The sequence below is a fragment of the Anguilla rostrata genome, chromosome 11 (assembly GCF_018555375.3).
Source record: "Anguilla rostrata isolate EN2019 chromosome 11, ASM1855537v3, whole genome shotgun sequence".
Lineage (NCBI taxonomy): Eukaryota > Metazoa > Chordata > Actinopteri > Anguilliformes > Anguillidae > Anguilla > Anguilla rostrata.
This window is the reverse complement of record NC_057943.1, coordinates 20,189,865-20,250,812: the sequence shown is the minus strand read 5'-3', so window position 1 is coordinate 20,250,812 and position 60,948 is coordinate 20,189,865. Positions and strand designations below refer to the sequence as shown.

The following is a 60,948-nucleotide window of genomic DNA, read 5'->3' as shown; positions in this document are numbered from 1 at the left end:
CAAATTAGCCCACTGACGTATGAAAAAGCGACGTTGTCGTCGGTCCATCTGTACTATGATTTCTTCTGTAACCCCATACTACCACCAAAGTAGCCTACATTATTTTCTAATAACCGGGACAGCCCGGAGGGGTTTATTCCACTGATATACAACGGGTTACCAACAATGATTATATATGGTTACTTTTGTATTTTTTTTTTTAACGATTTAATCACCTGGAATTGAAATATTCTTCTGCAGCCGTTTGGGCATATTTTACCGTTGTCAAGCAAAACTGTCGTTGGTAGTTGAACTTGGACCGTTGTTATGAAACAAATAAGATATAACAGGCCAATAGTCAGATTGTAACTGTTTTATATATCCTCTCAAACACATTCATTATGTTTTTATGCGAACATTCGCTTTCATGTCTTGGCATCCGAAGCGACAGAATGCATTCACATTTATATGTATGGCAACAACAGCAGAAAACATGCACACGTTGTAAACAATTTGCTGTTTGATTTCTCATCGTCAATTCCATATAGGCTAATCACAAAATGACAAGAATAGAACGAAAACTCGGACTTGCGTGAAAATTTAAATTAGTAGTGGTACAGCCACCGTTTGCTTTCCTTCGAAGTTACTGCTAGCCGAGCAGCGAAGTGTGCCCTCCAGATGCGAACCATGCACCATAAATTAGTCCATAGTCTTCCTGGTCTTTTTGTGGAATTGAAGAATGGCAGAGTAAAATTACAGCAGTCTGAAAAAGCTAAAGGGACGATTACTAGAATTAACCTGTTATTTTACCCTGACAAAAAGTGCGGAAGGTGATTTCCAGTTTGCTTTTACTGTATCACCAATGTGAATTACACAGAACTACCGCATACCTCACATAACTGTATCAAACGTTTTGAGTCAATTACAACGGGCTAACAAAGAAAATCCGGAAGAAAATATTCAGCAACCAAATTAATCAGTTTGAATACTAAAGCAAGAAAAGAACAGAAGAGCACACGTTATAATTCCAAAACGTTGGCAGGCTATAACCAAAACTAGGCTACTGCGCCGCATAAAGCCGCGTTTCCACCGCAGGAACTATACCCCGGAACTAGGAACCTTTTGAGGAACTCAGTGCGTTTCCACCGCAGGAACTAGGGTCTAAATTTAGTTCTGGGGGCTTTGTTTTACCCCCCAAAACGTTCCTGCTCGGGGGTAGTACTTTCCGAAAGTACAGGAACCTTTTGGGTGGAGCTTGCAGCGCTGAACATTTCTGATTGGTCGAGTACTCGCAGCATTTGTGTTGTATTTATTTTCCGCCATTACCCGCCATGTTTGAAAATATTATGCAGCGGCAAACCAATTTATTTTCATAATAACTTCAAATCAAACTTGTACGTTATGCGGCTCAGTAGCCTAGTTTTGGTTATAGCCGGTCAACGTCTTGGAATTATAACGTGTGCTCTTCTGTTCTTTTCTTGCTTTAGTATTCGTTTTATAAAATGCTAAGCATTCGTGCTGGTACAGCATAGGCTACCAAAACATTCAAACGGATTAATTCGGTTGCTGAATATTTTCTTCCGGATTTTCTTTGTTAGCCTGTTGTAATTGACTCAAAACGTTTGATACAGTTATGTGAGGTATGCGGTAGTTCTGCATAATTAACATTGGTGATACAGTACAAGCAAACTGGAAATCACCATCCGCACTTTAGGTAAAATAACAGGTTAATTCTAGTAATCTTCCCTTTAGCTTTTTCAGACTGCCGTAATTTACTCAATTTTACTGCCATTTTTCAATTCCACGAAAAGACCAGGTAGACTATGGACTAATTTATGGTGCATGCTTCGCATCTGGAGGGCACACTTCGCTGCTCGGCTAGCAGTAACTTCGAAGGAAAGCAAACGGTGGCTGTACCACTACTAATTTACATTTTCACGCAAGTCCGAGTTTTCGTTCTATTCTTGTCATTTTGCCATTAGCCTATATGGAATTGACGACGAGAAAGTAATCAAACAGCAAATTGTTTACAACGTGTGCATGTTTTCTGCTGTTGTTGCCAGTTATACATATAAATGTGAATGCATTCTGTCGCTTCGGATGTCAAGACATGAAAGCGAATGTTCGCATAAAAACATAATGAATGTGTTTGAGAGGATATATGAAAATCAATAAATACAAAAGTAACCATATATAGTCATTGTTGGTAACCCGTTGTATAAGTGGAATAAACCCCTCCGGGCTGTCCCGGTTATTAGAAAATAATGTAGGCTACTTCGGTGGTAGTATGGGGTTACGGAAGAAATCATATGACAGACGGACCGACGACAACGTTGCTTTTTCATACGTCAGTGGGCTAATTTGCCTAATCTTCGCGGTACTTTAGACCCCGGTGGAAACGCAGACAACCATTGGCTGAAGGAACCTTTTAGTTCCTGGTAAAGTAGTTCCTGGGACTGAAAGTTCCGGGTAATTTTGGTGGAAACACGGCTTATCATACAAGTTTGATTTTAAGTTATTATGAAAATAAATCGGTGGAGATTTTTAAACATGGCGGCTGAAAGTAAAAAAAATAACACTGCAAGTAGTCGACCAATCAGAAATTTTCAGTGCTTGCGCCCCACCCCAAAGGTTCCTGTACTTTTGGAAAGTACTACCCCCCAAGCAGGAACCTTTTTGGGGGTAAAATAAAGCCCCCGGAACTAAATTTAGACCCTAGTTCCTGCGGTGGAAACGCACTGAGTTCCCCAAAAGGTTCCTAGTTCCGGGGTAAAGTTCCTGCGGTGGAAACGCGGCTTTATAGATCCCCTGTTTGGTCGCGTCTGGTCTTCACACTTCCCCTCCCTCACAATTTGAATGTCATAGCAAATGGCATCTGATAGAAGTCAGCTTCTGCCTCTAATTAAATAGTTTGTCTTATTGTTTTTGTAATAACTGTCTGGTAGCGTCACATTCCACAGCTTTTCCCTGGAATACAAACACAAGTCATTAATATTTCACTTCGGTAACACACCGATCACATTATTTCAATTGATTGATCCATCATAATCTATTCCTTGTGATGTTCAGTCAAGATAAAGTCAAGCCAGGCATTTTTAAAAGCACTTCAATCTCAGCTCCTTATGTGTAACAGTTCAAAATGCCTTTGTTTTTATATGCTAGTTTGAATAAATATCCTTTGAAAACTTTGATGCAATTTTCAAGGGTTTTATCCATATCAGCTTGGCTCATCTACATGTCCAGCCGAGTCACCTTTTCATACGACTCAAAAAGACGACAGAGCAAAAAGAATGAATCCAAAAGCAGCACTGAAGCAGCAGGCTCTTTTCAGACACCGAGGAATTAGCCTGAGTAGGGCTTTGGTGCTTGATAGTCACACCGGCTCACAAGGCACATGACAGTGAGTGAGAAGTGCATACATATTAATAAGGCATTTGGACACATCACGGGTGGCTCTGCACCTGTAAGTGAGGCTCACACTGCCACTCTGAGGATCATCGGGCCTGCGTGGTCCTGGGGCAGTCAGATTGTAAATGACCCCTGATTTTTCCAGTTTCAGGCTCATTCAGCCCTGAGTCACGGAGAAGGGTGCCTGCTACATCCCACTCTCTGCTGATCCTGCACATTGCTTCTCCTAGGACTGTGGGAAAGCAGGTGAGAAGAATCCCATCACTACACCATGCAGTCAGCTTGTACTTGAATAATTGGTTCCAGTACCCTCAGAGGTGTCTGTGTTCTCTTACTTTACTTTTAAAGTGACTGTTATGTGTGATCTTGTGCCTATTCTGGTTATTTTAAAATGTTTTTTTATTGTGGCAGTCATTAGTTAAAGATGATTTGTAAATTTCAATTGCAGTCCAGCTCCCATTGTTGGTGAAAATCCTCTTGGTGAAAAAATATCCAGAGACAGGCACACTGTGGGGTTGCGGTCTATTGTACAGCAAGATGGAGCGTACATATGAGACCAAGTAGAGGTTGTTCTTGAGCATGTGGTTAAAGCTATATAATTATCTGATAAAAGTACTGATCCAAACTTCAAAATTCAAGATGACATTCAATTATTAACCTTACTAGAGTGGATGGATATGTTAGATAAAATAGAGTATCAAGTGCAGATAATACTAAATTTCCAGAAAACACTTCCCTACTCTGTGAAACTTAATAATGAGGTAAACTATTAAACTAGTAAACTATAAAATATTACAGCGCTGTGACATGCACCAAAGATTCTGTCTTCACTGTCTCTACCTGCACGTCTCAATAGTAACCCTTATCAACAGAATGTAACCAAGCTAACTCACACAAGTAGCATCTTCGTGACGTAATTGTAAGAAAGTATTAGATCTAAACATGTCTAATAAATGTAAAGGGGGTTATGCTTTGTCAGGGCAAATAAAGAAGGTTAGACTGTATATAGAGAGCTACCTTAACGTTGGCTATATGGAAGAACAGGACAGGTCTCGACCAGAAATGGGTCATTTGTGGTGAGAAACTAGCTAATGGTAGCAAAACGCAGAGCAAAAATCACATCAGGAAATAAAACATATTTTCAGACATCAGAAAATTGTTTGAACCAGGCAATGATTTACACATAGGTAAGGAAGTGTCTTTTGATTGTTTGCTCTTGATAGCCAAGGCTAAAAAGCCACATAATGTTGGAGAACAACTTATCAAACCTGCTTGCATTAAAATAGTGAAGAGTGAACTGTGTAGTGGATAAAATGAAGGCCGTCCCACACTCTAACAACACTATCAAGGACAGAATTGATGGAGATTGCCAAAACCAATTGCACAAGAAGCGTAGGAAAGTCCCCTTTGCTGTTCAGTCGGATGAAACAGCAACAGGGACAGAGAAGGTCTGTGCTCATCGTTTATGTGCAATATATTGACTGTAACGACTTGAAACAGGACATTCTTATGCCTAACAATTTACAGGCAAAGATAGCATTTTACCATGTATCCTTGTAACAATCTGCCCTATGAGAATCTTGTTGCAAGCTGCACTAACAGGGCTGTGGGGATCATGGGAAATAAAGGGATTTAATAGCCACTTGAAGAAGAAAGCCCCGGGGTGCATAATTTTCCACTGCATGATATATCGTCAGGCACTGGCCAGTAAAAGAACTGTCCGAAGACCTCAGCGACACCCTAGCAACTGTAGTCAAGGTTGTAAACTTCATAAAGCGTTGCATTGTCAACAAGAGACTCTTTCCCCAGTAGTGTGAAGATGAAATGCATCAAAGCCTGCTGCTACACAGTTTCGCTGGTTATTGCATGACCAGGTGCTTGTGTGTTTCTAGGAACTGTGAGAGAAATACAGAAATCCAGCAAGACCACAGTTACACACTGTCAGAGCAGCGTTTTGGATGAAAACAGCATACCTAGCTGATATATTCACTCTACGATCAAACAAATAAGCGGCTGCAGGGTTATGAATCCAACATTGTGCAGTGTAAAGATGCTCTTGACACTTTCATGTGCAATAATTATAATATTTAAGTGCATTCATGGATAAAAAACTGTTGTGTCTTTAAGATATTCATAGTGGCAGTGGTGAGTATATGGTAGGTAGTTGTAATAAGTAAACCTTTATTTGACTAGGAAGTCACATTGAGATTAAAACCTCTTTTACAAGTGAGACCTAGCCAAGACAAGGCCAAAGCAGTATAAAACAGCATACAAAACAACAACGACAACAGTAGCACACAGAATAAAACAACCAACATGATAAAATACATAAAATAGTTGGCACTGTAACTGAAGCATGATGGCAACTGTGCATGTTCCCTGTAAAATACCCACATAATCTGATTGTTTATCAGTTAATAAGCCAGTCTGGTTTGTGATTACATGGAAGCAGTGTTCCACCTATGTCGCTGTCAGCTACTGTGGGGAGTAAAGTTTTGCAGTTAAAAAATGGCCGTATGAATAGTTCATGGGCTAAGAAGTGAAAGTGGAGATGTGAGACATGCATGCCATTGCTCTGTGGTGACATGCCACGTGTCACTGCTGGTGGCAACGGCAGCCGCTGATTTGCCAAGATTAGCCCTGACATTTATTTTTGCTCCTGCTTCAAAGGCAAAAGCCCCCAGTGTCTCCCAGTAGCCCTCAGCCCCCAACACCAGTATGACAACCTAGTTTCTTTCCTCCTTCTCTCTCTCTTCTTTCTCATTATGAACAATAAAGATGTGGGGTTCCAGAAAAAAATAATAAAAAACAAATGACATTATGTAAAATTTCCAATGGGAACGTTTTTTTTTTGTGGAAAGGAAAGATGAGGCAGTGCAAATGTTTTCTGTCCTGACCCATGGGGTTTTAGGGGGTTAAAGTGCCTCTGGGTGAACTCGCCACTCCTTTTGTCAGATTATTTAAAACATCAGAGTTATAGAAGGGGGCAGAGAGAGAGAGAGAGAAAGAGAGAGGACAGAGAGGGAGTGGGGGTGGGGGTGGAGGGGAAAAGAAAGAGAGAGCAGGAGAGAGAGGGACAGATATGGTTCTGTAGCAGAGAGCAGCGTGTTCCTTCCAGTGTTTGTCCCTGCCCCTAGTCGGACTGCCACTGAGCTTGGATGAGCTCTGCCTGTTTGCTACTCCTGGATATACAGCCCTACCCTGTATAAAGTGTCTGTGTGCATGTGTGTTTGTGTGTAGGTGGCTGACAGGATTCTGCAGCATGAATCCTTGCCCTTCTTTCATTTTTTCTCTTGTTTCTGTTGTTTCTGGTGCCCCTGAAATGACACTTTCACCCAAGGGCGAAGGCGCACAAGTTCTGGACACTGTCTGTCATCCACTTTTGCATAAAAGGACCCGCATCTCCTCGTTGTAAGGTAGGCACCCCAATTTGCTTTAAGGTATTTTACTACCAAGCCTTTTTTCCTGCAACACCTGGTCTGTCCTCTGTGAGAAGTTTTTTTTTATGAAAGGCCAATGTTGTTTGATCATTAAATTGTGCATTTTTACTGCTTCTGAAGTCAGCTTTGTGAGATAGGAGATTAGACTTAGTAAAACTAAGCTTTTATTAATCAATTATAATTATACATTGTTCCATGTGGCTGAAATTTGCTGAGAGAATTGCCCAGAGTTTTAATTATGATGTAGCCTATAAGTAACAAAATGCATATTTGGCTGTATTTATTTGTATTGTAATTTCACGATAACACCAATTTTAACTGGAATTGGTAAAGTGATAATAACTGTACTTCCTTCCATGTTTCATTAGAATAAACGCGATCCGTAATGTAGTAAATATAATAAATAGTACCCTTCTTACAAAGCATCGACATATGGAAGGTGCTGTTGTTACTTGCAGTCTGCCAATAACAGTCTGCAATATATGAACATCACGTAAGTTTTCTGAAACGGTGAATTAACGGTGCTTAGCTATCATCAAACAGCTCATACGCTGCAGCAGCCTTAAGGAGGAGAAGGAGAAGAGAAGGGGTGGTCTCCGTCCGATTTAACAGTTACTACTGCCAGCTATAGATTTTTTTTTTTTTTTAAGTGGGATAATGGTGTAACGTACAGATCGTTCGTCGTCCCAAATGTAGCTGAACAGCTTGAAGCCGATCGAAACCCGTTCTCTCTACCGTAGCTCTGCAGCTGGCGAGCAACTCTGTCCAGATCCAATGGACGGTAGCGTTTGTAGTTCGAACGATTCATCCCGAGACTCCTCGTGGCCCGCGCGTGTGAAGTGTTTACGTTATGTTCGATATTAAAGTTGAGTTATACTAGATACTAGATATACCAGTGATACCCTATCTACGACAGTCCAGAAAATTATATTTGAGAACCATTCAAAAAAAGCCATTGTCAGGTTATTGCAATATCTATATACATGCAAATGTATATAGGGTTTTGCATGTGCCAGCCGTGAAAAAGTCAGCATTAATCTACATAGATATATCGATTTTATGGACAGTTTCAAACAATCCACTATTTTATAAAACATTTTATATTGTGTTGTTCAGGTGGAATCTACCTGCTTGGTGACAACTATATATCCCTGCTCAATGCAGTTATGCCTACTGTACATAATAAGCTCATTTTAAAAATGCAGGCTATTTCCATCTAGTCAGCTAGCTTTGTAAAAAAAAATATAATCTGCTGTGACACTACATCATTGCATGCAAGAAGAATAAATTAATCAGGTGTGAAATACTGTTTGTAGCTCATTGACAGACTTACTTATATGCAGTATTTCAGTATATTTTTTTCATTGGTGGCTAGAGTGCCTGGCGTATCAAAACATTTTCAGTGTGACTTTGTTACCTACAGCAGATACCTAGTTGCTGTGACTGAAAATACTTACCAGCAACTGTATGCTACCAGTCGCAAAACCTGCCCATGATGGTCAGAAACACGCCTGCCCCACAGATGAAATTGTTGACCGGGGTGAGGTTGCAGTTGGAGGAAGGAGATCTGAACAAAAACTTTCTAGTTTTCAGGCACCTATTGTACATTACAAGTGTCTGAAATGACAATACACATTTTTTTGCACCTTACATTGTGCCTGAACATAGAGTAGTATCTGACTGCACAACTATTACTGCAAAAAAACATCTTCACCCACGGGTTCATCTTCAAAGTAGCCCAGGTGGCGCAAAAAACCACAAATATATCAACACTAAATGTAGGTTGGATGGTATTGTCATTGCCTATTGCTATCTACATAAGAGAATGACATTAATCTACACAAGTAGCTAATTTAATTTTAAACTTTTGTGGTAAAGTACTGAACAGATGGATATTCAAAATAATTACAGCTATATTTTTGCTAAAGTATTTATAGGATAAGTATTTTATTATTTTATATAATTAGGGGATACATAAAATAGTAAAAATTGTATTATTTTATATTCATTTTGTGTATGCTGAATTTCAGATGGTGTTTTGCTAGTAACTTTATAGCCTGTCAAAATACAGAAAATTTCTGACTGATATTGGCCATATGCCAGAGGCAGTCTTTTTCTTCACTCTACAATTGGGAAAATTCCTTGGAACTGAAAAGTGTATTAGCTGGAAAGCAAAGTTTTAAATAGCATTTTAGCTTTTGTGTTTAGTATATTCATTTATTTATTGAGTAGCCTATACTCTTATGAATTTATTTTGTGTTTCATGTTGGTGGATGAGAATAATAGTTGTCTCTGTGTATGGAGAACATATTGTTATTAAGGTAATGCCTAGTGCACATTACACAATTTTAGCCAGGATTCTGTAGTCAGGCTAATTTTCCGAGTCTTAAGAGAATCTCAACAAAATTCCCCAGTCTTTGCTTGATCAGTGCACGTGCCCATGACAGTCCTTTAATGGGACATGGTCAGAGACTCACCTGACACAGTCGTTAGCTCGTCTGCAACACTTGCAAGAATATCAAACTAGTTAGATTTTATCTTAAGTCTTTAGACATGGTTCGTGCAGTGTGTGATACACAAACACTCGTTTTTCCATGTGGAACCGTCAACAGCCAATGAGCTTTCGGCATCACCAGAGCTTCAGGAAATAAACATGGCGAAGAGGATGAGTACGCCGTGTAAACGAAAGTAAGCGATAGATAGCCATAACCTGGAGTGAAATTTATTTACAGTAAAATGACTACTTGTATAGGGGAGAAGGGGTTGAGCCAGCAGCCATGTGATGTAGCCTATAGTTATTGGGTTACATGGTGAATCAACTAGAGACATAACTGTTTTTGCCATGTGGAGTGATTTTATTGAGCTTTAATATAATGATTCTTGTGTCTGAGGGGACGTTAAGGTGATATCATATCATTGCTGTAGCCTATAACATGGTTAGTTCAGATGTGATATTTTATGTTTACATCAGCACGTCTGGGTTTCTGACTCTTATTCCACAACATCTGTGGAACAGTATGTCAACCCTAACTCCATCAATTCCACTGACAGAAATAGTTTTCCATACGTGGTGTTACTGTTGGTTTTTCACTGCATTGGTTGGCTTTCATGCTAGATTAAAAAAATAATACACTGTGTTCTAGTAACCAATACCTTTCTGCTAAATCCAGCTTGGTCATTCAGAAAATATGTAGGTAACTCAGTAAATAAATAAATAAAAATAAAATAACAATAATAGTAATAATAATACAACAACAATAATGTGATTCTTGTAAATTCTTGTTTTGGTTTGGGTCATTCAGCGTACATTAAACATACAATATGTGCTCATATAGTTTTGTGTGTCCATGGAGTGTTTGTGTCTGTGAGTAAGCCTGTACTCTTGTAAGAGAAAGGGAATTCATATGTTTTCCCAGTAGTTTTAAGCAGTGGTTGAGGTTTATGTGTAGATGCCATGTGATGATTTTAATGAAGAGTAAAATGTTCTGTTCTGTTCATGATGGCAGAAACCTCTGCAGTGAAAGGTAGTGACTTTTACCCACATTCTCCTCCTTTCATTTTATTCAAGGCAGGTTTATATGTAACATGAGAATCACATACTTCAAAGACAATACAAAACAAACAAAAACAAAATATAGGATTTAAATGTCCTACCTCTTGACAAAGCATACCCAGGTGCCTTCTGGGAAATCTCTCCAGGATAAATGGCAGAAGTAAATTGGTTACAGGTGAGCAAGTAGCCTCCCACCTCTGGTTGTTAATAATGACTAACGCCAGATGAGTACCAGGCAGCACTTGTCAAATATGCATCATTGGCTTTTCCAGGTTGCACTTTGATCTCTCAAAAGTGGTTCAATGCTTTTGGCTTAGAACTTTGATAGAAATCCTGAAATTACATTGTAATAGTGATCCCAGAAATGAAGAAAAATGTATTACCCTTGCTTTAGAATAGGTAGGACATAGATAAAAGATAAAAATTTCCTTAAAACTTATGAAAAGCATGCAAGCTTGTAAAATATATTGTGGACGCTGAGGGGCAACAACACTAGTGACTACTCAACATGATATCCCCAAAATAGGCTTATGTTCTCATGTTCTGATGCCACTCCCCCACCCCCTTGGTCTGTACTGTCCTGGTACTCTGATTGGGTCAGTGCTGAGCTGGTTGTGGCCGAGAGTCCTGCAGGGTGATGGATAATTAGCCATATCATCACCCAGGAGGGGTTTCAGCAGGCTGTAACCCATCTGATTATTAAATGATGACTCTTGTATTGCATTTTAACTGGATATTGTGCTCACTTATTTGTATTGTATGACAGTTGTATTTGTCTGTTTTTATTCTTGTGTTATTGTTGTAACAATTTTTATGCTGCTTTCTTGGCCAGGTCACTCTTGAAAAAGAGATTTTAATCTCAATGAGACTTTTACCTGGTTAAATAAAGGATATATATTTAGGGTGATCGGATGCCCACTGTCTGCCTGTGGCAGTTCTGCAATAACTCAGCTGCTGGATTGTGAAGTTAAAATAAGTGGGTGTTGGTGTTTCAGTGGATGCACATGTTCTGCACCTTCCCAAATTATTGGGTGCACATTATTGAGGGTTATTGGGTTGTGAAGTCAAGTTGTACAAACAATATTCTGCCCGACAAATTATTAAGCCTCAAGTTTCAGGATTGTGTCCTTGAATCTTTTCAGATTTTTGAATTGAATATAGCAAGGGGGTGTGAAGTGCAAAACAATATGTATTCTCCACAATGTTTGTTTACAGCCACATAGACTAGTGGTTCTCAAGCTGTTCTCTTACATGGGTAAGTTGTAGCTAGCCAGTTTGTTGCAAGGCTTTATTTGAGCAAAGGGGTGATTACTAAAATTTTTCTATTAGTATTATGAATTGTATGTATGTATGTTTTGTTGAAATATAACTGTTTGGTGGTCCAGTGAGAGCCATCGTCTCAACTGACATGGGTGGACTTTTTGACCTCTGGATGGACACAGACATCCACCAACACACATACAGAACATAGACCATGGGGAGAGATGGTTTATTGTGTAAAACAGAAAAGGAACAGAAGCCACTTGTATTGGTGTAGTTCATAAACATAGCCCCTGGGTAAGGTTGCTTTTTCACAGATAATGACCACTAGGAACTGACTTAAGAGAAAACACTTATCTTATAAACTATTGTAATGCTGGTAATACATTTTCTTTAGGGACATCATGTGAGAGCATTTACTTTAGTGACGTCATGTGAAAATTGTAGCGGTATGTGTACAGGTCAAGGTGAGAGGTCAGCTCAGTCAAATCAGCTGTTATTGTAGAGAGTACTATCTGCTCACACATGCATTCAGTCTACTCCAAACCCATATCCTGGTGTTGTATACTGTACATCCTTGGCTATGATTGGAAAAAGAAATCTGGTTTCGCCCAGTAGCAGAAGTACATGTAACCACTACAGGATTTCTATGTTGTTTTTCAGAATACGTATGTCCTGTTTGTTTACTGAGTGAGACTCCTGTAGGGGTCAGGGGATTTGGACCTTTTGGTACAAATTCTCTTTATTTCCAGCTTCGGACCATGTCTTTACTGAACATAGTTTTGGAGATAACAGAATTTATTTAAGACAGGGGATTCTTACAAAAAGCCCCGGGTTTTAAGGGGTTAATTGCATGGTTGTTAATGTGCAGCCTGCAGGTGCATTCATGCACTTACAATGTCATGGAAGCCAGAACACTTTCGCATTTATGTTCCCTCTGTCAACTAATAAAATATCTTTATAGGGGCAATCTTGAGGTTTGTTCAATATTTGTTAAGTATCATATTTGATCCTTTTTAAACACACAAAATGTTCCTCAGTTACATAAAAAGCAGCCCTTAATATAACATTCTAACATTCCTCAGATTCCACCCTCCTCGACAGAAAGTTAGCTGTTGTCTGATGCCATCTTGGTCATATGACAGCAGCCGGGTGAAAAAACAAGCCAGTCCAGGCATGTGTTTGCACCCAGAATAATCATGGCTTTACTGAGTTAACTCCTGCCATGTTGGCCGATGGCCTTGCAGCAGAAAGCAATGCAACAGCTGCTATTTTATGTGTTTTCTTGCTTATGCTTGCTTATGCTACTGGACAGTGCTTAGTGCTTTTGTTATTATCTCCGCCAGGCGGAGCCTGGGGGGATCATGCGTTTGATCGTGTGTGTTTGTGTGTGTGTGTGTGTGCGTGTGTTTGTGCGTGTGTGTGTTTGTGTCTCTGTCCAGAGCTAATCTCACATACTACTGGGCCGATCAGCCTAATATTTGTTGTGCGTGCTGACAGCAGGCCAAGGACCTGAATTCTCGAATATTTTGCAAATCGGTCAACGACAAGTATTTTATTTGAATTAATTTATTCCATTATTGTTGTTGCCCATTGAAATAGATTGAGTGCTAACTCCTAACCGGCAGCTAGGGGCCGCAAGTGATCAACAACTGCTTCCGTTTGGAATGCCTGGCGGAGATCTGCACTCTACTGAGTGCATTCTTTTAGTTAGAACTGTATCAGAAACTGAATCAGTTTCATTTGTGGGATATTGAAGAATGTGCTTTATTGGAGAATAGAAAAAGTTGAAAGAGGTGTATGTGTATACACTTTATGCACAGTGTCTGTGAGTGGAAAATGGCTTAAAGGTCTATTTTTTCTACCTTTCTGCTTTGAATTGGGTCGTAGGGTTCTTCCTTTTACTTCAATTTAGATAACTCAGATAAAGTTGTACTTATATATTGTAGTGATTCAATAGTGGGGCTTCCTAACCGCTCTGCTAAATGGGAATTAATCTTTAGCGTAGTAGTTTACGTGTGAGGGGACCCAAGTTTGAGTCTTGCCTGATCATCGGTCACCACTATTATGGGGGGACTCAACACAGAAACAGCTGTTCCTGCAAAAAGGTAAAACATAAATGCATGTACATACCATGAAACAGAGGCTGATAATCAGTATTTTTTTTCTCATATTCATCTTTTAAAATTAGAGGCCAACAGTCACTCAGTTCAGTGGCTGAAGTGGAGTAAAAGGTGCCCCAGTCAACAATATTAAGAGCGCTGCATAAAACTGGCTCTGTATGTACCATGTAAGAAGCCGCTAACCTCAATTTAAAATAAAAGTTACACTGACATACTTCCTGACACTTTTAAAAGGATACAGTACCCCTTTTCAAGAATGAATGGCTGGTGATTTGAACCCCTAAATTACACTAAAATACCATGCATACATTTATGCTTGCACATTAATGACAGCCTAACACTTACTGAGATTCATTTTGCAGCATGTGATGATGATACTTTGTAACAGTGCACGAAAAGTACCAGCGTAGATAAATGCTGAATTATGGTGAAAGGTCAGGTCAGCTTTTGCAGGTATGCCATTCATGCAGAGAGGAGATTGCTGATCATAATTCTTCTCCTTAAAACTCACTCAAAATGAGCACTCTCTTTATGCTATAAAAAGGGCATAAAAGGGCATTACTTAAAGGGCACCTCAGTCTCTTGTCAACACTATAATGGCATGTTGAGTCTATTAGAAAGAATGACTGCTGCAACAAAGTAGAATGAATGACCACCACATAAGGTGATATTCTGTGTTTTGTGGCTATTGTGAGAAGGTCTTTGTGCAGGCACCCAGGGAGTTCACCCATTAAACATTACATTCACTGAAGAATGACTACTACAGCAAAGCCCATAGTTTCCTCTACCTCTGCTCTTACACAGGTAACATTACTAATCATTCATACAGAATGCACTCCTAATACACTGAGACACAAGCAATGGCTTCAGTCTACAAAACCTGCCGTTTTCATCTTAGCATATTCTGTTTATTTATCACTGTACTAGCTGAAATATCTCTCTCTCTCTCTCTCTTTCTCTCTCTCTCTCGCTCTCTCACACACAGACACACACACACACACACACACACATCCACATCTAAACCGGCCACCCCATACCATATCAGCATTCTATTTCATTAAAAAACATATAATTAAGAGGGAGACACTAAGTCATTCCTGGCTGACATCCAAAATTCAGCCGACTTAATAAGCCCCACATCAGCTCATACTTTCATTTCATTAATAATGTTTCTGTCAGTCATATGCTGTAAGACTCCAGGGACACAACCACAGAGCAGCAACCCTTTCATGTGCCTGGAACACACGGTGGAATGTGGTAGAACCGAGCCCTCCTTCGTTAGAGTGATGTGCTCTACCTGTCAATGAAACTAAAGCAATGAGATATGCAAATGTTGTCTTTTGCATTTATGATTTCACTGATATTGCTGCCTTGCACCCGATGTTGTCTTCTGCCTGGCTTACACCAACATTTGGAAAGCTGCCCAGCGACAGAATGGTAACAGATTGGGTATTGAATCATTATGATCCCACCATAGGGGACATTATAGAAACGGGATCTTATTGTCATTCACTAATTTTTAACCACTATGACGAACACAAAATTTAATGTGTATGTAATGCCAGTATGTTGTAACAATAATATTGGGCATAATTTGGAAAGTTAGCTGGTTTTATACACCGTGTTGATCTCTCCCACAATATCATTAAATAGTTAGTTCAGTCACGGAAACCCACGTATTTGAACATTTAAATTCATATGCAATGTGGTTATTTAGGTTTGACGCTGAATGGATCTGCTTGGGTACTTGTGCACGCATCAGCGAGCACTGACCTGTCAAACAGAGAGCACAATACGCCTCTGCTAGTAAACAGGAGATATACCAAAGTACCCTAGTACATATAAGCTGATCCAAACACAGCTGCTGTGCGCATGTACATCATTCATTGATGAACTGGTGCTAAGGACAGTTTTTATTTTCCATGGGAATGATCACTTTCAATTTAGCATTAATTGTATCCTGGTGATGGAATTCAAAGTTGAAAAATATAACAGGACATTTTTGAGTTTTGGGGGACACAAATGTCAGCTCCCCTTTTCTTTGCCCTCAGGTTGGCATAAATTAAAAATGTTAGTGAAAATGAGAAGTGCCAGAATGGCAAAAAAAAGACCTGCAAAAAATTCCATAACTGTCTTTTAGTGAAAGAATGCCGTACCTTAAGTCACATGTGAGTGTACGTTTGCACCTGAAACTTTTACAGCCATATGGCTTGCAGAATCAATTTCATGCACTGCAACACACACTTTAAGAACAGAATAATGAATAAACCCCCCCCCCCCCCCCTTCCGCCCTCCCCTGTTCCTTCTCTTCCTCGGTGACTGGTGGGTGTGGAATCCCAGACAAGTGCCTCCTCTATTCTATGGACAGGGTTCAGTAGGAAGGTATAGAATCTGAGTTGGTACACTGAAATGAAAAAGGAAGGAGAACTTTCCTTTAGAAGCCATCCACACACAAGGACAACAACCTGCATTAAAACAGGGGGGTTTCGCTCCTGTTGTGTCATGCATCAGGTAGGGAGCTGGCCTTAGCTGATCAAATCCATAGGATCATATGGGATGTGTTAGGACACTGTACTGTGACTCATTAGCAGGATCCCTTCTGACAGTTGCAGTGAATCCTGACTCCAAGGCGAATGCTGATATAATCAGCATTCTGTGTATTGTGTTTTATCTCCTTGTCTGTTTGTGCAATTTGGCTCTTGGTATTTGATGAGGAGGGTCTGACTGGAATGAAGGAAAGAGGAAAACATGTTATTCTAAACTTTCAGTTTTTTCCCCCTCATTATTTTGGCCTATTAAACATATGCAGTGCATGCTTAATGAAGTGAATGTAGTCCCCCCTCCTTTGTCATATGCAATTTCTAGTGTAGCGTTGTCTCAAATGTCATAAATATTTACAGAATATTAATTAAAAATAAGTTCATGGCCATTAGAAAAAGTATGTAAAATATGTAAGCCATGTAATATATTTAGTAGTGACAAAAATGGCACACAATTACATTTCATCATATAGAGCACCATACAATGTCTGACTAGATTATATTTGTTGTTCATATTCTGACACTCCAGACTTAATACCGACAACTGCAAGGGAATATTTATTTATCTAGTATGCCTATTAATTTAATTAACTAAACAATGTATCTGAATTTGTGTCAAATGTTCCTGATGCATTATTCTATCAATCTATTATTTAATTGAGGACCCCAGTAGAGTCACATGTTGAAAACAAATTCATTTCCTTTTCCAAAAATATTTACCCTAAACATCACAACAACGGAATCAAACTTTGGAGCAATTGCAAAGAGTTCTTGCAGGCTTGCTATGCAACATTTGCCAAACTAAAGAGCGAGGTGATACTGGAATGCATCTGTAACAATCTGACCGGCCAGTGGCTCTCACAGCCACATAAATATAACACTGGTGTCTAAAAAACTGCGGCTTTCTTTGAGAAACAGCCATTAGCAAGCACGTCACAGAGGTGCCCTCCAGGTGTCCAGTGGGGTCACATCCTTGCAGTACACTTCAGCTTAAGGGCAGCTGGAGGGGGTAGAACGTTGTGTTTGTCTCTAAGTGATTTGGATCAGCCTGAATGTCAGTGGAGGACACGCCACATGGCATTTCCGAGCTCCAAATGAAGCTGATCCAGCAATGTGTGATGTTAGGGCTAACATTAGGGCTATCTCTGATTTGCGGGTTTGCCTTGAGGGAAGCTTTGTCAGCCGCATCTCCGGCTCCTTCATTGTAACTGGCATGTTCCGGTAAGATGGCCTTGAAGCCAAACGCTCTGCAGTTTTATTTGTTTTACGCCAGTAAAAAACAAATAAAAACGAGGCAACTTTTAACGGCTTGTCTTCTCCAAGCCCTTGACACAATAATTGTCTTTTATTTTGTGCAGTTGATTGGGCACTTTCTTACAATGCATTCCATGCACAGTAATGAGCGATCAATAGGAGACCTGCTGTAAATCCGCATGGCAGGCCAGTGTGAGGTTGTGAACAGAGGGTGAAGAGAATAATTGAATATGTCACCCCAGCCTATCAACTGTGAGTGACATTTGGGGGAGGGGCAGGGCCCATGTGCTGCACGACAAGCTGAGTTAATCTGGAGAGACGCACGAGTGTATTTGTGTGTGTTAGTTTGTGAATACCGGACTTGGATCAAATACGTATTTGTTTTAGATTAAAATACTTTTCTGTGCTCTATTGATCTTGCCTGGTGTAATTGAGCCTGCCAGTATGACCAGAAGGCGGGGTTTGCACTTTTTGACAGTAATTCATTGGTTTCAATACACCAGACAAATACATTTCTAAAGCGTAGAAAAGTATTTGAATGCAAAACAAATACGTATTTGATCCAGGTCTGGTGGATACATGTGAGTATTTTTGTTTGAGTCCTATTCTACATCTAATCCAAGGATTTCAACATGATTCTCCTCACCCATAATCACTGTTATATGAAAGAGCTATTTCTTACTGTACCCAAACCTAGAACACCAGTCGAGATGTAGCCATTTGATTTGGTTACCTACAGTAGCTGAGACAGCAAAACCATAATTCGTACCTCCTGTCTGCTCTGTTCAAAGAGGAGATGCTCAGCCATGCCTCCCGCGGACATCCTGGCATTTAAAAAACTCCATCAGATACTAAAGGGCGCTAATAAAAAAGTTTAACAGAAAATATACAGGGAGAAATACCATGGACCCAGTCACATTCTTTCACCCTTCTTCTAGTTTTGGGCCTGAATAAAAGAACACTAACAAGGTTCCTTTATGATTGCTATTGCATGTTTTCTCCTAAAGTATCTGCCCACCTACAAGAGCAGCTACTCACAGGCCCTTTCATAACAAATCCAGCATCCCAAATTCAGGCCAGAATCCCAGGATGGAGACATATGTCTTCATAAATTAATCAGCGCATGCCCTTTGACAAACCAAAATGGAGGTTAAATGTTAAAATGCCCATGCGCAGGCAAGAACGGTGCTGACAGCAGTGTGCCCAGCTTCCACGCAAATGATAAGCAGAACCATTAGTCAGGGTCAAACTCATTAGAGTCCGCAGGGCCAGCAAGTCATCATGCCTGAAGAACTAGCCGGCTCCCCTGTGAGGCATTACCACACATCTCCAAGCACAGTCTGATTCACCCCGCCCCACACTGGGAAGGGAGAATGTTTCTCAGGCACTGCCTGTAAAAGGAAGGTGAGAGGGGCAAGAATCAATGCTGGCTTGTGCCTCACTACTGACAGTGAGAAGCCAGACTTCTGAGCAGGCTTACAATCCTGCCATTGATTGCAGATTATGTGGAATCCCCTACCCGGGCTGCCATTTCAAACTTGATCTTGATCTTTCAGCTGTTGCCTTAGGTGTTTTCATCCCAGAAAAGAACATTTGGACATGCAGAACAAATGTGGACAAAAGACCGCTAAACTCTCAATTAAAAGATCATGCCTGTAAACAGGGGAGCCTCTGTCCCCACCCGTCTCATCCTCAGGGGTCCTAAAGGACCACGTGTCATCCCATGGTCTCAAGGCCTTCTCTGAGTCACATGGTGACTGGAACGCAGGCAGCCCTGCCCCTCCCCTCCCCCCTCGCCAGGCATGCCCCCCTCCCCCCCCTCCATGAGAAAGGTCAGGCAGTCGGGTACTGAGGAAAGCACTGACAAGGCTAGAGCCAGCATCCCGGATACGTCCCATCTCCTGGCTCGCATGTGCAACAAGTGGCACTGCACTCACCTGCTGCAAGGTCAAACGCTACAACTTCACAAGCTTACACGTCCGGACAGCATGCATGGCACCAGCCGCAACTTAACTGCCAGATAACGCAGCAGCTGCATTTTAAGAGGACTGTGTGCTTTCTGGGAGGTCACCACTGCAGTTTGGTTTCAGAAAGGTTGTCCATGGAGACCTATGGCCCGACAAGGACAACCAAAACCAAAAAAGTGCTATATAATACATACAGGGAAAAAAAAGACAAAACAACGTTCAGGGTTTGTTCTCCCGAATCTGGACATAGAGTTCCCTCCCCCTCCACTCTTCCTCCCCCTGCCTTTCCTCTTCTTCCTCTCTCAGCAAATGCAGCCTACATTTCTGCTGAAGGCACAGGGCTCCAAGGTGACTGCTCAAACTCTGAGGCGTAAGAGTTCTGGATATGCCATCTGGATATGCACATCAGGGATTGTGAAAATGAGGGGCACAGAACATCAAAAAACAATGCCCTGTGATCAGACTGCACATGTGCCACTGCACATCCAAGCCTATGTGTGACTCCTGACTAATGAAAACGGTTTCTGACAGTGATGCCAGTGCCGGTGAAGCTCTCTTAACTCTCCATCTTTCCTTAATTAAAATGCAATAAATAATTACTTGTGGTGTTGTGTTCCAGAAAGTCTATGTTAGCAAAATATAGTTATGAAACATTCGCTCTAGATGATTGTTATGCATTGTAAGTTATGTGGAAATTTTCAGTTTTTACATACACTAGGGGCTCATATACAGGTTTGCCCTTCAATCAGGCTCTTCTGTGAACAGACCATAGCATTGCAAGAACTTCTGAGATTAAACAGGCTACTGGAATAGAGAACCCCACCTCCCCTATGTTATGAAATCATTCTTCAGGAAGCATTATTTTATGATACAAAATAATTACCAATTCATTTTTAATGACATGCTCTTAACATTATGGGTTGTTTTATAGAGGTAGATGTAACATTCATATTTGTATCTTTTGGAAATTAGTGAAGTTTGTATGTACATTGAATAACTTTTGGGCTGTAGATAAAGACTTAGCCACTTACATCTTCAGGAATATCTGCACAGAACATTCTGGCTTTGCTAGACATGCAGCTGGTGGGTTTGATTCTAATCCTCAGACTAACTGTGCTGAGCATGGCTTTCCAGTGTAGTTATCATTATTCAGCTGCCTTCATTGGCTGTCATTTATTCATTTTCAAATAGCCTTGTAGTTTTTCCAAAGGACTACAGCAGGACATTTGCCGAATTGTCTATGTAATGTGACAAGTAAGTCCAACCAGTAATGTTTAGAACTGGCAGGAGATTGAGGCATCTGGAGTTGTGCAAGCATTGACTGAAACTATTTTACCCTGCATGTCTCTGATGCACAGTAAATCAAGCTCACTTTTTTATTTGTGTCCCCCCCCCCCCCCTATATTTTTGCTAGACTTGTCAGGACAGCAGTAAAGGGTGAGTTCCTATGACTCTGCCAGCCCAGTCAGCAGGCTGTTAGCTGTGAGCTGTCCAGTTGATTTTGTGTGAGTGACTGCAGTCAAAGCTGAATCATCAGTCATTTCTGGCTGCAGATTAGCAAATTGGTGTCCAGTGAAGTTCCTGCCTGGCAGAGATAGATGGCACAGCCATACCAGCACGTGTCAGTTGGAACGCAGCTGTTACAAATTCCTCTTCAGATGTGAGCACAATACCCCCCACCCCCTGCTCCCTTCTCTGTCCCCTCCAACAGCTTCTGAGCTGCAGCCAGTACCATCAAGTCCTCTCCATTATCCCTTATCCCTCCCTTCAGCATAGAAATGGCAGTATCCAGGACAGCAGTCGGACAGGCTCCCGCTCTTACTGTATGCAGGTTGTTGCAGGAGGAATCCCTTATGAGGCCCCCGACTAACATGCTTAATTTGCCGACTCCTTAACAAGCACATCATTTGCATTGCTTCAACAGCCAGGCTGTGAGGGATACAAATTTAGATGCGCAAACACTACAAAATTTGCGCTTTTAATGTATGTTTATACGTAATATATGTATTTGGGTATGACTTGAGTGCATGTGTAAATTAGCAGATCATTATGGCTAGCTGCAGTCTCATTACATAGATGTGCGTGGAGAAATGAATGAGCTCCTACTACCTTTGTATGAGGGAGATCTCTGTTAGTGGCTGTGTGCTTTATCCTTTATTAAGAAGAGTCTCTCCTGGGTCTGGGCACATAATGGGAAGCAAAATGCCGTTGTGGAGAGTCAACTGCCTGCAAAGGTTTTCTGTCCTTACTGAAGTGTAATTATTTTCCTCTTTGGATGCATCAGTTTTGACTGGCTGCCTGGAGTCATCTCATGAAGGATGCAAGATAATTTGCAAAAGTTAATTAGAAGATATGAATATCTGTGAAGATGTTTCTGCTGAACAGACTGGCTAAAATAGTGTAATGCACTTGTTGTAAGTCGCTCTGGATAAGAGCGTCTGCTAAGAACCTATAATGTAATGTAATGTAATGTAAAATAAATGGTTGGCTTTGATGCTCAGGGTTGCTGCCAGATGTTGAGAAAAGGGGGCTGTGCCCTCTTTGGTTTTTCACTCCCATTTCTGTGAGGGCGTACCTCTGCCACCAAAGCGAAGAGTACATGCAGGTCTACAGTATGCCTGATCAATGACAGGCTGCTTCACATACAGAGGTGCCCGAAAGAGATCAAAGGATCTGTGGTTTAGGCCAGAATTACTATGGAGGGTTCGTGTAGCAGCGGAAGTGGCACAGAGCTCGCTTCCTTTCCGCGCCCGAGCTTGTGGATTACAGCTGTTACACAAGACATGGTCAGGCACGGCGTTTCGACGTGTGCACAATATGTAGCATATGTGACAGGTTTCTGCGACGTAAACACGTAAAATTATTTATAATTTTTTGTTAATTAGTTCAAAGATCTAAACCCTCATCTTACAGTTTATGTACTGGATTACAGAAATTCATGAATCTTTCTTTTGAAAAGTGAAATATTCCATTTGCCTTTGTTTCTGTGACCAAATGTGAATAGCCTCACAGTTTATTGTTATGTTTTATATAACAGCCTATTGTGGCTTTGCACAGTTTTGAATGCATAGGCTACATAAAAATACATTCCTTCAATTGCTTTTCTTTATGGGATCCATTGCATGTGCATCATCTGTTTGACTGAGAATTCCAGGCATGTAGGCAAGTGCAGGTCTAATGGCTCCTTCTCATTGCTCCACATAAAGCTATCACTGTCATTATTATGTCATTACAGAGAAAAGGCCCTGTCAAAATGGTTACATAGAAGTTAACATCTTTAGCACTTAGCATTTTTGTTGACACCCCACTCAGATCAATCAGGAAACAAAGCCTCAGTGCTGTGTAATCCAGACACAATTAAACCTAGCTCATAATGTGCTCATTAAAGTGCATTTGAAGTCCATGACAGTAACTATTAGAGATGAAGTACATCAGACTTCAACAGAGCGTCTGTGGTATTTCATTTCAATAATTGTGACATTGCAAATGCCACAAGAAGCAATTGTTTCATTCAAGTGTTGTGGCACCATTGTGACATGGGATGTTTAGGTGCAAAGAAATGACACACCCTCCTGTCATTCGAATCCTACAGGTGCGATGAGTGCTGTGGCTCCCATGTAGAGGTGCAAATGTGGTCAGACCACAGAGTAGCATTGCAGATGGCTGAGCAGACATAAGCCACTGAAGCCCGTGCTCACTGGCAAGGGAAGACCAAGAGCACTCAGAGCACCTGTGGAGGATCATGCATGATTTCCACCACATGATAGAAGAATTTACACACATTGGGCCTGAAATTGATATTTTTGATTGATCTTGCAGAAAAAAGTCTGGCCATCAACAAAGATCCTTCTTGAAATTGTTAATATCATCTATCTGATTGTTTAATTCTGTAGCATACTCAGCACATACTTAGGTATTTGAGATTGTGAAAGATATTCTATTACTGACTATAGGCAAACAAACTTGGATTTATTTGTTTTGGGATTGTAGTGCATTTATGTTAACCTTGTGAGACCCAGTGTTGCAAAAAAAATATTTTCTTGCACCCTAGAGACACCTTTTGCCAAATAGCGGTTTAGAACAACATTTTACAGTTCCACAGACCATATAATATATTTTAACAACGTATTTGAAGTCAGACAATTTCAACTGTTACACAGAGTCTCTAGAGCACACACAAGATAGGTTCTTCAAGCAGATCCTCTCTCATAACATCTGGATTTTCTACCATTGAAGTAAATTACCACCAATATTTTTTATTGGGATGCCAAATAGTAGTGTAGTATATGTGGATTAAACAAAACAATGAAAGTCCAATCTTGGCCATGTAGCAAAAATGCAACATTGGGTCTCACTGGTAGCACAGCCATTTGTGTATTAGCAGGGAAACATGTTATGAGTCTTACTATTACATTTTGTCAGAACTGTATGTCCGCAATGTTCCATGAGTTGTGTTGACTGGTAAGCTGGTGTCATTATTGTGGTAGGTTGGAGGGTAACCAGCACCTCCCTTTGCTGCCCCCCCCCCCCACCTCCCCTTCAAAATACAAAAATGATGCTGTAGTATTAGCCCACCATTTTACAAGAGTTGTAGTGCATTTTAGATGCTTGTGTCATTGTGTTATGTAGTTGGAGGGTAACAATGTCCCCCCCCTGCCTTTTTTCCATTTCAAACACTATATGACTCAAAACAGCAAGACCACTTGTTGTTCATCAAGAATTCAGTCCTGGCAAATTATGACCAGAGCCCCCTCAGAAGCAATAATTTGGCGGCATGTTAGTTAATCTATATATCAAAATTTCATTAAAGGAGTCTTTGTACCATTGAATCATGTGGAGCCAGGGGAGTGATTTCAGTTTGGTAAGAGGTACTTTGCCATGTGAGGCCAATTACATGTAATACATTTGGCATTGTTTCAACTGGTTCTGTGTTTACAGCTGGCAAAGAATTTGTGTTTGGGATATGGTTGGCAGGCTAGATTAATATCATAAATGCATTGTTTCAGGGATTTCATTTACATATAACCTTAGTTTTATCCCTCTCTAATGGCAATATGGCTGATGCACACAGCTGCTGTTGTGTACTTTTTAAGATGTTTTTGGGCAATGATCTCCACAGAGAAATTTAATTCCCTACGTCTTGTTTACATAATAATGCTAATTATGATTAAGTTTGTGCATATATTTTTTGCTTTTGCATTTTAAAAATCCTCATCTTTTCATCAGATGAGGTCACTGGGAAAAGATGTGCATGTTAACTTTTATTCTGACATACTGTATCTCTCAAACGAGCTGTGAACAGACACAAGGGATGATTTAAAGATTCACTCAAGACATGCCCCTACAGACAATATAGGGGCTTTTGATTTGCAATTTAAAATCCTTTTATGTTTTTTTTTATATTCATAAGTCATGCATTTAAATAGCCACTTAACTGTTTTCTCTGTTTTTTTCCATCCTTCTGTGCTACAAGTCCCTTGGCTGGGTTGTCACTGTGTGGTAACCAGTGTTACAATTACTTGCCCAATATGCCCAAGATTAAGGCCAAGAGGTCTGAAAGCACAGCCAGGCCAACACGATGCTGAAAGGAATTTACATTCAGAGCATCTGGTAGACTTTGGAGGTAATGGAGGGTTTCTAGATTGAAGGGAACTGATGTAATGTCGTCTTGGGTATACTACAGATCCTGGACAAAATTGCTTTCTGTATGACTCTCAATCTGAAAGGAGAATAGTTACATGTGTACAGCTGCCATGATGCCTGGCTTTGCCAATTTTACTGCTAATTTTCAGTATTGAGCCTGACATGTCAACTGCCAGGCATAGAATATGTTATACAATTGGCACAAAGCTTCTTATCCCAAGCAGAGTAGTTGCCAGTTCCAATCAACAAATTTAAATAATTGCTTAAAGAGGTATTCAACCTTGCAGTAATTGTATTTCTGCACCATTAAATTTCTTTGGAATGTAAGACCAGAAATTACCCACCAAAGGTCATCACATAAAACTTTAATAATGCTGTCTTGTTAAGATTCAATAAGTTCTATTCATTTAAGACAATTTAAAATTCAATAACATGTTACCAGTAGGCACCAGAAGAACATCCAAACCTATTCCAATACACACAATGCACTGATGAAAGTAAAACTATTGAGAGGGACCAAAGATTTCAATTTCAAAGAATACATTTCCAAGATCAAGCCTTGCTTGAGCACGCTGCCCTGAATTCAGAGATCAATTATCATTCACACATCACTTCAATCCAATGCCCTGAATTCAAACATGAATTATTCTTAACTGTGACTAACAAATAAATGCACTTGTTATATTTTCAGTACAAATATATTTTAAAAATAATTAAATGGATAAATAATTATTGCAATGCATAATTATTTCATTTTTGAAGGTCAGAGAGAAATTACTCATAAGTCTTGCATCCATTTTCTAAACAGTGCAGGCCAAGACCGATGCAGGCAAGCAGGCCATTTATAACAATTATGCTTTATTTTGACTACTTACTTCAAGAGGTCCAGATATGTTTTCCTTGTGATTTCTCACAAGCACGGTCAGGCTGGGTATGTTCAAAATGTGTCTTCTTACATGACTTTACAATGAAGGGCTAATAATAAACCAACACATTCATAAAGTGTAAAAGTCTATTAACATAAAGGCATGTCACTACCTAACTGACTGCTTGTGGGTCCATAGGCCATTCTCCTAATATTATTGATAATTTTCATTTTGGATGTTGGGGAAAACAATGTTTATATTTTTAAGGAAAAAATCTCTCTCTCTCTCTCTCTCTCTCTCTCTCACTTTCTGTCAAAAAACAATCAGACTTTATGCATTGTTACCATGTAAATTTGTCAATGAGTCTCATGCCATTGAAGCTGGGCTGTCTGCTGTCTTTCCAGGAATGAGGGGTGATGGTATCCAACAGCTGTAAAATGAGCTGGGTGAAATATTCAATCTGTGGGATGAGGTTTTAAATCTCTGGGCTTCCCCCAGTCTCCAGTGGCCAGGACATGATCCCTGTGATTTTGAGAGCAGACTGCATCGATGCTGTGTCTGGTGGGCGTAAAGTTGTGGGGAGCGGGTGCTTGGCGTTTGGCAGGGCACATGATTGTGGCATGCACAGTGCCAACACTTTCACACAAACACTTTATCACAAATGCAAGAGTATAAGATTATTCGTAGAGTTTATGATTTCCAATATCACACCAAACAAGGCTGGGTTTTTCTGAAACATGTTGTGTAACTCACAAGCAAGGTGTGTCATTCATTCTTCAGAAGTATGAATGAGAGTAACCACCTACTGCTGGGTCCCTCCCTTCCATCCATAATGTCAGTTTTTCCTATGATTGGCCACTTTCTGCTGAAGGGCAGTTGTTTGCAGCAGCCCCCCTCTCTCAATTACTGTTGCTTCTCAGTGGTTTCTTAAATTTATAGCTGTTTTAAGTGTTCCAGAAATGGAATGGAAAACTCAAAAATTAAAATTCTGTCCTCTATTCTCTCTCTCTCTCTTTCATTGTGCCTCTCTCTCTCTCTCTCTCTCTCTCTCTCACCTTCTGTCAAAAACAATCAGACTTTATGCATTGTTACCATGCAAATTTGTCATTGAGTCTCATGTCATTGAAGCTGGGCTGTCTGCTGTCTTTCCAGGAATGAGGGGTGATGGTATCCAACAGCTGTAAAATGAGCTGGGTGAAATATTCAATCTGTGGGATGAGGTTTTAAATCTCTGGGCTTCCCCCAGTCTCCAGTGGCCAGGACATGATCCCTGTGATTTTGAGAGCAGACTGCATCGATACTGTGTCCGGTGGACGTAAAATTGTGGGGAGGGGGTGCTTGGCGTTTGGCAGGGCACATGATTGTGGCATGCACAGTGCCAACACTTTCACACAAACACTTTATCACAAATGCAAGAGTATAAGATTATTTGTAGAGTTTATGATTTCCAATATCACACCAAACAAGGCTGGGTTTTTCTGAAACATGTTGTGTAACTCACAAGCAAGGTGTGTCATTCATTCTTCAGAAGTATGAATGAGAATAACCACTTACTGCTGGGTCCCTCCCTTCCATCCATAATGTCAGTTTTTCCTATGATTGGCCACTTTCTGCTGAAGGGCAGTTGTTTGCAGCAGCCCCCCTCTCTCAATTACTGTTGCTTCTCAGTGGGTTCTTAAATTTATAGCTGTTTTAAGTGTTCCAGAAATGGAATGGAAAACTCAAAAATTAAAATTCTGTCCACTGTTCTCTCTCTCTCTTTCATTGTGCCTCTCTCTCTCTCTCTCTCTCTCTCTCTGTCTCTCGTGTTATTTTATCTCTTTGACGTCAATCACCTTTAAGACATAAGCCACATTTCTCTTTTTCATTAGCAGTTGCTCTATGGCTGTAGACGTACCATCTTTTCATCTGAACGGCCCTGAGAGATGCTGTGGTTTTCGATGGAGGGCTCACGCCTCACTGAACATATTCTATGTGTTCTGCGCCGTGCAGGGCTCAGAGCCAGGCAAATCCCTGGAATCCCAGGAAAGCTCCTGTTGGGTTATTGAGCTCATTGCATTGCCCCTCTAGCCTGCATGCTTCACAACTTTCATATCACCCTGTTTTTTTTTTTTTTACCTGTGGGCTCTATCAGCAATAAAAGAATCATTTATAGAAAAAAACTGAAAGAATTGCTTCCAAGGCAATAAGTATTACACCTTTATATTGGCAGAAAGAAAGACACATCTTGTTTTTCATGTATAACTGAGTATGTGTGTTTGCATGCGATTGTGTTTTCATGTTTCATGTTTTTACTTCAGCTAGTAAAATGGATAGAAATTATATTGCAGGCATTTTATTGCATTTTGCTGTTATGACATTAATGTAATTTCATCAAGACAGCATTTGTATGAAGGGTAAAGGGACTTAACTATAAATAATTAATTGATTATTTTATAGTATAATTTTTATGGAATTTCAGAGATATGCCATCTAGCAGCTGTATTACAGAAGGTAATACTGCTGCCTCCCTGACCACTCCCTAACCTGTCACATAAATATTTTAAGTTAGGTATTAGCATGCAACACATGATTGTGGCTGTAACTGATGATAAATAAGAACTTCAACAAAAGGGGATTTATTTCACTGGCAGAAAAAAAAAAAAATATTGGGCACTTTAGCACTTTAACTCACCACTCAACCTCCGAAGGTTATAAAGAATCAGGTGTTCTTAAAAAGTAGAATATGAATGGGAATTGCTCATAAGAATTTCTGTGTGTGTGTCACACTACACTTTCTGATGTAAACAGTTTTATATGTAATTTAACTTTTTTTACTTGCCCTTGGAAATTCCCCTGTTCCATTCCTTGAAGTCATTGATTCATGTCATTTATATCGGAGCACCAGAGATTAGCACCCCCAGATTCTCACTCCAGTTGACTTATTTGTTGATAAATAGCCCACGATAGCAAGAGGTGGCACAGTGCTGTTGAAGTGGACCATCAGGGATCAGATTATTACTCATTTTTCAACTTGACCTCACATGAAATTCTTATGTAAATGCGGGTATTTCTATATGTCTTGTAGAAAATTGATTTATGGTAAATGAAATGAAGCATTTATTTCAGGCTTGCCATATCTCCTTTCAATTTGCCAGAATCAATGAGATAGGGTGTATGTCAATGAGATGTAGGGAACCTTAGGGGATAGCTAGATACTGTATATGATTTAAAATTGGAAATAAAGGCGTGCACTAATTATACATGGTCTATGCTTCCTGTTTTTCTTTCATGTACAGTGTTATTGGTTCTTTCTGTCTGAGAAATGCCTTGCAGCTTATCTGATAAAAAAAATTAATAAATCAGTGCTGCACTGAAAAAAATAGCAGCCATTATCGCAAACCTCTTGAATTTGACAACTTGTTTGGCAAGTCCAACCTGACTATTTTTTTTTATTTTTTTTATTTTTTATTTTTGGTCACCATGAATGACCAAGAGAGCAATAATATTGAGTGTTCGAGCAATAATAAGTTCAGGTTTTTATTTTTTATTTACATTTTTTTTCCAGATGGGAAATGCCTCAGATTTGTTTGTTTCCAACATATCGAAAGAAAATGACTTCCTCATGGGATCTATCTATACCATTTTTGGTAAGTTTATGCTGATTGCTTGCAAGTAAGGTAACACTGCCTTATTCTTTGAAACGTAAATGTAACTGTCTATGAAAGTAATGAGGCTTACTCTCCTATTCCCTTAGGTAATATACATGTTAGACTATGCATCTGTACTGTTACTGATTTTGGTGTGCATCTGTTTATCTTATTGTTCAATTGAGTTTTTAAAATTTTTTATTTATTTCTTTTTTCAAGTACCAGTATCTAATGGACCTGACAGCTTTGTTAAGGTGGCCTTAATATTGTGATCTGACAGCAAAAAAGGTGTGCTTGTCCTGATAATGTCGTGAAAATGCTTTTGTATTTTAAACTGACAGGCTCTCCATGTGAATGCATCATCTGTCTCTCTCGCTCTCTCTTTCTCTACCTCAGGGGTCCTATCTCTTCTGGGCAATGGCATTTTGTTGTTTGTTGCCTATCGGAAAAAGCCCTCCTTGAAGCCAGCCGAGTTCTTCATTGTCAACCTATCCATCAGTGATCTTGGGATGACTATGACCCTATTCCCCCTGGCAATACCCTCTTCTTTTGCACACAAGTAAGGATCGTGACTGGCTTAGCATATCAAGGCGTTACACATGGGTTGCAAAGGCATTGTTTAGATTATATGACAAACCATTCATAGAAAGTGCCATCACATTTTCAGTGATCATAAAACTCTATATCGAGGAATGACTGAAAGATTTGCGCAAAGCATGGTGAATTAACACCAGAAAAATAGTTTGTCAGAAGGAATGATGAATTGTGCTTTGAATGCTACTCCAACTTCCTGCTTGTTGAACCCTGATGATTTATTTGCCATTTGGCTTCACAGTTTTCACCTGAGCTGAAATGGTCAGGGTGGCTGTTTAATGCCAGGGGAGGTCAGCCATGATTCTCTAGTGCATTCTTCATGTGTGTCCGCACGTTCTCTGTGTCAACCTGGTGGGAGAGAATGTAAGAACAGCAGGGGGAATTGTGTCACTGGAAAATAATCTGTGCTGTGCATGTGCTTCAGCTGATGTCTTTCTGTCCATCCGTTTGCCAACACGTGTCTTTCTATCTAGGTGGCTGTTTGATGAAATCACCTGTCAGTACTATGCTTTCTGTGGAGTCCTCTTTGGCCTGTGCAGTCTGACCAACCTCACAGTCCTCTCTTCTGTCTGCTGTCTGAAAGTCTGCTACCCTCACTACGGTAAGCACTCACTTCTGAGACAGTATCCTAAATGGGATTAAGTATTGAGTATGGATTTCACGCAGATGTTTTCAAATGCCTGTCAGATCATCATAATTTATGATGAATTTATAAAAGAGCCCACAGCATATGAAAGATAAGGTGGTTGTTGGGGATTTGTGGTCTTTCATTTACAGTTAGGATTAAGCCTTGACCTAGGGCTCACCCACACACCATATTTGCACTTCTTACATATTGCCTCACTGATGTAACCATCATGCTCACTGATGCTGTAACCTTGTATTTAAGGAGGTGGGACTTCCATTCCACCCCCACCAGAAGCAAGCTTGGTATGTGCAGATGGCAGACCTGGGGGCTGCTTGGACACTACCTATGGTCATTATTGTCCCCTTATGGTTGTGGAAAAATTGCACAAGAGTATCAGTGAGTGGCTTGTTCAGAAGTGTACTCCACTCTATAGCTGCAGAAGCACAGGCAACCAATTAAAGATCTAAAATTTGCCAGATCTAGAAAATGCAGTTAATCTTCTTGAGTAAAGGTACTTGGGCTTCTCTAAAATACAGAAGGGAGAAAGGAAATGGAGAATGAAATAGAAGAATTGGAAGTGAAGAAAATCAAGCAAGAACAAGAGGGAAACACTATCTTGAAGTTGGGTGTTGCTGCATTGGAAAGTGTGAATTTGAATAATTGCTAGGATGAGCCTGAAAGATGAACCAACTAATGAGAGGGATTAATGTTCATGCCATTCAAGTCCCCAAAGAATATGTTACATAATTCTAATCTTTTTTTCTGGGGGGTGGGGGATTCATTTCGTACTGGGAACACCACAGCCTCCCTTCACAAAGGAGACGGGTGAAGAAGCAGAAACAGCAAAAAAAAAAAAAAAATTTAAATGAATAAAAATACTGATGATCCACAGCATGTGCTGTTCTGCTGAATCATTTTGCTTTGAGGCTATACATTTTAAACATTGGTTTATAATTATCAACTAATTACAATTTGCATTAACCAACTATTTTTTTTCTTCAGAAAACCACATTTAAAACACACTTGTAATTAATCATTAAATTGACATATTTCCTGAGTGACTTGCTAGCTATGCTATATAGGAATCTTTTGGTATTTTGGTATTACACCTTTAAACCTAATATTTTTCCCCTCTAAGTTTAATTGTTTTAAGTTAAAATGTTTAAATAATTTATACTGAAAACTGTTTTTTTTATTTATTTTAAACAGTGCCATATGGTATTGTAACATACAGTATATAACTGATATATTAACATATACAAGCAGAACTGTGTAGGGTTAATGTGTGCATGTAACCCACTTGAAATCTGTAGCCTGTTGGTGAACCGGTATAAATGTGCGGGAATAATATCAAATCTGATTTGCTGAAAAGGAGGGCGTTTGTAGAAAGCAATGTATATGCCCTCCACAAATGGAAGTTTGTAATGAAACCCAGAAGAGAAATGTTTCTTTCAAAATCAAACCTCAGTGCAAATGAGTACAAATGATTTGTTTGCTAGAGTTGTCATGCACACATAAACTCCCACACACAAGCACAGATCAGACCAGTAGGGGACATGGGGCTTTCTTCAGACAGGGGCGAGATGGGGATTTGAGAGGGGCGAGCATTTGTTTGTGTGAGCATGCATGCATACATGAGCACGTGTGTGTGCCTGTGTGTGCGTTCTCCCTTCACACTCCCTGTCAGGTTGGAGTCGTACGGGGATTTGTTTACCTAAAGTATTAGAACAAGAATATAACCGACCACACCGGTGTGAAAAATCAAACAAGTCAAAGCTGATGCAACAAACTAAAACCCTGACACCAATCAGGGAGCATTCTGCCGTGGGAGGGTTCCGATTGCAGACATAAAGTGATTACACAAGGGTTCTGCATACAAGTGGTATCAGATTCTAAGGACAGGCACAGTGACTGAAACAAGATCATACAGGAAAAATAGTCACATGATATGTGGGGCTATCAGGGTGGAGATCTTGTGCAGCAGCTTCACAGATTATGTTGGATTGTTGGTGGAGCCAGGGCATGTGAAAGAAACTGTTGCCAGTGGAAACAAAGTTCGCGGAGCAGACCTGGGTCAACTGTGGATTTCACATTACTTTAACTTCTTGCTTGTGAAATTTTCAAAATGCTCCATAAACATCCTGATAATGAATCGACAAAATATGTCACTAACCAAAATTGTACAATTGTGTGAAGAAAGCTTTTGAATATTGGCCAAAATAGAAGCTTCTTTAAAAAGTTGTTAGTAATCTGAAGGTATTTACTGGTGTCTAAAAGTTTACAATATTTAAAAATATTTAACCTATTAGACTCAGGCCTTCCACTGTTCCAGCAGTTACCACTGGGTTTAGAGTAATATTGCAATCCCTTTCACACCCCTTTAGTCAGGATAGGTTTATTGTATGATCAGCCAAACATGCACTCCCTTGAGATTTGTATAAGGTAGTTACATTCCCATAGTGACCCATACAGTAATTTATTATTTTGTCCTCCAGCCCGAGAGCTGACGTCCATTGTGCTATCCACCCCCCCAACATCTGCCTCGACATTTATCGGCACCACATTTATGACCATTTTCCTGCTTGAGTTCTCTCTCAGGGCAAATTCCTCGTGGAAAATTGAAATTGCAAGCATTCATAAATATTGTCTTTATTCCTACTGCTATGAAAAAAGAGCACATTTTGTGTGAATGAATTTGGTGTGAATCCTATGGATGATGACATATGATTACCCTGAGTGCGAGGTGTGAGGGGAGAATACATAATAAATTGTATAAAGAAGCACAAATGCGTTCCTCTCCTGGGTCTCCTTGTAGCTGCTTGATGACTTTGTGTGCTGCTCTGGATCCCGTTTATGTAGCTGACCCCCATCTCAGAAGTGAACCCTGTTAAACACTGGTCATTAACAAGGGTTGCTGGTGAAATTGCCTTTTTGAGGTGCTTTGCTCCGGATTGCCCTTCTGTGGTTTGACTGATGAGAGAGGCTCTTAAGTCACATGATATGGTCCCTCATCTAGATCACTGTACCCTTCAAATCCAACATCCACAGGGCCTACAATCACATACCAATTCAAATTGATTCAGAGTGCTTATGATGGATCAAAGAAGGGTCGGCAAAGAGAATGTTATAGTCTGCCCTTCAGGAAAAAACTCAGCTAGTATATTACACAGATATTTTCTTGTGTGTGTGCGCGTGTGTGTGTGTGTGTGTGCATGCGCGCATAAGACAAAATCCTTTAACTTCTGTGAAAAACCAGTAATTCTTCATCAGAGCTTTCTGCAGTGTGGGGCTAATGGTGACAGCCTGAAACACAGCTTCCCGAGTGCGCACAGCAGGGGGTTCTGCAAGATGGCAGAGCCCACTCAGCACCGCCACGCTTCCTGGTTTCACAAGCAGCCCTACTTTCAGAGGGGCTCATCTGACACTCTTCTTCGGCTAGCAGAGGCTCCGTATCTGGATCAGCTCAATCACTGGAGTAGCCCATTGTGGCATGGGCCCCTATCCAAAGCAGAGAGCTGAGAAACACAGGCATTAAACAGCATCTGTCCCTCCCGCTAACTCTCTCACTATCAGACAGGGAAACAGATATAGCACATCAACAGCAGATCCCCCCTCGGGCAGAATGTCAATAACATCCTCAGTGTCTTTAGGCTGCTGGAGGTTTACCATGTGGACCTTCAATAAATCAGTTAGCTGCAGAATATGGCGTCACTCCGTTTTTCCATTTTCTCATGACGGCCTGAACACGTGCAGAGGTCACGTGATTGGCTTTTTATTAATTGTGTCACTGAAAATTAACTGTGGGAGTTGAAATGTACTTTCTTTTAATACATGCAGTAAGTGCAGGAATTGCATCTGAAAATGTGTTATGCTCATTCCAGGTTTTTAAATTAGCTTTAAATCAGCTGACTGGACCTTGGCTTCTGTGCTAATTTTCAAACCTCTGCCAACATGGATGGTAATGACTAAATTGAACAAATGTGAATGCTGGAATGGAGCGTACTATGGAAGCTGAGAAACAGGGTTGTGCAATGCGTTCCTCCACACTATGTTAAGCGTAGAATGAGCCTAACATCTGAATCTTTTCCTGAGAGTCAGAATGATTAGTCCCTGCGTCTATATAAGCTTATGTCTAAACATGCACATGAGAAAACTTGAAAATTATAATTGCATATGTTTATTTATATATTTTGCTCATCCTATGCGGGTGCTTCTTTCACTGTCATATCAGTCCCTGGAACTATGACATGTTTGCTTCTCAGTTAATAAACCAACACTGATCCACAAATCACAACCCACAGCCTGATTTTGTTTGTTTATCAAACACAAATATTCTGCCTGCCACAAATTAATCCAGTCTCACACTGTGTTCTGTATCTTCTCCAATGACTGGCCCCTGAGCCAATTTGCATGTTACCCTGACCAGATTATTTTTAACCCTTCAACCATTCGCCTTGAGTGTAAAACGATTAAATGTAAACAGGGCTTGGCATGAGCTTTTTGTCTCACTAGCCACTGTGGCTAGTGGTTTCCCAAAGTCACTGGCTTTTCTTGTGTTTTGCATGCTCAAGCTGTTACCAACTTAAATAAATGAGCGCAACGGCCAAATCTGCCTGCTCTGTCCCTCACTGAAATTGAAATACTGAAATATTTTGTTTTCCAAAGCATTTCTGGACAAGATCCATAGCCCAGCATACAGAATATCCTCATACATAAGCAAGTCATAGACTTTCCCAGAACATTGCCTCTAGGACCGAGTACATTTTTGTCAAAAAGCATTTTATGATGTGGGCACTTGATTGGTTTACGCATTGTGGTATTGATTATTCTGCTTGTCAGCCGACTAGAATGGATCAAAATGTCTTTCCATATTTTGTGCATGAGCATGCATTTTCTACAGAATAATCCCATGTCCCATTAAATAATTTTAAAGATTTTTTTAACCGATTTTTCAAATTCTGTATAGAAATGTTTTGATTGATTGCATGCTGTCTGTTTGTTGTAATGTGTGCCTGAACTGTATCTGTCTGTTTCTATGCCTGTATGTGTTTCTTACCTATGTATATAGGTTTCACATGAAAAAGAGATTCCAATCTCAATGTGATCACCTATTTAAATAAAGGATTAGTAATAATTAATAATAATAAACACAAACAATTTTAATTGTTTAGTTATGTTCTATTCATGTCCGTTCTGTGCTTGTTGTCCTCAAATGCTAATGCAACATAGGTTTATTTTATTATGCCAATTTTCTCTTTGAGATTGAAATCAATATGGAGTCTACTGTACCTATAGCGTGTCAGACATATGAGTTTGCGAATTAACATTTATATTTACACATGCATTTAGCAAACACAGTTATCCAGAGACACACAGCTTACATTCTTTTGCATGAAATTCATCTATATAGCTGAAAAATATTGACTTCATTATTGCACCCTTCTCTCCATGTGACTGTTAATGTACTGTGGGTTCCCTAATTAGGCCTTTGGGTTTGGACAAAAACCCAGCAATATCTAAAAAGCCTTTGAATGTTAAGAGTAGTCTGAAGTTTCTTTAAAACAAGTTCACATTTTAATTGGTCTTTTTGCCTCTCATCGATCAATGTCAGGTAACAAGTTCTCCTCCTCTCATGCCTGCTTCCTGGTGGTGGGGGTGTGGTGCTACGCCTTCATCTTTGCCGCAGGGCCCCTGGCCCAGTGGGGTCGTTACAGCCCCGAGCCCTACGGGACAGCCTGCTGCATCGACTGGAAGGCCCCAAACACAGAGCTGTTAGCCATGAGCTACATCGTCAGCCTCTTTCTCTTCTGCTACATGGTCCCCTGCACCATCATCTTCGTCTCCTACATCTTCATCTTCCTGACCGTGCGCGGCTCCCGCCAGGCCGTTCAGCAGCACGTCTCTCCGCAGAACAAAACCACCAACGCCCACAACCTCATCGTCAAGGTAACGCTCGCAGCCTCACTGTGGACATTTCGCCCACATGCTCATTGTTAGGCTCCTTGTTAGGGGCAGGAGATGAGGAGATCAAAGGGAGGGGGAGGTGTGCGGGGTGTCGAGTGTGAGTTTACGTGGGTTTTGCATGTGTTGCAGCTCATTCTTTGACAGCTTTGATTTAATAATTACTAAATTACAGCTATAATTTAAAAACAACAAAAATCCCTGAAGATGTTAAAAAGGTTGTACTGTAAAAACAAATTACGAAGGATGAAGGATAATACAATTAAGTATGAAGTCATAAGATATATTTCCACACCCTTCTCATGCTTGTCTCTATCCACACGCCTGTGCCCACGCAGCTGTCCGTGGCCGTGTGCATCGGTTTTCTGGTGGCGTGGAGTCCTTATGCTGTGGTCGCCATGTGGGCGGCCTTCGGAGACTTTGGCAGAGTGCCGCCCATGTCCTTCGCCCTGGCCGCCATCTTCGCGAAGTCCTCCACCCTCTACAACCCCATGGTCTACCTGGTGTTCAAGCCCAACTTCCGCAAGTCCCTGTGCCGGGACGCGGCTCAGTGCCGCCGCCAGCTCTGCTCCTGTTTGTGCAGCTGTGAGCCCAGGTCCCCGGAGAGGGGCTCCTGCAACCGCTCTCAGCACAACAAGGATACCTGCAGCTCCGGCCGCCTCTCAAACGGCCTGCCCGAGTGCCACCAGGCCTGCCGGCACTGCCCCGAGGCGGCGGCGGGGTGCCTGGCCACGCCCCAGAGAACTGCGCGGATCATGACCGGCTCCACCCACAGCGAGGTGGCCGTCAGCCAGCTCTCCAATGAATTTCAGAGTGACTTCCTCTAGAAACCCTCGTTGATACATAGGGGAGATGGATGGAGGAGTGTGTGTGTGTTTGTGTGTGTGTGTCTGTGTAGTTTGTGTGTTTGTGTGTATGAGAGAGTGTGTGTATGTGCGTGTGTGTGTGTGTGCGCATGCATGTGTGTGTGTGTGTGTGTGTGTGTGTGTGTTTGTGTGATGACAGCAGCAGCACTTTGCCATATTCAGTTACCCAGGGAACCCGCACCCGATAAGCCATGTGGCAAACACGCCAAACTTACTGCAAAATACACAACAGACAGGGAAACATTGTTGATGCACAAGTTTGTGTTGGATCAAATACACAAAGTTTGATTTGTGGGTGTGTGTGTGTGTGTGTGTGAGAGAGAGAGAGAGAGAGAGAGAGAGAGAGACAGAGAGAGAGAGATGATGCATTCACTTGGACTCACCTTCTACTACGACCGAGTACAGGTGTTTACATTTATATTTTTTGCAGACCACAAGATCTGCAAAAAATGTATATGTAACTAGGATTTTGGTCCTTCCAGAACATTGATTCCCATAACAATTTCTGATCAAACTATGGAAGATGATCTATGTTATCTCAGAAAACACTAAAACGCCATGTTTGTGAGATTCTTAGTTCTGTAAACCTAAGAAAACTGAAAAACCATTTTATGTTCGACTGTCAATTTAAATGTTTCTCTGTGCAATCCTAACACGTTTATGATTAATAAGAGTGATTGGTTTGAAGAGACCAGAAGTAATATTTGCAGTAAATTATGCTTGTTATGCAGAGATCTAGTTTATCAGTAAACATTTATTTTCTGCCATTAACTATTGGAGAGATGTAAATGTGAGCTTCAAGTGAACATACTGTGAAATAAGACACTTTCCAGCTATGGTATTTTTACACAGGATTAACACACTTGTTTACACTCATACATCCTCTGGGCTCAGGACAAAATTACTATTGCATGTGAGGATGTCCTGGATCCAAACTATTATGCTGTTGACCCAGGTCATTTTGATGTAGGAAACCTTTAGCTCACCTCAGGTACAGCTGACCTAAAGCTAAATTCAGTGGAAAGCAACATAAACCTCAGCTACCTGTTGTGGGTGATATCTTAAATCCGTTAAAAATTTACACTTATTTTCCTGAGCTAAAAAAGGTGCCAGACTACCTCCAGCAAGCAATTAGAAAATTACTCAGAAGATGAAAGAGGGATGGAAGGCTGTGATGTAGGGCAGGGGTTACCACCAGGCTTTTAACGGGAGTGCTTTAACTGAATCAAACCATTATGGATGAATGCAGGAAATGGAAATGCTAAAATTGACCCATGTTGTGCATCGATTATATTGAATTTTGTGTCGGTGACTCATTTTGTGGCAACTCCCAGAGAAAGTCTTGACTTCATCACTGCTCAACTGAGATATATCTAAACCAGTAAGAACATATACTTAAGATTGCATTCCCCACACACACACACACACACATGCAGACACCCATGCATCGAATTGTGGAGAAAAGCAGTGTTAGAAATTGTGCTGTAAGCAGTCTGGATGGTGTTGTAATGAAAATATTTATTTTTTGTCCTTTTATTTTGACCCAACGGTTTTTTTTGTTTTTGTTTTTTCAAGAAAATTAATGCTTGTTATATTTTACAGGAATTTGGGGATGCAAAAGAAAGTGTTACCTGCCCAACATATTTGCACAGTGTTATGAAAAAATAGCAACAAAGTGTAATCTTATCAAGTAGCCTTTGTCTAGCAAGCAATTTTTGTATGAATTTTTGAGAGGTGATGGTAATGAGGGTTTCAGTTATGTCATGTTTGAAAACGGAAAGTGTTTTTAGATATTGCTCGTTAACATTGTAGCCACAAATCAGCTTCTGCAATTTTCCTGGCATGACCAAACTCCAGTGTCAGAATCAAAACCATAATCATCAAACTTAAATAACTGAACAAAAAAAAAATCTATGTCAAATTGGTGAATTCATGTGAAAGTTGTATACATGTTTGAACGTGTATTTATTTTATTTTTGTAGAATCTTATTTACAGCTGTAAAAAACCAAAACAAAACCTTACTAATGTATATTCATGGTCTAACATGTCAGAATCTCAATATTTATGCAATGGTGCTCCAATCCTGTTTGGTAGCCTGGAGATCCATCATCGATAACTAACAATGCAAAGCATCTACTCATCAGTGACAATCAGGTATCTTTTTGAACTTTTTTTGTATAAATATGTTAAATGAAGATTTGTTTTTGTTTCCATGACATAAACACTTTAATGTTATTCAAAATGCCTTCTCAATGAACATGCATAAAAATGTATATAGTTATATTTTTAAGTATATTTGGAGGAAAAAACTAGTCCGCTGCTGTTACTGTGGTGTCTGAAAGCTATTTCACCTAGACCAAAAATAAATAATAGTGTAGATATATAAAGCAAACATTGAAGCTTTTAAATTGCTTTCAACAAGGAAATGCATGAGGTGAGACTAGCCTCTTGCTTATATCACTTCTTGACAGATTGTAAACATTTACTGTGAATTTCTGTGTTTACCATCATTGCACTTTGTTACATGATCATCTCATAATCATCCATTCAATGCAATGCATGTTTCAGATTGAAGTCTGTGGATAGTCTTGTATTTTTACATATTTCATTGATACATATGTATGTTTTGGTGTGCCTGTGTTTATCATGTAGATAATTATTTTCCTAAAACGATGAAAAGATTATTTAAAAACATAATATATAAGATTTATTTAAATTTGTGTTTGTCTATTTTCATTTGAAGAAAAGTCATTTATATTTCTTTCCCAAATGCATTTTTTTATAATGAAGATGTTTTAGGGAGCCATCTAAGAATGTATGTACAGTGCATACAGTGCAATCCAGATATGTTGATTGATGGACTATTTACAAGTGTGAGTGAAAGGGGGTGATCATGTAAAATATTTATAACATCATAAGGCTACATTCTATTTATCTATCTATTCACATTATCAATTTACTTTGGACACACCCATATTCAGGACAACTTTAAATATTACCTGTTAAAAGAATATGACTGATTGACCTCCATTGACATTTGAGACAAGGAAACTTTTTTTCATTGATTTGGCTCTGTACTCCATAATTAATTTTTTTTCTGTTTAATTAATGAGGGCATTACATGTGTGCATGCAAAATTTCCATCACTGATAATTAAGTTGCTATTGACATGACAGCAATATCTTGGTAAACAGCAATGCCTTTCACACCTTTCACTTCATCACAGATTATGTTCTTATCTTTATGAGCTTCAGGCAACAGTCTGTCTCTGGGGCATATTTGCAGATAACATTATTCTTGCTTGACAATCCCCGGTGCAATTCAAACAGTCATGTACTGTCAAGGAGCATGTGTCCCGGTGTTTGATTTGTGAGAACTGACTCTCACTTAGTATCACTCCTCATGTAGCCGGTGCCACGTTAGTCCACAAGATTAACCCGCACCAGTGTCCGATTATATGCACAGATGGACGCTGTCCACGCTCTCACCTTCACACAACATAACTGTACAGGCCATCTGCTAGACATGCAGGTTCGAAAATTAAACGTGTCATCAAACCGACCCGGTTTGAAAAAAAAAAAGATTAACGTGATATTGACAGAATTAGAACAAGAGGTTATGCACAAATAAGGATATCATTACTATAGCATAATAATAATAATAATAATAATAATAATAATAGCCAGTTTGCTTTCCAAAATGGTATGTAATCATTGAAAAGTCCTTGCTTAATTACAATATGTTTTGTGGGAGAAAGTTCTCCTGATAAAACAAATAGTGAGCACAATTTTCTGCCCATTTAATGTTTTTTTGCATTCGTTTCTTTTCATTAATAAGATAAATAATGCTACTCTGACTCAAGCAGTCGTGACTGGTGAAAGAGCCAATACGTCTCATCCATGGGGTAGATAACGTACAGTAAAACAGTTATTTGAAATTAACTTACAATGAGGTTGAAATGTGCTCATGGCTGTGCATGCTACAGAATCACTTTTCACTTTTGCTGAGGAGGTTTTTTTCAAAGGCTTGCCTTTTTCTTCATCAATTAAATGGCAGAACATGTACCACTCTTTTGTCATCGTGGTGTAAATTGAAATCTGCTGCCCTCTTAGAAAGACATATAAACACAGACAGACAGATAGACAGAGAGAGAGAGAGAGAGAGAGCGCATAGAGTCTTTCTCATTTTTCAAAGGGATATTTCATAAACAATGCATAAGTGCTTCCCTAAAAATACCAGGAGTGTCAAGTATTAAATGATTATTGTTATACATCTCTAATCAGAATTTTAAATTATGCATTTTTTTTTATTTATGCATGCCAAGTGCAAATCCTCTTTCCTGCACACCAATAACAGTCATGTAATGACCACCCTACTCCTCACCTCAGACTCCCATCACTCCAGGCCATGTTTTCTCTAAATGTACAGCTACTGTACCATCATCAGGCCTTTCCCATATGTATCTAAGGGCAATTCACTTACACAAGCAGTGTCCTGACTATATTCGAACACTTTACAGACTGTTCTTCTGCTGTTGTTTGAAATGTTCAAAATTGCAGCATTGCATTTCGTGATCTTGAATATACGCTGCAACATCTTTGTCTGTTTCATCCTTTGGTCTTTTTTGTTCACCAGGATTCTTAAAAAGAAAAAAAAGAGACTAGGGTGAATAAATGGCTGCCTCCACCCCCCTTTCTGGTCAGTGTGCTCCAGAATGGCAGAACTATTGGATAGTGGGACAACAGACTATGGGTCTACTGAATGTTCTGCAACTCATTATGTACATTGTCAGGAGCCTCTGTTCATTTTCATGCAAATTGGACATGCACATCCCTGAAGATCTCATGACCTGGGTTGTAATTAGATGAAAATAATGTAGAGCGGTGCCACATTGTTTTGTGTTGTGTTTCTAAGGCACCGAAGAAGGTATCGTGTCTTGTCCTCTGCAGCGTGTGTGTTTGTTATAAATGTTCTGACAAAGCATAACCCAGAGTTTTGATATGATGTGGATCCAGATGCAGTCTAACTCAGTTTTACGTCACTGTTCTGAACCTGTTGTTCTCCTGCCTGTCTCCTCATTATGTGCTGCCTGCCCTCCTGTTTGAGTAGATCTGGTTCCCTGCGGTTGATAATGAACTTACGTTCCTTTCTTTGCTTCCACACCACCTCCCCTTTTTTTATCACCCCCCCCAACTATACCCTAAGCCCTGAGACCCCACTGCAATATAAACGCAGGTAATTAAGTCACAGCAATAACAAAATATGCAATAACAACAATAGTCACAGCAGAGTGGAAGAACAAGTAAACTACAGATACTGTTCCCTCTTTTATCCTTTTGTTGTATTGAATACTAACAGTCTCTCCCTCTCTCACTCTCTCTCAAATTCAAATAAGCTTTATTGGCATGACGTACATATATATATATATATATATATATATATATATATATATATATATATACATATTGCCAGAGCATAGCTACAACAAACAATAAACATATAAACAGAGTACAAATATGTGTGTGTGCGTGGTATTTGTGTAAGTTAGCAGGTGTAGCGTCAAGTGTAAATTTGGCGAAACTGAATATAAAATTGAACAATAATGAAGAAAACTACAAAAATTAAAAAAAAAAAAAAAGATTTTGTAATTACTTACTGTCCCTCAGTTTGGGGCAAGTGGCAGTGTATTGCGCAGCCAAAGCCACATTCTCTCCTCTCCCCCAAGAGGAATGGCAGCTTCTCTACCTCTGATAGTGTCTCGAATTGAGGGCAGATTTATTTTATTTTGAAGAAGTATTGTCTTGCCTCACTGTATTTTTCACATTGTGTCAGGAAATGCAGATGTCTCCATTGCCCCCTGATCGCAGTGGGAGCACAGCCTGTCCTCTCTGGGCAGCCAGGTCTGCCGGTGTCTACCGGTCTCAATGGCCAGGTTGTGATCACTGAGTCTATATTTTGTCAATGTTCTCCTTGTTTTTGTTTCTTTCACTGTGGTCAGGTAATCTGCCACAGTGTACTCTCTTTTTAGGGCCCGATAACATTCTAATTTGCTTTGTGTTTTTGTTAGTGTGTCCCAATAGGTGATGTAATTTTCTTTATGTTTTGCTATAATTTGTTTAACTCTAATTAATTGTATAGAGCTGTCTTGAGGCTGCTTTGTGTTAGGGGTGGTTAGTGAACTAAGCCTCAAGACCAGCTGGCTGAGGTGGCTCTTCTCTGGGCTCATCTCTTGGTATTTCAGGGCCTTGTAATGATACGAGTGGGGGTCGCTGTTTTTGAGGTAATTCCAAAATTTAACTGCCCTTTTTTGGATGTTAATCAATAGTGGATATTGGCCTAATTCTGCCCTGCATGCATTGTTTGGTACTTTTCTCTGGACATGGAGGATGTTTTGCATGCAGGAAGTTCTGCATGCAGGGTTTCTATGGGGTGTTTGTCCCATTTTGCAAAGTCTTGCTCTGTGAGCAGACCCCACACTTCACTGCCATATAATGCAATTGGTTGAATCACTGATTGGAATAATTTAAGCCAAAATTTGATTAGCAGTATAATTTGGGTATTTCTCTTTATGGCATAGAATGCCCTGCGTGCTTTCTCCTTCAGTTCATTTACCGCCAAGTTAAAGCTTCCTGTTGAGCTTATATTCAGGCCTAAATAAGTGTAACTGTTAGTGTTTTCTATTGTTTTATTTGCTAATGTGAATCTGTATTTGTTTCCCTGAGGTCTGGATCTTCTTTGAAATATCATAATTTTGGTTTTAGTCACATTCACTGTCAGGGCCCAAGCTTGACTGTGTTTCTCTACCAGGTCCAGGCTCTGCTGCAGTGGGCGACAGCAGAACCAGGTCATCTGTCTAGAGAAGGAATTTGATTTCTTTATCCTCTCTCTCTCTCTCTCTCTCTCTTTCTCTAAAAAAAACAAACACAAACAATTACAGAGATTGTAAATTGTCAAAGTGAGTGGACAAGATTAGACACTTCCCCCAGTAGCCATACCCCCAAAGTGTACGTGCTTCTAATGGACAGACAGAAGCATTACATCACCCCAATTTCTCTCATTATTTCAAACAGAATCATTCTCCTTTCAATAAGATTTGTAAATCATCTTTCCCTTTACACATTGGGCATTTCCTGCCTGTTATGGGATCATCCAATCACTACAGGCAGAATAATATTGTTTAGGGTAACTGGCAACATGAGAACAAACATGGGGTTTTGTCTACACAGTTATTAACTGTGGAGATTTTTCAGTGGGTAATTGACTTAAAGGAATAAACATCTTTTCACCCAACCTGAAGGGAAGTAGTATACTGTAAGGATTAAATAATAAATCTAAATAATTTAAGAATTTATTAAACATGCAGTTTACCTAGGACTGATTCTAAAAGGTCAAAATTGGAATAGGCAACCCTTACTGATAACCCATGCACACTGATAATATTTTGAGACTTTTCTCTCTTTCTTGGGGCATCCCAGTACTTGAAAAATGTATCCTCCTTTAATCCACTACCACCTCATCTCCTCCGTGCCCCAGACACCGATCTTTGTGTCCTCCCTCCCTCCAGTGTCCCAATATTGGAGGAAACTGAGGTGGTGGCACCTCTCACTCATTGGTTTCTGTTGGTTAATTGTCCCTGATGAGGGGCAGGTGTGTGAGTCCGATTGTGAGGGGGTGGCACCTCACACGCATTGGCTCCTTGAGTTAATTGTCCCTGATGAGGGTCAGGTGTGGGAGTCCTATATCTAGCCCCTGGTTTCCGGGGTTCAGCGCAGACTCATTGTTTGTCATGTTCTAGGTGTGTAAATATTACCGCATCGAGCCTATCTGTGAGATTTGACCACCATTTCTTTCTTCTCTGAGCTGATTCACTTCTAGCGCTTTGGAGGACATTTTGCCCTTGTCTCTTTAGTTTACTTTTGCCGACCCGCCGGGCTGCGAGTGTCATTTTCTTTAGTAGTTGGCATGGGTTTGGGGTGCAGTTCTGTTTTTGGCCTCCCGGCCTGATTATTACCTCATTGGATGCACCTGTTTCCAATTATTCCTCCCTATGCCATGATTTTGGCCACCTGCGTTGTGCAAGGCTATTTAAAACGCCGTCTGACTTTCAGTCCTTGCTTCAGTGTCAACTTGCATTCACATTGAGCCAGTAAGGTATTCAGAACCTGTTTAAAAGCCTCCTATTCTCTCGCTTCTCAAGAAGTGTTTCCCCATTAGAAGGTTTGTATTTCGGTCTGTGTTTCTGGGCTTCGTGCCAGCAGACCGTTAGGGCTTTACCTTTGTGTTTTCCTAAGCTGCGTCTTGGGTATCTCGGTGTTCGACCCCAAGTTTTCCTTTTTGTTTTGGGTCTGAGCTGTGACTCCGTTACGTTGGGTAACCCTAGTTTCTATCCCAACTAATTTCGTTCCTGAGCGGGGCTCAGTGTTTTTCTTTCTGTTTCTCGCCCTTGTTTTTACAGGGTTGTTTTCGGTTTGGCTGGTTTTTAAGGCTTGACAGGGAGTTAGTTTTCACTCCTGTCATTCTGTTTAATTTTTCCTCTTCCTTGTTTCCTCTAGCCTCACTGGCTTATCACCTCGGTGATAAGCTTTTCGAGTCCCTGTAGAGTTGCGTGTGGTCCTCAGACACTCCCTCCCCCCCCTCCCTCACAGTAGGTTACTCTGTTTTCATATTGGGTTTTTACACTCTAGGTAGCTACGCTATGGCGGCGTTCAGTTTTTAGTTTTGAGTCCACTGACAAGATTCAGTGAGTAGAGGGAGTGATTATTTTGAGGTCTTTATTTGGTATTTCCCCTGTCCTTTTTAATCACTTGGTGATTTGTGGTTTCCCCTCGGGGTTAACTTTTAGATCCCCCTCGGTCCACAATTGCATCCCACCTCCCACTACCGTGATAGAAATGAATGAAGAGGCTTCAAACTCAGCTCCTTGTCTCCTCCCAGTAAAGGCTACATCATTGTATGCTACTGCGGAAATCTTTTCATATTTCGAGGTGACATCATCCTGCTCACACCCACAGATTGAAAGCTCGTCCCATAGAATCTAATACTATCCAAACTTTAGAAAGCAGAGTTAGCCGAGAACTGGAATTTCCTCAACTAATAAAGATATTTAGCCAGATTTGTGTGTGGTTCAGTCAGTTATTATACATACTATCCTACCTGAAGGCTATATTGCCTACAATTGATAAAAACATTAGTTAATTTTCGTGTCTCATAAATAGCCAAATTTGTCTGTTGGATAGCTTAAGATGGGAAAGCAGGTTTTACTTCACGAATGTTGCATAAATGAACATGACTCTAAACATAAATAAACATGGCCACTACCATTCTTTCAGTATGTGAATAGTATGCATGAATAAATGCATTTCACCATTTCCAAAGGACATATATTACCAACAAATTTGATTTTAGTGGGAAATAATTGTTTTTCAATGTGAACACTGAGCATTTGAGACGATGACTCGGATAATATGAAGCGACAAATTTGTTTCACCAATCAATCAACATTTTTCTGAATTTGAAAATGTGAGATGCAATGAACTGGCCGGCAATAGAATGTAGGCTGTCACAGCATATATCGTAGGTCTATATGAGGTTAATTAGTGCTCTGTATGTTCAGATATCGGGCAAATTGGCATTCTGGAATTACAGTAAATTGCTATGTTTGTATACTATGAGTTTACTTTGATCTAATGTTGCTGATTACATATTAATTGGTATCTCATTGTGAACTGTAATGTCAGGTTCATGTTTGTACTGGCTACTGTACATGCAACTACTTGAAATTTAATCTGATGACAGAGAAGCAGATAAGCTGTTGCAATTTTCTACACGCAACCTCATTCTCCCCTTTCCTCCGCTCGTCTCCTCCCCTCCTTTCCTCCACCTACTTCTAGGTAGGAGATGCATTGTAATGGAGGAGTAGAGGAAAGGAGGTGAGGACTGAAAACTAATGGGATGCGCCCTATCTCCGTGCCGACTGCTGTTTGCTTCCCTGACAGAGGACACGCTGATCTGGGATCAGTGGGAACGCTTAACAGGTATCCTGCTGTGCCTTGTTCACAATACCATTCTCCTTGTCATTGTCCTCCAATCACTTGATCCTCCCTGAAAGGGAACACACTCTTAAGCTTCTGCTAATGGAGAAGATTTTAGCATCGAAAGTACTAGCTGATGTCCTTTTTTTTTTTTTTTTTTTTTTTTACAAAAGAAACTGTTACAAGCAAGTTTTCTGCATACAGTATGCAGTATTTATTAGTGTAAAGAGATATTTAACTGTAAATGTGTGATTCCTTCTGATAGCCTCCCTATTGTTGAAGCATTACTGAGACATGCATTTGTGAATTTAATGTGAGGTTCAGCCCTTCATCAGTGCAACACTGTATTTCCATCATCTTGATTTAAATAATCTTAATGTCTGTATTAACAATGTTGCTAATAAAAATGGATCGGTGATTTTTAAAAATTGTGTCAATGAAAATTCATGCACAGATAGGCTTCTCTTGTGGGCAATAAAAATAGACTTTTGTTCACAACGGTCACATTAAACACTGATATGAAATGACATAGTGCTTGGCTGGGTATAGATTGGACAAGGAATTACATGATAGTCTTATAAAATCCCCTTCACTCCACAGACTGATCCTCAAAATGTATGGTAATTGACAGAGTCCTGTTGCACATCATTAGCGAGATACAGTATACAGTGTGTACAGCCAGTGATGTAAATTAGAAGGGACAGTGCACAAGTTATGTAAGATTGTAATGCAGAGACATGTGTATTGTGTCACTGTGACTACATTCAAAAACAGAGATAATGCATGTGCTATGCACTGCCACTGGCTCACACTTGAGGTATTACTGAACAGGGAGGTAATGTTAGAATTAAACAGCCAAGCAATTTCAAATCAGGTGTATAAAACTCAATGTTTGTTTCACATCCCATTATGAGAGTTCACGCGAGCCGCGCTCACAGCCCGGAAACGTTAGCATTGCGTGTCGGCTGTCATGCCGCGCCATGTGTTTCTGGTCATTAAATGGGATGCTTGATTTGAGGGCCCCCACGAGGTATGGTGATGGACTCATTACAATAATGTACGTTTTCTTCAACTGCTTTATATTCCCTGCCTTTCGCATGGAATAATTTAAACATCCTTTCAGTACTGCTACTTCCTTTCTAAAGAACATGCTAGAAAGTTGCTATCTGAGGCATTCAGGAATCCAGTAGTATCATATGACAGCGTATTACTGTGTTGATATTGTATCCTGGGCTAATGCAGTGTGTTGAGTTGATGTTTGTTGTTACAAGAATTCTGGTCATAGGGTTATGTATAATATTTCTGATGCTTACGCATGGTCGCATAAACCCAATGATTTCAGGAAACAGACTGGGAACAAAAATAAAGGGGAGTCATCAAAAATTCCAGCCTCTTTCTCAAACTAATGTAGTCCAACTGCTTATCAGGACAGGATTAACAATTTGTCCTCCTGTCACTTTAGATTTTATAATTGTATAGCTGTTTTGCAAATAATAGCACTCACAGTACTCAATATAACTTGCCTAAGGCAATGTGGGCTTTGATACAGCAATGCTGAGAATTTACAGTCAGATTTATGCAAACCATCTTTGAGATTTAAGAAACAATATAAAAAACAGACAATGCATGTGACGAGTGCTTCGACCTACAGTGGTAGAAGGGATAATTTGGTTGAAGGTCACTCAGTCCACTGGACGTTCTCTTGTGTTTTATCCCATGGCTGGCCAGACACTTTCCAGGTCACTTGTTCTCTAACACATCCTTCCTTATTAGCCCGGTGATCCTGATCTGGCCATATGTGTACCCCTCTCTCATCCTTTTATCATTCTCTGCACATTGGGGCAAATCGAAATGTTTTTGTGATTAACAGTTTTATTTATTTATTTTATTTTTGCCTTACGGCTGCTATTACAAAATAATGTAGGAAACTAATATCTAAGTAACTGAGCTGAGAAAAAGCTGCATTTGGACATACATAAATATGCCTGGGGTATCCCTCCACAGAACCTATATACAGATTCGAAGGAAAGACCCATGAAAATGGGAAGAGTTACAATTCACCAAGAAGCTTACCCCACACTGTAGATGCATTCAAAATATTCTTACTTCAACTAAATAGGTCACCACTGAACGTATCATGTGAAGAAATTTGGAAAGGCCAATCTTTGTGGGTTTTTTGAACACAAGCAAAAACCATTGTTTAACATTCTAATGGAACGACAGCAAGTTGTGTTTCACTCACTTTTCCAGAGTTTCTTTAACAGCTAAGGATGCGGAAAAGCTGCTTCCTTCTGTGATATATCACACCAAAATATCTTGCCCTGTGGAGAAGCCATCTGTCCCAGAGAAATGAACATGGCTTCAGGGAACCATGCCACCAAACGTGTCTGCATTATTGTTTTGCGCTGGAGAAATGTGAGGCCCCTGCTCTCACTAAAAACTTAGATATATTTCATCCCCACTTCTACTCTGTTTTATCATTAACTTTGTTCCATAGCAGTCTGCCCTTGTGCAGCACAGAGGACTATTTCTAATTAGCAGTTGCTGCTCTTGTCCCAGAACACAGCAATCGCTTTCGGAGATTACTTCCGAAAGAGTGCTGAATTCACAAGATTAATTAGGAAATATTAATTAAACTATTTTATAACAGTCATACACAGGACCATCTAGCTCTGATTTACAATCAAGTGACTGAACTGCTTACAGAGAGAAAGCTGGCAGTATGCCATCCCAGCCTGTGTGTAGAGGTGAACCACATGCGAGTCACATGTAACCCTACAGCTGTTTCAGAAGCTCCTGTTGCTTCCAGCTATTGCACTGAAGCCGTACCCTTATACATGTTTGGTCCTTGGGCTGTCACTGCCCCAATCCCTCCACCCCCAACCAATGCTTAAAGGCATTTTGCTTTTGAGTTCTCCAACAGACTAATGCAGAGTAGTGTGTGCTCTTCCCTTGAACTTATGTAACATCTGGTTATGTAAGCAACTACAATTACATGTTTTTTTCAAGGCCTTATGCTGATCTGTCTTTATTTGCTCCTTTAATGGCTGTCCTGTCATTCTCAGCCAAACATCAGTTTTTATTGTTTATTAATTGTTCACTTTTTTCTATGCTTGTCAATATGAAAAATTACCATTTCAGAGAGAGAGAAATCTTACACAAAATGACCTTACCGATATTGATGAATGAGTAAGAATGAGTAAGAAACTTGTATTTATACCACAATTACACAGGAGGCGCTGGATGGCCTAAAGACTGAAAATACACAGATGAACCTTTAAAAAGTAAAATATAAATGGCACTACTTCTATTAGACTCTGTTCATAAAAATTTCTAGGGGTGCCAATATTTGGAAAGTGTTTTTAGAATAGTACTTATTTAAACTTAAGGTCACATCACCCATTTTAAGTGCAAGATCAAGTAAAATGATGTTTTTTCATGGCCTTTTTTGCTCATGTTTACCAAGAGTGCCACCAATTCTGGAGGGCACTGCATATATATACTGTTGTATTATTAAAAATCATAAGTATCTATAGATCCCTGTGGACAAACATGGACCAGGCCAGTGACTTAGTGGCAGCAGCGTTTTTCTGGCTGAGGGAACCAGTGAAGATATGTGAGAGCTAATATCTTTTCTGGCCTAATGAGTAAAGAAATTAGCCTTAATAAATTAGCTCTGAGCCTGTACTGTCTTGAGAACTGAGCACATGCTGAAAGGGAACTGCATAACTGATGTGAGCAGGTATTTAATTAATTATAAAAATCCAGTATAAATGACTGTCCCAGCATTTGTGCTTTTTTACCACAGAGATCTCAAATATTGCTGCTTTCCTTCTGGAGGGATGAATTTAGATTTTGGTGAATGTATTGTAGACTCAGAGAGAGCAGAGATGTGCTGAGCCTACAGCATTCACTGGTTCGTTCCTCACCTAGAGTTTATTTACCGCCATCACTGTGTTGAGAGTGTTTAAGAATCTATACCCCCCGACAACACCCTCCCTTCCTATAGCAGCTTTAGCTCCAGCACATTGGGTGTGAGTTTTTATGTAATATCCTGAGGGATATTGTTCACGCTTCAGGATGTGGGCATAGATGTGTCAAAGACGACTATAAAGTAAAGATTACACCATATAACCCCAGAGGGTTCACTATAAGATGCAAATCACTGGTAAACCTCAAGAACAGAACAGCCAGGTAAGAGTTTAAAGAGCTTTAAAAAAAAAAAAGTACATTAAAAAAACTGCTGAGTTCTGGAATAACATCTCAGACAGATGAGATTAACAAAAATACAAATTTCCCTCATCTACTGCAAGCAAATGTGTTGTGCTGAGGGAGATATGTGTGATAACGTGTCTTCAAAGAGTGCTGAGATTGAAGCAGATTAAGAAGCACTCAATTTTGGATCAGATATTCTCAAGAGGGGGGTTGTGCAGATTTGTAAAGAGTAACTTGAATATCATAAAAAACAAGCAGCATCCTATACCAGAGAATATATACTGCATTTCTAAAAAAAAATCTATTTATGCACTTGCTTGTATCTTTGGAGAAGCAGTCATGTATCTGGGCCCTGTCTGATGCAGAGAGAAGACTACCTGTCAGGCTTAAAGAAATCAGATGTGAAAGCACTTCTTTTGAGAAGTAGTGGATCAAATCAACATTCACTAAGGTCAACAGCTGCTCTGTGTAAGTCCCTCCTGCTGTTTTATCAAAAGATATTCCAGTGCTTTGTTATTTTCCCATAATATTTCATGAAGGATATGGTGTGCAACTGTATAGCAGTACATTACAATCAACACAGACACACCATCTACATCTCTTTGTTCCTCTAGCCCAGTGGTTCTTAACCTGGGTTCGGTCGAACCCTAGGGGTTCGGTGAGTCGGTCTCAGGGGTTCGGTGGAGCCTCCGCCGCAGAGGTCCACCCCTCAGTCTAGTCTGCATTATTACACTATTTTTTACTAAAGAAGGGTTCGGTGAATGAGCATATGAAACTGGTGGGGTTCGGTGCCTCCAACAAGGTTAAGAACCACTGCTCTAGCCGCTAGTAATCTCTCCAGACTCTCGTTTGTTTCTGCTGAGGCTTTTATGTCTAGAAGCAGAAAAGTGTTTTTCTATGCAACAAACGTCGTTGGCAGCAACTCAGTTCTAGCACTTTCACTCATGATATGCTGCCGCAGATTAAACTTCAATAACAAAAGGCTTAACCAAGACAGGCAATTAGGAGCACAGTGGCTATTGCAAATGAAAGGACTTGTTAGCTTATTCCAAAGATACCCCAGTGTCTTTTTCATGCTAGCATATCTTATTTCCACCAGGGGAACGTGTGGGCAGGGAGTACTGGCAGAAGAATTGCCCGTGGTTTCAGCATCTCTTGTTGAATCGAGTGGCTTGTGCTTGAGCCCGATAATGGCAGAGTATGACCCTTGTTGTCATCGTATTTCAGCCTCCTACAGCACACTGACCGTTAGCTCACTGAGTCCCTGTGGTCCTGTAAAAAGTTAATTGTCCCAAATTCCTGGCAAATTCTACACTCAAAGATTAATTGTCCTTTAACAACCTGTCATAATCGCAAAGTACAAATGTCTAAAGACACAGTTCTGTGAGCTCTTGGCAATCACTGACTATTAGCTTAGCTGTTGATATTCATTTGAATACAAAAATCCACTATGCTGTACTGCCACTGGAATATTGGCTTTTTATGCCTCCAGTGCAGTCCTCCTTGGGATTGCACATTGACTGAATCGCCAGAGGGCCGTTTTACTGCAGCAGGTCTACGCCGTTCTTTCCCATTTTAGATTTTATTCCCCTCCTGTTTGTTTTGTTATCAGCACCTCCACGGCTGTCCGGCCCAATTAACTGAAGGATTTATCTTATCTGCAGCCCTCCCACACCAGCTGTGTTTCCGCCGCTGTCACGCAGCTCAGCGGCGGGCTCACGCGAAAGCCGCGGCCCTCGGCCCTTCACTCGCGCTCCACAGCTCCGCCGCCCCTCTGCCAGGGGAGGCGACCGCAGGGACGCCTGCGTGGAAAAGGGGAAGCCGATCCTCATGAAGCACAGCCAAGTCAGTGACATGGCTGTGAAGCCTTGGCTGACAACCACATAGACCCCGATGGGTATTTTACTTCATGGTGTACTGCACCACTACAGTCATATTTCTCGGTCAGCTGTGAATCTGTGTGCATAGTATACATGTGTGCGTGTATTTGGACAATGCACACACACATACACACACACCCACAAACCCATACATTTATTTTAGTACACCTTTTATATCACTTTCATTGCAAGAATTCAGGATAATTCATTATCATACATCTGAAATTATACATTTTGTGAACTGAGTGTCCATGTGACAAATAAAACAAACAAGAAAAAGAAAAGAAAAAAAAAGAAAAACAATAACATTTCAGCATGCTTCCATACATACTTATTATACATCACATAAATTTGTTACAACTGGGAGATCCCCCCCAACCCCCTGTCGCCCCGTTTTTTTTTTTTTTTTGGTTCAAAGATACCAAATACCCAGTACCATTTGTTTCATCTCTTCCAGTACCATATCTTGTTTCCTAATGTTATTCTTTCCATTTCCAGTATCTCTTTTACTGTAGACCTCCATTTTGTAATGTGCCTGTGCTTGCGGTGGTGCTGCCACTGGGTGACAGCAGAGGAGATTCTCCTCGCTCTCTCATTCCCTGCTAATTGCTGATTCGGGCCACCTGGAGTCTACCCTTTATAGGGACCTCACTCCCTCTGCTCGGTGCTCTTGCATTTTACAAGCAGCCGGTAATGCTCTGGGTATTTCGAGCGCTAGATGTGACTTACTCGATGGCTATCTGGTACGGGAGCTAAACACGTAGCAACCAGGGCACTTGAGAGTTGTCACTTTTCATAGAAGGTATTTGTGGATAGAGTTATCTCCAGCTAGTCTCAGGCTTGAGCTGAGAGATCTTACTTACCTAGGCGTGTGTTGTTTTTGGTTCTCAGTCAAGAGACTTTCATCCTGTTTTTGAGGATTGCCTTTTGTTTGGCCTTTTGCCAGGGTTTATTCCCCTTTTTCCTTTCTCCTACCTCGCTCAGTGATTGACTGCTGTTCGCAGTCAGCTTTTAGACTCCCCGTTGATTTATTGTCCCCTTCTGACGTTGCTCGCCAGCCCCAACCTTAAACATTTTGTATTGTTGAAGTAGGTTTCAGTGTCTAGACATCTGCTTCATCCTTCCTTGATTTCATAGCATAGAATAACTTCTGAGGTTGAGCAGCACTTTGATTTACTCAACCACATTTTATTTCCATCACATATGAAGGGGCAATGTTTTTGCTGAACACCAACCCTGTGAGGTGGTGGCACCTCTCTCTCTAATTTCTGCGGGTTAATTGACCCTGACGAGGGGCAGGTGTATGAGTACTATGGTGAGGTGATAGCACCTCACAGGTATTTGTCTGAGCTAATTGTCCCTGATGAGGGCCAGGTGTAGGAGGCCTATATGTAGCCCCTGATTTCTGGGGTTCAGTGCAGACTCATTGTTTGTCAGACTCTTAGTGTGTAGGGGTGTGAGAATCGGCAGAAGTTACCGTGTTGATCCTATCTGCCTGATTTGATCACCAGTTAGTTTCTTCTCGAGTTGGTTATCGCTCTGCGCTGTGGAGGACATTTTGCCCTCGTCTCTTTAGTTTTCTTTTTGTTTTCTACCCGCCGGGCTGCGAATATCCTTTTTCTTTTGTAAGTGACCCCACTCTGTTTTTCTAGTGGGGGTTTTCTTTTTGGGGCAGCTACGCTGCGGTGGTGTTTAATTTCTTTTAGTTTTCTGAGCCCGCTGACAGAAGTTTCAGTGAGTGGAGAGAGCGATTACTTCGCTCTTTATTTGGTTTTTCCCCTTCCCTTTCTATCGCTCAGCGATTTGGTGGTTATCCCTCAGGGTTAACTTTTAGATCCCCTCGGTCCGCAATTGCGTCCCACCCTCCTCAACTGTGACAAACCCAGGACCATTTAGTAGAATGTGGTGACTGGGACACACAACTGCGATGCACAAAGGACAAGCTGGCTTTAACAGCTTTTATTTTGGAGAAATGACTCTCGTTGTGTTCACATGTTTTGATTGTCAGCTTCATTAGGCTGATGAGCCAGAGGCCGGACACTACAGCTGTCAAGCAAATGGTGGCATCTGTTTATGCTTCTGGACTGCATTTATATAGCGCTTTTATCCACCGTGTGCTTTACAATTCATGCCTCTCATTCACCCATTCACACACACACACAAGGTGAAAGGCTGCCATGCAAGGTACCAATCAGCTTGTTAGGAGCAATTAGGGGTTAGGTGTCTTGCTCAGGGACACTTTGACATGCCCAGGGCGGGGGATCGAACCGGCAACCCTCCAACTGCCAGACAACCGCTCTTACTTCCTGAGCTATGTCGCCCCTATGTCGCTTCTCACCTCTGGAGCCAGGACATCATGACACTCAGAGAGCCTGATCTGTTCATTCTGAAAACAGGCAAGAATGTGTCACGCATTAGTACACCCATTTTACTCCACATGGGAGGGTGATTTCTGGTCCCAGACAGATGATTATATGGACTGTACAGTGATAAAACACACTTGTCCGATGTCATAATGAAGAGCAGCCACTTTCTATTTAAGAGGCAATTTGAAGCGTCACAGACTGACAGTCATGAACGGTAATATTGTATGAAATGCTTTATCCTTGCTTGACTGAAGATTCAATTGTGCATGTCACTTGAATATGTCATGGGAAAAAAAAACATCATGTCAGTTTTACTGCTTAATATTTTTTTACACCAAAAAATGCCTGAGAGCCCTGTACATATTCTGAGCATGTTCCTTGGGCATGTATTAAATCTGTCTTTTATGCTAGAAATAATGAATAAAAATGTTTTTCCAAGAAAAATGTTGGCAAAGTGACTTACTCCTATAGGTGAAACAGACTGCAATTATTCAGACTGCAGACTGTATCTCTAAGAATGCAATTCCAGGCCATATTCAGTGCCGCAGTTTGACTTTTTTTTTCTGTATGGATGCTCGCGGGACTGTACCAGCAGAGGCAAAGAACAAATTCTTAACTAGTATTTAAATTTAATTAATCCCTGGATGGAAACGAGACAGCAACATCCCAACTTCACTCCAATTATGACTTATGTCTAGAGGCCTGGGCTAGCAATGTAGATGGCAAATTCGCTATGAGCTACCCTACAGCAATAAGTTACCACGTAATTAACTTCGGTGAGATTTAAACAATGTACACGAACCCCCATATAAATCACAAAACCCACAAATTAGATAACCAATAAGTAAGTTTATAAGAAATCTTTTTACACCACGTAGCCTTCGTTACCAATGAACAAAATACTTCCTAATACACGTACCTCTGAATGTATTCACAAAAATAAAAGGGTACACAAATGGCCATTAAAATAGACCCGCAGGCGCGCTACTCCGTGGCGTTAGTACACCTGTGGTCAGCGTATTCACGACTGCCCACACAGTTCTCCAGAAAATTTGGCGTGGAAGAACCTAGAGCTTCCAGCGTTGGAGTCAATCCTTTGAGAAACGCCTGAGTCGATCTCCTGGTAGGTTCTCTCCAGGGTACGAGCACAGTCTGTCCTCAGGATTGTAGACATTTGGCTGTGCATTCGCCCGCCGTTAAGTATCACCAACCTTCTCCTTCCTTCTCCCAACTCTCCGTCTCTCCAACTTCCACCAAAAAGCCCCACCAACTTTTTGCGCACTACTTTAACTCCAACATCAATTTAAAACAAAGTAACAAACTCGAACCTCGCAGCCAATGGCGCAAAAGATCAAAAGCAAAAAAATAAACATGATCACAACCAATTAACCAATAGGAATACAAAAAAACAAGTCTGACCCCAGGTATCAAAAGTTCAACTGAAAAAAAGGGGGACCGAGATTTTAACCCTGTGTGTTCCAAACCAGTTTCTATGTGGGTTACACATAATTTCATTATTGTTTTATAAAACAATTTTGCACAATGTTTTGAGGCCAGAATGCATTGTATCATGGGCATACATATTGGCTTTCAACAGAACTGAGGTCTTTCTTGGTTTACTGAACCAGACTCTTTGTGATTTCTTGGCTAATCAGGCTCTGTGTGCTCTCTTTCTTCGTAACAATGTTCCAAACAGTTGATTTTGATTAACCTAAGGTTTGGCCTATGTCTCTGGCCATAGGCAGCCTCATACAATCAGAAGGCTATAAATTATAACTTATATTATTAAATCAAACCATTTGTCTTGAACATTATAATGTCCTGAAATGGGGGACTGCTTGTAAAAAGCACAGTAATTTCTATGTGGTAAAGCCAAAATGTATTAAATACCCATAAATGAAAACTGAGAATGTGCACTTTAACCACCATGTGAATTGTCTGATTATGAATCTAAAATGATGGAGTTCACTGTATGTGCATATGGGCATGTTTTACTATATTTTCATATTACTGGGCGTTCATGAGGGTTTACCTTCTGCACACACTAATGCAAAAGTTATGATGCATTTTTTCCTTCACTGTGAATTTGCATCATGAGAAAACAAAACCTGGGAAGAATAGCTTTAAAAGCCTTGTGTGTCAATATTGCACAATTCTAGATGGTCATTTAAAATAAAGGGACATGCATTGAATGCAGTATATAATTATCTTGTGGTGGAAAGAAGATAAAGCAGTACATGATTTTACCATTACTGAAACACCTGTACCTGAAGCATGCAGTGGAGAGTAGTACTTGTTCTTTTAGTGACAGGCCTATTCCATTATGGAACTCTTATCCAGTCTTAAATCCATGCCACTTCTCTATGGATTAAAGATGATTACACTCCTTTCGGTTTTATTTTAAAACATTTTTATTGTTTTATATTTCACATGTTTTCCTTTCAGTCAGAAACCCCAATCTAAGTGAAAATAAAAATGTGGAATAAAAAGAGTGGAGTTGTAGAGGTTACCTTACAACTGCAATGCCTGTGCCAACATTCTCTGCCATTTTGCAGTTCAGGCTAGATTGTGCAAAAACATTCAGCCACTTCACTGCTACTTTTCTTAACCTGGGCGGCACAGCCAGCGTGCTGGAGGAATGCACTTCACTTGCACAGATTGCATTTGCACAGACTGCAGGTGCGCAGTCATCCAGGGGTCCATTAATGCACAATGAGCCAGGAGAACACCAATTAAAACACTCCACCTTTAGGCCATATCACTGTATTTAGAACAAGAACTTTGCAGTTTTTCACTTTTTACAAAAGGAAAAAACTAAAACATGGAAAATACCATACTAGGAATATTGACAATAATGAGAGCGGTGTAAAATGGAACATGGACTTTTTAGGTGGATGCATCCAGCTTGAATGATGTATTTCAGGTTAAACTTGCAGAATTACCATCTCATTCTCTCAAACTGCAGGGAGTTCAATAAATATTTCAAGAGGTATTGCCAAAAGTCTGTTTTGGCTATATGCAAATACATTTTTTACAGGAAATGTTTCTTGACTACTGTATTGTGTGTGTGTGTGGCAAGGAATCCATATTTACGTAATTATAAACAGTCGTTTAGTTACTAATAGTCACACAGTTTTTATATTGAATACTAGCTTGCTGGGATGGGAACGATCCAGGTCAGCTCAATTTAGCCTTAATTTAGCTCAGGCTTTGACAGGATATAGTTTGGCTATGTCCTAGCCAGCTAAAAAAATTCGCATTTCAATAAAATCTAACTGGGTTTTCACAGTGTCTAAAAAAATTGAGATTCCATCTATATTTGGGGTTGTGTTCACTGGAAAAGGATATGAACGTATGTGAGATGCAGATGAGTGTGGACAAAGGGGTGCTCTTGGGGATCTGCTGTCCCACAGTATGGTTGCTGGGATACTGCACTACGTACATTCAACACTGTGTTGATGGATCACTTTGAGCTCTTTCCAATCGCTTGTTCTCCTTGAATCTCTTCCTTGTGTCTTTTCCTCACTTTTTAGCTCCACTCAACCGAGGACTTGAGGAAGAGATGCATGAATTAACTGCAAAGACAGAGGAATCGAGGCAACATGGGTTGGGCAAATGGAACATCCTTGCTCAGTCAAGCGTCAGTCTGAAGCAATGTCAATTACAGACATGGCAGATGTGGAGGTGGATATACAGGCAAATGATTTATGTCACACGTTCTTAAAAAAAGACCTCTGCAAAGACTGCACTCCTCGCTCCTTACTCTATGCTCCTCCAAGGACCATTTAATGGATTGGAAAGTCCTTGAAGATGGTGGACCTTGGTTGATTTCCGGGTCACGCAAGGACCGAGGAGATGATGACGGATAAGCTAAGTTATTGGAATGAACCCTCTGACTCTCCTGAGGTTGAAGGGCAGGATCTGGATCCTGGGGGACAAACCCCAGAGGCAGAATGTGACCCTCACTGCCAAGTGTGAGGCAACACCATATGGCCTTCCCTCCTCCACAAACACTTAACCATGCATTTCCAGATATACCCGTGTTTGACAACACACATGTGCATACTGTAGGGCAGTTCACAGAAGTCTTCCTCTTATCAGACCACCAAAGTAAAACTTTACTGTGCTGACAAGGAGTCAGCAGGTGAGATATAGAGACATGGCTCAATTGCAAAACATCCTGCTGAATCAGCATTATGTAAACCTTAGGATCTCCCTAATACAACATAATCATGTTTTGTATTATTGGAAAGCTGATGTCATAGGAACAAGATGGTGTCTTTAGTGGTGGAGTGCTGATCTTGAGACCTATGGGTCAGTGATCAGCCAGAAACAAAGTTTAACCCGGTGAAACTGTAAGCAGAATCATTGATGTACTGCTTTGTCACGATTGTGTCTTTATTTGATGACTTGGTGCTTTGCTTTTATCTTTTGGGTATAACAAGGGGAAATGAGGAATGGTTCAGGGAGACTGGTCAACACAGTCTCCTATGCATCATATGTATAGCCATTCAACTGCACACACACTTTTGCAGCATTGTATATTGATTAACAGACTGTACAATAAATTGGATTTATTTTAACCTGGCATTCCTCTTTGACACTTGCCACTGCACACCTAGCAGTTTCAAGGTCCTTACACATAGAACTCAGGATATCTGCACCCATTAGTCACTCGCCTATACACTAGTGTCGTAGCAGGACACAATTGTATTCATGCTGGCTAATAAGCCAGAGGCACATC

At 40.4% G+C, this 60,948-nt stretch overlaps 1 protein-coding gene across 1 annotated transcript; it reads left to right on the top strand.

The window, feature by feature from the left end:
• Positions 1 to 6,466: 6,466 nt before the first annotated feature.
• Positions 6,467 to 41,339, top strand: opn7b (opsin 7, group member b). Its single transcript, XM_064298627.1, has 6 exons — positions 6,467 to 6,803; positions 29,581 to 29,662; positions 30,059 to 30,221; positions 30,730 to 30,857; positions 36,496 to 36,830; positions 37,184 to 41,339. Exons 2-6 carry the CDS (start codon positions 29,581 to 29,583, stop codon positions 37,670 to 37,672), a joined length of 1,197 nt encoding a protein of 398 aa, XP_064154697.1. The 5' UTR covers positions 6,467 to 6,803; the 3' UTR covers positions 37,673 to 41,339.
• The last annotated feature ends 19,609 nt before the right edge of the window (positions 41,340 to 60,948 follow it).

Bases quoted from the DNA above. Each gene is read 5' to 3' on its own strand.
- opn7b (XM_064298627.1), top strand. From the start codon at position 29,581: ATGGGAAATGCCTCAGATTTGTTTGTTTCCAACATATCGAAAGAAAAT. The intron at 29,663-30,058 runs GTAAGTTTATGC...TCTCTACCTCAG, and splicing joins ATCTATCTATACCATTTTTG to GGGTCCTATCTCTTCTGGGC. The intron at 30,858-36,495 runs GTAAGCACTCAC...GATCAATGTCAG, and splicing joins AGTCTGCTACCCTCACTACG to GTAACAAGTTCTCCTCCTCT.